The sequence below is a fragment of the Sceloporus occidentalis genome, unplaced genomic scaffold (assembly GCF_023333645.1).
Source record: "Sceloporus occidentalis isolate IW3139 unplaced genomic scaffold, rSceOcc1.0.p SCAF_15, whole genome shotgun sequence".
NCBI classification, from domain to species: Eukaryota; Metazoa; Chordata; class Lepidosauria; order Squamata; family Phrynosomatidae; genus Sceloporus; species Sceloporus occidentalis.
In genome coordinates, this window is record NW_028316995.1 from 3,385,740 (window position 1) to 3,457,828 (window position 72,089).

The 72,089-nt window shown below is 38.7% G+C and overlaps 1 protein-coding gene across 1 annotated transcript; it reads left to right on the plus strand.

Annotated features, from left to right (window-relative positions):
• Positions 1-20,256: 20,256 nt before the first annotated feature.
• LOC149303151 (protein polyglycylase TTLL10-like) lies at positions 20,257-21,855 on the plus strand. The gene has a single exon (XM_089481353.1). The coding sequence runs from the start codon at positions 20,257-20,259 to the stop codon at positions 21,853-21,855; it is 1,599 nt and encodes a 532-aa protein (XP_089337479.1).
• Positions 21,856-72,089: the final 50,234 nt, after the last annotated feature.

The window sequence follows — 72,089 nt, forward strand, 5'->3', positions numbered from 1 at the left end:
ATCTTAACACAGGATAAGGGTCACTAATCATTTTACGAGTCAATCATCAATTCATTCGTTACTGGTCACGTCTCGGCCAGCTTGCTGTCTCTGGTGATTCTGGTATCGTGGATCCCTCACCTATTACACAGAACATTCATGTACTTGACATTGCTAATAACGCTTGTCTGCAACTTCACTTAAATCTCCTAACAACATGTCAGTATTTATGTTTCTAACACCTTCCCCTCTATTGTGTATCGCAAAGGTGTGTCTTGGCACCTGCCTCTCTCTTATTTATGTGCTCTCCTTAGGTGACATTATTATATATTTTGGCTTGAATTGCAATTACACATTTCATAATATTATATTTATATTCAATGTCAAATTAGGGCAGTCTGAATCCTGGGTGGTCTTTTGTCCAAAATGAAATGGCTCATGTTTCCCCTAAAAGTTCTTCCTTTCTAATGATATAATGTTGCAGCTGTTTTACCAAATATAGAGTTTGAGTATCAAAAGTAGATTGTTCTTCACAATGTTCTTTACCATCCAATGTATTAATATTATACCTTTAATGCCGTTTCTAGATGCGCTTTTGGAAAATTGTGAGCAGTAGAACACTGTCATACACCCAACCTAACAAACACTCTTGAAAAAAAGAGATATATTAAGGGAAGAAGGAGAGACAGGTGCTTTTGAGTCCCAAAAAGCAAATGTCAGTGCTGGAAGAAGACTGCACAAAAGTTTTAGGCAGATATAAAAAATGTTGGTAAATAGGAATGTTTTTTAAAAAAAAAATACGTTAATAGTTTCTTTTTTATAATTTAACAAAATGCCTGTGGCATATTTGGCAGTTAATTCACTTAAGGATTGGAAAGCAGTACTAGAATGAGTGTTTGCAGGCAACAGTGAAGCATGGTGGAGGTTCGTTGCAAGCTTGGGGCTGCAATTAATGGTCACCTCAATGCTGAGGAGTAAATACAGATATTTATCCATCAGGAGGGCATCTGATTGGCCCCAAATTTACTCTGCAGCATGACAACGACCCCAAGCATACAGTCAAAGTCATTAAGAACTATCCTTTGTGTAAAGAAGAACAAGAGCCCTGGTAATGTTGATTTCAACATCACCAAGTCGGACTTCGATTACACGAAGAGAGAAGCAACTGAGGCGCCTAAATCCACAGAATAACTGTAGTTAGTTATTCAACTACCTGCTGAGTTCCTTAAACTGTGTATTTCTTGCCCACCTGCGAACATTTATTTTATTTTTGGTTTGCCTGGGTTTACCAACGGCCCATCTTACAACCATGCAGAGGATTTTTTTTTGGAGAACCATAGGGCTGGAATAACTCACATTAATGTACAGCTTGAAAATAGCAGAAAGGTTTATCCACCTTTGTGTTTGCTTAATTTAGTATAGGATAAAAATACTTGAATTAAGTGAATTTATAAACTAATAGAACGAGTCAGAAAGTGTAGTACTGCTTCCCACGTTGCACAGTTCATACCAATGGCACCTTCTTGCACATTTAGAATATTGCATTTACACATATAACTCGCTGGAATTATCCTTGCCACATCTGTAGATTTGCATTTTAAGTGTATTATTGTAGAATAATAATTTTCCTTACAGTAGCCATATACCATAGCGTGTTTAATCACTTGCCAATTAGAGTGCTGTTAATTATTGAGTGATGACAGAACTGCTGCTAGCCTTCTACATCTTCAGGCTTAATTATGTGGAAATGCAATATTGCATCACCCACCGTTACACGTGCAGCATAATTTACTTTAACAACTAATAAAGGACATCCGTTCACATTGCTGCTTTCCCATTCTGACTACATACGCACTAGGAAAGCCATGTTTGGCACATAGAATTGGAATTCCTTTATAATTTAGCCATTTCTGTAGTTGGTGCTAATACTTCAAAGTCCATCAAACCTCACACTTTACTTGGTCTTTGGTCTTCTGTTATGCTCAGGATAACCGCATCCGCATCCAATGCAATCTGACATTAATTCCCTGCATTTACCAGATCTGCTGGAAGAATGTTCCAATTATCCAATATGTTACTCATTAGTTTGAAAATAAATAGATTGCTGCGCATTCTGTATTAGATAATAATAATAATAATGTTATTATAGTATAAAATCAGACTACGTATGTTACCCATCCCGAGTCTCCTAACAATCTATAAACCACAATGCCCTCAATGAGCCTCCTATGGTTCCATTAGCATCAGAGCAGTAGAATGTATAGGGGTACTTTCATTTTTCTCTGCAGCTTCATGAGTTTATGAGTAAATATGTAATACCGTATTGGCTCGAATATAGGCCGCACTTTTCCCCCCCACTTTAAGTCCTTAAAGTGGGGGTGCGGCCTATATTCGGGGTCTAGCGCCCAGGGCCGGACTGGGACTGAAAAGCAGCCCTGGAAAAATTTGGAGACCAGCCCCATAAAGTTTATGTCACGGTCAAGCTCTTATACCCACACGCACCCCTTATACATACCCGCGTCACACTATGTGCAATTCTTTTTATCTCATTATTTGTATTAAAATGCCAGAAAGCAAAAGTGTTAAAACACCCTAATAAATTAAATACATTACACATAATAGGATCAAAACATTTGCTACTGCGAACATTGTTAGATGAAAGAGTTCCATTTTATTTAGTGGAACAAAACACTGATCACATTATTCTTCACGATATTCTGGTAAGAAACTTTTATTTCTTTATTAATTCATATAGACAATTTTTTTCCATATTTAATAAAAGCTATGATTGAGACATATTTGGTTTTTATTTCCTTTCATTTGACAACCTACCCCCGAGTTATGCACCTCTGCCCCCAGGCTTGCCACTCTGCCCCCCTGATATGCCTTCTAACCCCCTATATGCCACTCTGCCTCCAGAAATGCCTTATACCCCCTATATGCCACTCTGTCCCATGATATGCCTTCTAACCCCCTATATGCCACTCTGCCATATAGGGGGTTAAAAGGCATATCATGGGGCACTCTGCCTCCAGAAAAGCCTTATGCCCCACTATATGCCACTCTGCCTCCCTGATATGCTTTATACCCTCTCTTTATACCCTCACTCTGCATCCAGAAATGCCTTATACCCCTATATGCCACTCTGTCCCATGATATGCCTTCTAACCCCCTATATGCCACTCTGCCATATAGGGGGTTAAAAGGCATATCATGGGACAGAGTGGCATATAGGGGGGTATAAGGCATTTCTGGAGGCAGAGTGGCATAAAGGGGGTTAAAAGGCATATCATGGGGCACTCTGCCTACAGAAAAGCCTTATGCCCCCTATATGCCACTCTGCCTCCCCAATATGCTTTATACCCTCCTATATGCCCCTCTGCCCCATGACATCCCTTTTAACTCCCTTTATGCCACTCTGCCTCCAGATATGCCGTTGACCCCCTATATGTCACTCTGCATCCAAAAATGCCTTATACCCCTATATGCCACTCTGGCATATAGGGGGTTAAAAGGCATATCATGGGACAGAGTGGCATATAGGGGGGTATAAGGCATTTCTGGAGGCAGAGTGGCATATAGGGGGACACACTTACATACACACACATGCCGATTTTTTTTGTTTTTAACAAATACAAAAAACATTATACAGTACAAAAAATACATTATTTTACTCACCTTCTACTTCTCTTGACTTCCTGGTAGCTGCACACTGTTCTCCTCTACGCTGACAGGAAGTCACTGACCTGACATCCGGTGCTGCAGCGGTCTGAGTGCGAGGGGGCGGAGCTTCCACCTCACGCTGCTCCCATCACTATGCAGCCATCAGACTGCTGGGAATGTAATCTAAACGGCCGGTGCGTGCTGATGCCGCCGGCCGGAGCTACTTTAACACTTTTTTTTTATTTATATGGTAAGCTGGATCGGCTTGCCATATAAAGTAAAAAAAAAGTATTAAAGCAGAGCCGGCCGGCGGCATCAGCACGCACCGGCCGTTCAGATTACATTCCCAGCAATCTGATGGCCGCATAGTGATGGGAGCAGCGTGAGGGGTGAAAGGTCAGTGCGAGGGGGCGGAGCTTTCACCCCTCACACTGCTCCCATCAATAGACGGCCATCGCACACGGCTGCTGGGTGCTGATGCCGGCCGGCCGCATCAGCACCCAGCGGCCGCTTTGATTATATTTCGGGAAGCCTGGGGAGCAATTGCCCCCCTGCCCAGCCCGCCCCTGGCACCGAGGGAGGCGTTCATTGCCATTTGCAGCCGCTCAGCGGCTGTCTTCATGGTAAGTCTGCCGGCCGCCCAGCCCACGGACCTTCCGGCCCACCGGGAAATTTCCCGGTATCCCGGTGGGCCAGTCCGGCCCTGCTAGCGCCCGACGCCCGGGACATACAGTGCAGCGGGGTTAGGATACAGATCCTCCGCAGCGGTGCAGGGGACCTGCATCCTACTCTCCGATACGCTCAGACAGCCTCCCCTGCCAGCACTTCCCACGGGGGGGTGCCGGCACGGGAGATTGTCTAAGCGCATCGTGCGGACGGCCACCGGCAGCGGAGGTTGTTTACCCGCATCGCCGCAGCCGGTGACCGTCCGCACGATGCGTTTTACCTCTGCCCCCAAGACTTACCAGGGCAGACTCCCGGGTGTCTTGCGGGGCCGGCGGGGGACATCTACGCAATACGCGTATACAACTTCCGGTGCCGGCATATCCGCTGAGTGCCGGCACCGGAAGTTGTATACGCGTATTGCGTAGATGTCCCCCGCCGGCCACGCAAGACACCGGGGAGTCTGCTCTGGTAAGTCGGGGGGGGGGGCAGAGTGACAGCACATCTCGGGGGGGGGGACAGTGGCAGCATATCTCGGGGGGGGGGAGGACAGTGGCAGCATATCTCGGGGGGAGAGGACAGTGGCAGCATATCTCGGGGGGGAGGACAGTGGCAGCATATCTCGGGGGAGAGGACAGGGACAGTGGCAGCATATCTCGGGGGGGAGGACAGTGGCAGCATATCTCGGGGGGGGAGGACAGTGGCAGCATATCTCGGGGGAGAGGACAGTGGCAGCATATCTCGGGGGGGAGGACAGTGGCAGCATATCTCGGGGGGCGAGGACAGTGGCAGCATATCTCGGGGGGAGGACAGTGGCAGCATATCTCGGGGGGGAGAGTGGCAGCATATCTCAGGGGGGACAGAGTGGCAGCATGTTTTTTTGGTGCTTTCTTTAAAAAAGCACCAAACTTTTAGGGTGCGGCCTATATACGGGTGCGGCCTATATCCGAGCCAATATGGTATTTAGCCTGGAGGGGAAAATGTACTTACCGCTAGGATAAGCAGCAGCCCACCTCCCACTTTTGGCTGCTTGACGCGCATGTGCACAGGGGGTCTTGTATATGTACTACATGGTCAGGATCTCTTATATTGAGGCAGTAACTCTGATCCTTACTGACTGCCATATGTGGTTTCAAAACAAGCTTCTCATTGGTTGAATCTGTCACATTATTTATTATACATTATTACATTACTGGGGCACAACATCCCTAACAACTTAAATGGAGTTGGTGTCATAGTTTGTAAGTAGGGAACCATGTAATGTGTGCCAACTATAAGTACTATAGGTACCATACGCAAAGCCACATCTTGCCGACATTATATGCCTCGTGAATGGAGCATTGGATGCCATTTGCGGCATCCGTATTTACGCGACAGAGCGAAAAAAAGGAGAAAGAAAGGATGACAGATAGATAGATAATTTTTTTTTAGCTGTTGACGCGTAATGTTTAAGACTAATCAACCACTTATATATGAATTATGCTAAATATTAAGATGAAAATGCTAAATTACAGATATATAAATTGCTAGCTATGTAACCATATAATGTAGTGGATTTTGTATGCAGTGGGAGTATTGATAGATATATTCCATAAAGTACGTGCTCTAGAGAGATCTGGCATATAAAACCACAGGAAAAAAGGGCCTCTGCTTTTTCTTTTTTTTTCCTGAAATATCAGGTTTCATATAAAACTCATCAACTGAGCCGAGTATTAGCCTTGATCAATGGCAGGAAACCAAAGGATCAAATGCTAATAAATCAGAAACACATTTGTCCACTTGTGCAGAGATATATCCCTAAAAAAAAAAAAGAAAAAATAGGGCAAATTACTTCACATGTTTTAGATGTAGCAGAATTAAGAGACAAAAAGTATATGTCAAACCTTCCAACAGCCTGGCAAAAGTAGACCATGACTGATTTGTTTTAAGGTGTGTTGTATACATGGCAGTAATAAGAAAGAGTGAAAATATTTTTTCTCCGTTGATATATTCCTTTTGCAGATGCAGTGAGTTATTCGCTAAGCTGTACGATTCAGATGAGTCGCGGAGACGCTTATTTAGCCATGTTAATCCATTGAACGCGATCCCTCATAGCCGTCAACGGTCCTGTATTTTCTGTGAAAGTCCAGACAACAAGACTCAGGTCCTCGCTTCTCTGTCTTGTTTAAGGGGGCTGTTTGCAATTTAGCATTCAGAAAACGTGAAAGAGATGAGATATACCGCGGTCAGAGCCAAGCATGATACCACCCGTGCTCAGCTGTAACGGCATGATAAACAAGAAAGTTTGTGGCTATGAGTTAGGTGATAAATTATGGAATGGGAAGAGCCAAGTTGCCTCTGCAAAATAAGTAAACTCTTCCAAGTCAGTGACTTTACTAAAAAATATTAAAGGCAAACCTGGCAAGTTTATCCTTCAAAGGGGCTCAGCTGTTCCGGCATAATGCAGGGTTCATTCAGTGAGGCTTTGAAGAATCTTTACTGACTTAACAATGCATAGTACTGGACCAACCAAGCTCTTTATGAAGGAAAGACTCAATGGGATTGCCCCTTTGTAATGCATAGCACTAATAGTGCAAACTCCCACTTTAGTGAATAAACCCCTGACTGCAGTATGGGACAGTTTTGGGGGGGGGGAGTGGGGGATCAAGGGCTTCTGTTGCACCACAAGTCATATGAACTATGACTCTGAAAAACAAATTCCTACTTCAAATTCCAACTCCTAAAGCTGATGGCAACTGATGTAGTCCGTTGCATAGAAAAGATGTCGAAAACCCGATTTTAAAGAACAGAAATCATTTATTGCATCATAGACAACAAAAGAGCATGTACTTAGCCTTGGGTTACTTCAACAACAACGTGGGGTAAGCATCAGATCGACAGTACACTACCCAACAGCTGGACATGATGACGTAGTCCCACGTTCCAGTAGAGCGTTGAGTTAACAACTGTGCAGCAAGTCTTTTTATCACTCAGGGCCTGCACATCCTCGCCTGGATGGACAGTGGTCTAAGTGGTCCGGCAAGCACTGTGCGCAGACACATGGCAAATACTATACCCGTCACGCTCTGCCATATGCCCAGAAACCAGTAAAGTAAGGAGAAAGTTAAGAAAGAACCGCTGCGTGAGCACTAAGGAGCCCTAGAAAAACAACTCCCATCGCACTCTGCCACCAGTCATACAGAGAGTGCGGGCTCTATCTAAAATTTAAAAAGTCACTGCTTCTGTAGAAATAGCCCTTTAAATTAAGTTAGGAAACCCTGTTAGGCCAACGGAGCATAATTTCCTCTCCTTCCTATTTTCTCATTCCACAATCTTTCCCGTAATTAGGACCAGTAAGGGATCATCTTCAATGGATTAACCTTAGCTAAATCGGTCACATTCAACATATGCCCTTTTGAGAGCCCGGACTGCTGTATGTTGTACACCCACCTTGTAACTCTACACGCATAATTCATTTCAGATGAAGAGCAAACAGGATAAATAGAGCTCTCCAATTAATAAACACAGACAATATAAAACATTTAGGTTAAATTGTAGTTTTTTTAATTGTTTTATGCATGTTTTAAACTCCATGACAAATGAGAATAATGTTATGAATTTTCTTATATATAGACAAATACAACTTAAGAGAAATAGTAATCTTTTATCTTGTACACATGGGTTTTTCAAATGCCCAATACAGAAAATATTTTTTTCATACAGTTGTTTTTTTGCTTTTTTTTTCTGTAAACGAATTTAGCATTTCAAAAAATAAAGGAGAACTTCTAGCATTTTTAATAACTAGTATCAGGTTTAAAATAAATTTTCAAAAACATTTTCTTTTAAAACACATCTGTATGTGTTCTAGCTCTAGTACAATTTACTAAACAGACTCCCTATCATAATACCTGTGATAAGCAATAGACTAAAGAAAGGCTATGGAGGAATGGACTTCATTAGCGTTGCCATAAAGAATCTCGGTGTGGTGTCTTAGCAGGGCAAGTCACTCAAAATATCACATGACCAACAACAATGGCGGCCTCCAGGTGTTTATTAGAACAAAATGAGATAAAACCAGATTTTTGTCAATGCTGACCTATATTACTATATAAAGCAGTGGACTTTCCCCTAAAACCTAAAATATTTGGAAATATCTCCTTCTCAGGTATATAGGCTGCTTCATATTCTAGTATTCTAATTAGATGGGAAGAGATATGTTTACTTCCTTGTGTAACCTCATGCATTCAAACTATTTTTGCCTGTTCTAGGAAAATATACAAAATAAACACTGTTTTTAGACAGTTTTAGACCCGGTGAGTACAGCTCAGTATAGCTGCATGGCAAGAGTGACCATTCTGCGGCTTTTCTTGGCCAACTCTCCTCACCATTGAGTGTACGTTCTGTAGAGAGTTTTTATTGGAGGAAATCTTGCACTTTCAGGTAGTTTGCTTAATGAAATGTATTAATCTCAACAACTGTCTCCTTATTTTATTGTATGCTGGTTTGTGTAATGGATTACTCCTCTGTTCTTTTTAAACTGGAATGGTGAATCAAATTTACTGCTTATCAGTAGTGACGGCTGATGCTATTTTCAGTACCAGATCAAGTAATTAATACACATCCAATACATACTGCCAATACTATAAAACTCTGATACAAATCTTTCTGAATTATTCATTGTATGGCCCCAATGTAAGGGGTCCTGGCCGATCCAAACGTACTGTAGCTTTATTGCTCATCTTGGCGCCACTTAACCCCTTAAGGACAATGGGCGGTCCCTAAACCCATTGAAAACAATGCATTTTGAGCCCGTACATGTACAGGCTTTGTCATTAAGGGGCTAAAACACAACAATATGACATTTCTGTATCACACATTCAAAAATAAAAATAAATATCAAACCAAAAAGTTCCAAAAGTATTCTTCATTATGGCACAACAAAATACAAATATTACACGATAAAAAGACTAGTATGTATTTATTTAGGCTTATGAATATTAGTAATCTCAAAATCCCATTTGTGTAATAAAACAGTTTTAAAACGCTCTAACCTACAGAAATTGTACAGAAAAAGATGTTTTAGAATAACGTCAGTTAAAATACTGACCAGGAAACAGTTAGTGATGGGTTTACTTACTATTTATCTCAACATTAGACCGCATTTTGTAAAATAATTTTGCCGTTTTTCTCAGAGCACTTAAGTGTACAAAATTAATTCCACAGACGGTTTTCTAAAACGGAAATGAACAGCTGTTAGCTGAAAAATATGGAGCTTTCAGAATTCGGCAGTGTTTTCTGCTGCATTGAAAGGTGTTAGCAACAGTTATAGCTATAAAGAGCTGTTAATGCTACAGTTATATGGGGTGGTTTACCAAAGAACTCACATATCAGCAATAAAAAATTGCTAAGCCACGTGAAGAAGTGTAATAAAATGACTATGTCCCAGTTGATGCTTGTAGGCATATCAAACATAAATCACAGCTCTCTGATTGTGGTCTCAATAAACTGTTAAGTGCAGTTACATTAGGGATTTTATACATTTTTTTGATTGTAAAATTGAAAACAAAAATCTTAACCCGAGGGTGCCAGGCATCAGAATACGGGCAAAACTAAAATAATCATATATCACAAGATATATATAAATAATATTTTATTATATAGCCACAATTTATGGAGTGCATAACAATACCAATATAATGAACAAATATGTTTAAGTAAATATATTATTACATATAAATCTGATTATTGCAGGTTTTTGTCCATTCATTATTTGATATGTATTGGCATTTAAAATATTCCCCCCCCACACTGAATCTTTATTATAACAGCATTATGAAATTTGCTGGTGCTTTATAAATGAAATGTAAATTGTGAAGGGACAGTAGTCAAAATTGATGTGGGATTTGTCTTAAATCTCTGCTCTTATCTCCTCTTCTTTTTATCTTACTAAAGTTAACTATGTGAAGCAAATACATTTCTTTGGGTTTATCCCGTTGCTTTACCAACTCAAGCAGTTAAGATATCTTAATAAGAAGTCTCTGGAGTGACAATGACCTCCATGATTGTGTTATCCCTGTCAAATCCATTATACAAACCATGGCATTCATAACCGCACAGACTACAGCACATAATTATTATTCTACAGTAGCAGCTGTCGGGAAAGTTTGTTGTAGATACAGCATCACTAGGAAACATTTCCATGTAGGTCTTGTTTTCCATTTGTGTAGGATGCAAACCAACAGGGCAATTTAATGGAATGTCTATAAAATGTGAAAAACCCCAATCTTATATTCAATAGGTTAGATACAATGGCATCAGCATTACTGATTTGATTGATCTCATTTTCAACTTGAAAATCCAAAATACATTATACCAAATATATAACTTACTAATATTTGCCATAGAAATATATTATATATATATATTCTTTTTATATATATATATATATATATATATATATATATATATATATATATATATATATATATATATATAGAATAAAGACATTAAATACAGAATACAAAATCAAGAGAGGAGAAAACCCAGAAAAAGAATGGACGCATACTCGTGAGTAATATTGTTTTTCAGATTCCGAAAGCAGGAAAATATTCGTGCCACGTACATGTATGTATGCAAAAAAGAAAGATTTTTTTGTTACTCTGTCAGATATCCCATCTGTCTTTAGTTATTGCATTCCTGGTGCTGTTCAATCCATGGCATCTGAGCCGCAAAGCATCTAAAGTTATTGATCTAAATAGCTACAACAGGAGGGATTACTAGGTAATGTTCATGTTCCAGGTATAATGATGAATTCATGTTCCAGGTACAATTACATGCATTTTTTATCTATTAACATTAGCGTATATTCAATTACTTGACAATGAAAACCAGTAACATTCAGAATATGGTGTTTTAAGGTTGGTACAATGCATAAACTTTATTCTTTAATATATTTTTGTTAGTTGGTTTGCTTGTCAAGGAAATATTACTGAACTCCTGTAAAATCCCCAAATATTTTTCTTTGAATAGATGAAAATTAAAGTCAAATGTGCAATACATATATTTCAATGTTAACTTACTTTGATCATAAATATATCAAATATACTTAGCTATATAGACACTTATTTTTTTATTTAGATATTTTCCAGCATAACTTTTCAGGTAAAATAAAAAAAAGTGTTTTTTTATTCTGCCAAAAAGCATCAAATGTTTTCTTTTATTCAAGACTGAAAAAAGTTGATAAACGGATTTAACAGAAAAGCATTTACTGAATAAGCACACTTTAGGATAAATTATAAATCCTATGATTATGGTGTTAAAGGTCACACATAATTAAAGTATTGTGCTTATGAATGTTTTTCCATTTTAAACATTACAATATCATTCTATAGTTCTTAATCCTCTAGACCAGGGGTGGGCAATTAATTTTCCCATGGGGCCACATGAGAAATTGGAATGGTTTTAGAGGGCCAGACCTCTACAAACTACAAACTCCGAAGCCTTGTCCATTTTGTTAACTTATGTGCTGTTTAATAAAGTTATTCAAGCCTACGTCATTGGTAGAGGTGCTTGAATAAGTAAGGCCTGAATAACTATTAGCACAGCACAGAAGTGAACAAAATGAACAAGGCTTCGGAGTGCATACCGTATTTTTCGCTCTATAAGACGCACCTGCTGATAAGACGCACCTAGATTTTAGAGGAGAAAAAAAAGGAAAAAATATTTTGAGCTAAAAAATGGGCTAAAATATTTATTACAATAACTGAATAAGCTATGAACACAGTAAGACACACGCAGTAAGACACACACAGACACAGTAAGACACACACAGACACAGTGAGACACACACAGACACAGTGAGACACACACAGACACAGTAAGACACACACAGACACAGTAAGACACACACAGACACAGTGAGACACACACAGACACAGTGAGACACACACAGACACAGTAAGATACACACAGACACAGTGAGACACACACAGACACAGTAAGACACACACAGACACAGTAAGACACACACAGACACAGTGAGACACACACAGACACAGTAAGACACACACAGACACAATGAGACACACACAGACACAGTAAGACACACACAGACACAGTGAGACACACACAGACACAGTAAGATACACACACACACAGTAAGACACACACACACAGTAAGACCTCCCTCCCTAACCCCCCTTCTCAGTATCTCCCCTCTAACTCCCTAACCCCCCCTTCTCAGGATCTCCCCCCCCGCCCCGGTCACTTACCTTAAACTCCTGTGTTGGAAGCGTGAGGCGTTTGTCTCGGGTGCCGGCGCTTCACTGCTGATCGCCGGCGTCTGACGTCATATGCCGGCGCCCAGCGTAAAGCGCCGGCACCCGAGACAAACGCTTCCAACACAGGAGTTTAAGGTAAGTGACCGGGGCGGGGGGGGACACCGGACTCATTGGTGAGTCACCAGGACACTCTTTGCGGGCCGGTCCGAGCTATTCAACGGGCCGGATGTGGCCCGCGGGCCGTGCTTTGCCCAGGTCTGCTCTAGACAGTAAAGTTGTGAGCCGAGTGCTCTTTACCAAATGTATTGGTTCATCTTTGTCTGTCAATTATTCTTTTTAATGTACTATAAGGAGCGCCGCGTAAACTGACGGCACCATGTAACTAAAAGACAATAATAAAATAATAGTAGTTTATTTATATGGTCAAATATGATTTATGATTAGGGAGATGAAATGCCAATCCATCGTTATTATGATTTCATTATCATGATTCCCTTTATTAGAAACCCCAGGCAATATTTACAACTTGAAGGAATATAAAAAACAAAAGTACAATTGTGTTTGTGTAGATATTATATATAAAATACAGTAAAAATATATTTATATATATATATATATATAATTTTACTGTATTGTTTTATATATAATATCCACACAATTGTACATATGTTTTTTATATACCTTCAAGATAGATAGATATCTACATATATGAGAACACACTCCACATACTTTGTGCGTAATATCTTATAAAATTTAGAAACATTAAATAATATATTGTAGAAATGAACAGATTGTGTTAGAAGGTAGGTGGGATTTGTATTTGCTCGGCATAAAGTATGCATTTTACTTGCACAGTAAATGAATAAATTAGTTTCCATTAAAGAAACTGTTTTTTTTTTAATCATGTTTATATGGACATAACAGAAACCAACAATATTTCTGGATCAAAGGTAACTAGAAGAAGAGACAGTAGGTTGTCACACAACAATTCTGGCCCTCTTCCAAAGCTAGGGTATGAAATGCAGTAATGAGATAGATGCAGTTAAAGAGATCAGGAGTACTTGATAAATCAGAAGTGGGATTTTAGAGTTTGAAGGTTAGGGCTGATTGTCAGAGAGTGGCGCACAGCATTCTGTAAAAAGCCTCAGAGAAAACCTTTATGGTGAAGGTAGAAGGAGGGAGTCAGAATGTCAGTGATAGATAGGTACAGGTCATTACCAGAACACAGAGACCTGTTTAAGGATTTTCAGACACATGAAGCTCTAGAGTGATGTCTAATGAATCGCAGAACCTGTGTGATGGTTTTGAGCCATCAGTCTTTCCGAAACGCAACTCTACAAAACATCTAAAACCAGAACTTGTCAACCTGTTTTTGATGTTTTTTTGAGTTGCGTTTCAGACAGACTGATGGCTTGAAACCATCACACAATGGCTTTCCAGAACCTTCTTTTCTTTATTTTAAATATTTTAATGTTGATGCTTCTTTTAAGTAGCCCATTGGGTCACGAGGCTAAATTGTTCATATGAAATACTACGCTATACCAGTGCTGTGTTGAGGTTCTGTGTTTTAGTTTAGATTACCACTGTTTCAGGATTTGGGGACTTTCCTCACGAGGAGGTTTCTATATACTTTTATGGACATTATTTGTCGACTGGATTATTATTTGTTCTTGTATCTCTATTGTAATTTTTTGTTTATGTTTTGATATTCCCGTCACTGAGAAATATATCTGTCTAATCGAGTTGCGCTAGGTTTTCTTTATTTTCATGTTTATTGATGTATAATGAAGATTATTCTGGCAGAAACATTAATTATGAATCTGACTTGAAGCTTTGGTAACATTCTATGGTTCGAAAGCATTTCACAAGTGTCTTGGCATGAAGAAAGCTGCTAACCTCTCATCTTAACATGATGAATAAACAGGAGCACACTCAGATTGTTAACCTTATAACCGAACATATTATTTCAATTATCATACATAGAATGAAAATCTGGCACCGCAGCTGTCTGGTTGCTGTTCATACAAGTGTGTAAGATTAGAAATACAAAATCTATTGTCCACCGGCCATATTTTGTAATATTGTTTATTTGTAATGGATGTTGGCAAGAATCATTCTGTCCGATCGCTCTTAAAAGATCAATCATTTTATACTTATTTTGTCTTAATCTATCCTGTGAATAGAATTTTTCCAATAGTATATCTGGTGAGTGCTAGATCCATAATAAATTCATAGACAGGCAACATAGACTCTGATCTGCACTAAATTTCCTGGCAGGTAGATTAAAACCCCTAAATAGCCTAACTAAAGAGGGACTCCCACTAAAAAGTTGTATCACTAATATCAGATAAAAATATATTTCCAACAGTTCTAGTTTTCGGGCAACTGAACATGCTGGGCTTTATTAGCATTGCCATAAGGAATTAGATCAGTGTGGTGTTTGGGCAGAAAAGATATTCAAAATATTACATATTTGATAACAACTAGTAGTTAATTCATTCCTGCAAAGAGCAACTCAAACCATGGAATTACTGGAAGGTCATATCTTCTGCTTCCTTCATACTAGATCCCCAAGGCCACATACCCCTTTCCAGAAAGGCAAAGAAGAGAAGATGATAGTGGAGAGAACAAGCATCATGCTCCCAACAAGTATTCAATTGAATTGCAATCCTCCCATATACTGCAATGGAGAATAAAGATTTAAAGTTCTCTGTTTTTTTCCATTGCAGTCTATAGGAGGGTTATTATTCAACTAATTGTGTTAGATTAAACTTGACATTGAAGCCATTCCATTGTGTGATTTAAAAAATAAAGTGTCTAAAAATATGGCCAAAAGCATTAATACATTGCGTTCAATACATTCTCTCAAATCTGGATAAAATGAGCAAATATGCATTCAAAGTCTGCAGTTGTTTTCTAAAACAATTTCTTATTAAAGCAAACTTTTTTTATAGGTTTCTTAATTATTTTGTTTCTAAAATGTTGCTTTTCATTCTTGTCTCGGATAAAGTTCAATAAACAAGACCTCTTCGTGTCTGTTGTCATATAATAGGCAGCTGCATTAAAATATATTATTGAAACAGAACCTAAGCTTTTTGCAAAACAATATGCTCTTTCACTCTTATTTCTGAAAGGCATAAAATATGTACAATGAAATCCGACACAAGAGTAAGTGACATTTCCACTGTGGCTTTTCTCTTCCATGGTTTATTCTATACTTTCAGGCTGTTTTTGCAGTTTATGGGCTCCTCTTTTTCTCATGTGTTGGGACTCGCTAAGTATTCTAATATATTTAAACACATGTTAAGGAGGACCTCTTGGGGAAATTAACAAATCTTTCTTTCCATCTATATTCATTAACCTGGCATATTGACATTTTTGTCTGAACGAAATACTGCTAGAGGCAAGTGAAATTTAGCATTTAACAAAACAAAAAGTTTTATGTTCTAATACCATGGAATACTCACATACTGCACAGTATATACACACCACAGAATATTCATGCACTGCATAGTATGTAATAAGCCATGGAATAATTAGATATTGCATGTGCAAACCAAATAATATACAAGTGTAAGAATTAATCGGTGTAACTTTAACCATCGAATGCCAATCAAGCCCTACTTATATACGTACATACACTCACCCTTGCACATACATATGTTTTGTGTGTTGTTACAATCCCTGTTAAGTATTGGACTTGTATTTTCATTGCAAATTGATTTAACATACCCTTGGACAAGAGATCACTTGCTGAGCTATATCTATAGCTACTCATATCGGCTATAGAGCTGTGACGGTACTGTATGTTACATATTCCAGAATAGCAAGGACATTATAATGTCTTGTATAGCTTTGCCACCTTTATGCCTTCCAGCTTAGCGACTGCATATGTTTTTTCATTAAAAAAATGTATATAGACCTGTCATTTACATGGATATGTATGGATGTATGACTGGGGTGTGGTTTTACTGGGGATAGCGAAACATTGGCTTGGAAGAGAGAATGAGGAGGATTGAAAGGAAAAAGAAAAAAGAGAGAGGGCAGACAGAGTAAGGGAGGAGAGAGGAGAAAGAGGAGTGAAAATTAAAGAGAGAGAATGCAAAATATGGCAGATATGGCAAAAGAGAAAAAAAGTATAAGGAGAACTTACATGAGATAGAAAGGAGAGTGCTAAGAGAAGGGATGGATCGAGGGGAAAGCAGAGCACTTCTTCTGAGTGTGAGTGCAAGCATGCACAGAACATCAACTCTCTCCCCAACCCATGCTGAATGTTGTACATCCACCAACTCCACCTGTCCTTGGTTTGTGACATTACACTTCCAGTAAATACATACTTTGTTTAAAATGAATTACACCAATTAATGAAAGAAAAGACACAACAAGTTAGAAACACTTATGATGCATGTCAGACGCAAATGTTTGATCCTATTCTAAATTAAAATAACTTTTAAAGATCCCTAAAAAAACCTTCTACCTTCTGAAACTGTTACAGCCTCTCTATCAAGATAAGTTATCCTCCATGTAGACATAAGTCGCCTCAGCCTATACTCTTATAAGAAACTATTAGGAATACCTTTATATACCGATGAAGGATTTATACCCAAGCAGAGATAAATTATTGACAACCTATATTATAATTTAAAGGAAGACGTCCCAAGGAACCATCCCCCATGTCCTTTCTTTTGCATTTTTGGATTATTATACTCCTTGAACTTCACAAAGCTTTAAAAATCAAAACATAATGGAACAAAAATAAATCTATAAGTATTTTCTGTTCACCTAAATCAGACACATCGGCTCTAGGGCACAGAAAATCCCTATGAGCGGAAAGAGATCTGACACTAGCCCGTAAATTCAGGATCAAATGCCCAACATTTAATCACTCAAAAAATGGAGGAGTACTACAAAAAAAAAATTAAAGAAGATGTACAAACAAATGTGGCCCAGATATGAGCCGAGGTACAACACATGTCAGATATACTTACCAAACACAAAATCTCGATCTTAAACGTCTAAGATGACAATAAAATTCTTCATGCAATAAACCTGGCTCTGGAGAAAAGAGTCAAAAACTTAGAGCTCAAGAATACAGACCAGGAAGATCGAGCTCGCAGGAAGAGCATCAGATTGAGAGGAATACCTGAGCTAATGAAAAATGAGAACTAATGAAAATATCTGAAAGAACTTACATTAATGTATATCTCAGAACCAGGCTCTCATTTGAACGCTTTCACAAACTACAGAAACCATTAACAATCAATTCAATTTACCCATCAGATGTAATAGTAAGATTCACTAGCTACTACATCAAAGATACATTTATGCAGGGGATAAAGAGTAATCTTCCGAAAAGAGACCCTTACAAGGAAATTCAAGTTATTTTGACCTAACCCTTATACTGAGGAGTAACAACATAAGGGCTGTAAGGAGTAAGGGTTCGTCAGGGACCGGAGAATGTCTCTCGCTCTCCACCATCCCTGCTGTTTTCAAACTGATTAGACAATTTGGTATAATTTCTAATTATAAAATTAAGTAAAACACAAGTTCTAACTATTCATCTCACACAAATTGAGTTGAATAAGCTTGGGTCCCTGTATAAATAAAATTGGAATGAGGGTACGATCGATTATCTAGGAATAAAAATTACAAAAGAAATAACCTTATTTACATCATGTAATTACAGAAATTTACTTTCAAGTATAAAGACACAACTAAATAAATGGAGAAACTTTCAGATATCTTGGCTAGACTGTTTAAATGTCATCAACAGATATCCAACGAATACAAAAAAACAAGAATAGAACAAAAAATATTGATCCAAAAAGGGGGGAATATCCTACCCCGATATGAGGCAGCAACGTTCACACCCTCTAGCCTGGGACGAACAAACTAATAATCTCCCATCATGGCTGTAGATTGAGCAGGCACAGACCAGAGGATGTGATCCTTATACTCTGTTTTGGGTCAACCTAAGATCAATTAAAACTTTAACTAAATAAAATCCTATGATTTTTAATACTCTCATTACCTTAAATACATTAAAACAAAAATGTAACATCAGGTATTCATTTATACCTTCCTCCCCAATTGATGCTGTGCAGTATGCTATCAGAGGCATCGATATATGTAGATGGCAGAAATGTGGGATAGGATGTTTTGAGGACATCTCAGAACATAACAAACTCATGACTTTCCAGCAACTCAGAGATCAATTTTCCCTCGCAACTACTGAGATCTTTTAAGAGTAAAAAACTATACTGACACAGTGAAAATCGAGACAAATTGTGATGTAAAATATTAGCTACATACACATAAAAAGAAAAAAAAACTAATTCAAGGTCAGTTAAACTTTTACAAACACTTACTAAAGATGAGAAGGATATCCCATTGTTAAAATGGGAACAAGATCTAACTATAGACTATACTATTGATGATTAGCACCGAGCCTCCCTTTTAACAAAACTACATGTACACTCCATAAACCTATTAGAACTATACTATAAGATTACGTTTCGTTGGTCTCTGGTTCCAAGCATGCTTAATAAGATGAATTCCTCAAACCCAGATTTATGTTGGCGATACTCAAATGCATGTTTGGTGGGAGTGCTCGGCTCTGACTATGCTGAAGAGCAAAGTTCAGCAACTGTTAGAATCCCTTTTTCAGTATCAGCTCTACCTTCTGCCAGAGGGGAGATGAGACAAAAAAAAGAGAGGCATGAGAAGAAGGGAGAGAAATTAATTAATAAAAAAAGATGGAGAGGAGGACGGAAAAGGAGGAGACAGGGAGAGTAGCAAACTTAGATACATTTCTCAATCAGAATTTGACTATACTGGGTTTAAGACACAAAACTCCCTGCTGAAGCCCCCGAGAGTCCCCCTTATGAAATGTAAGATTAATGAATGGACACAGTATGAATTTTGAAGCCGTAAAATTGTGACATATATTTTGGATGTCAATTTGATATGTCCAAAATTAAAAAAAATGAAACAGAAATATAAGCATCCCCTCATGTATTCACATGTTTACACGTCTTATTCTTCTTAATGGGAAAGTCTAATGGAACAAAAAACAATGCTGTAAAGGGTAAAAGTTACAGCTTCCTTTATCTGGGAGTAAATTATAACCGGGCAAGCCAGGGGTGTCTTTAATGCCAGTTATTTGCCTCTAAACTTCAGTGAGGGATATTACGCCTTTTTAACCAAATACACTATATATATATATATATATATATATATATATATATATATATATATATATATATATATATAGTGTATTAGTTTTAATAATGTGATGCCATAACATTTGTATAGGTGACAGATACTATATTCTCTTCTCCTCTAGACTGTTCCCTCTATTTTATTTTACAGACTGACAAAAATGAGAAGAGACATAAGCAATTTTTTTATTGAATTATATGAGCATATTTAATATCATTCCATTGACCATACTGATAGCATAAGCTCATGGTCAGTGTCTACAGGTTTCATCCCTTAGCCTCAATCATGTCACAATCACATGATATCATAACGACTGAGTGCAGCATATGACCTGACAATCATATGATGCCATAATCAGCAGGGACATAAACGTATGGTTTCCCAAGAAGGTCAGTAAGGCAAAGACAGAGCTGGGATCAGTTCAAATCTTTTCTCTTGCAATAACTCGAGATATCTCGTTCAACAAACGAAAATGAGTCGCAAAGGGAGGGATCTCATCTCCCTTGATGCGCCTGATATATCATCGAAGTATCTGGGAGACCCTAAGGTACCAGGATCCTTCTTTTATGTCAGAGGCGGGAATGGTGAAAAGCTGGTTAGCTTGTACTGCATGAAAAGAGGATGGAGACGTATTCAGAACAGCAGCAGAACGGACTATGAATTGAAATGGTGTTCCGTCAAGCAACCTGCAAACTATGACGCCTTTCGGGAAGGGAAGCAATTGCTTTACCAAATCCCGAATAACAGAATATTCACCACCAAAATTGGTCTCTTAAACTGCTTAAGAGACTATGAAAAATATGAGAGCATAACAGGCAAACTGTGGAATTCAAGGGTTCTGAAAATGGCAGATTTTTTTCCAGAGACATACCGCCTGGACGTACCATCAGAGAGAGAACAATATTTTGCCACTTATAATGCATCTGAAACATGGATTTGCAAGCCCACAGGTCTGAATCAGGGAATTGGAATTTTCCTGCTTCAGAATCCACGGCAAGCGATTGACCTGCGATGCAAGTATGAACCCCCACATGATGCTGACAGGATTTCAAAGGGCATCTCAGACCAGGCCAGGATTGTTCAAAGATATATACCCAATCCCTTACTTTTGGGTGGACGTAAATTTGATGTGAGGGCATATATGATCATTGCCTCTACCGTACCCTATATTGTCTTCTTTCACCATGGTTACATACGCCTCACATGTAACAAATATGACTCCAAATCCACTGACCTCATTGGCCATCTTACTAACCAGTACATGCAGAAGAAGCATCCACGTTATGAGGAGCTTAAGGAAGAAACAATCTGGTCTATGGAGAGATTCAACAGCTATGTCAACGAAGTGTTTGCTTCTGATAAAGGTCTACCTAAAGACTGGGTACTTGACGTATTCACAAAAAAGATGCAGGTGATAATGACACATTGTTTCAAAACATTCAAATCGAAGCTTGCCTGCCGTCGGGGATACTTTGACCTCATTGGCTGCGACTTCTTGATTGATGAAAACTTTCAGGTGTGGCTGCTGGAAATGAATTGCAACCCATCCTTGGACACCAGCTCTGAGGTTCAGAAGGAGGTTATACCAGAGGTTGTGAAAGACACACTGGACTTGACAATTGAAATCTTTAAAAAATCAAAGGGTGAACCTATTCTTCCTTTAAAAACTCAGACCTCATGCGTACTTCTATACAATGGTGTCTGGAATGAGGAATTGGTGAAATTCAATTGGCCAAGAAATTCCAGGTCAATCACAGTTCAGAAAGAACCTGTGAAGAATGTGGTGAAGCTCCCCCCAATTGGTCGAGCTTCCAGGAGCAAATGTGTCAGCAACAGAGCAATCCCAGGTACCTCCAAGACAACAAGACCAACAGCAGCAATGATCCCAGTACACACCAAGAAGAGTAAATGTGTCAAACTGCCACCTATAGCAAAACAAGCACCTAGGAGTAAGACCTTAGCTGTTCTGCCAGGTATAGGACAAGTGAGGAACACATCTAGTCAGACTGCCCCTCCAGAAAACCCCCAGGCCTCTAGATGTAAACTACCAAAGATCTCTAAGAAGAGCTGAAAGTCAACTTAATCCAATCTGACTTGAAATTATCTCAGAAATATGTTCCAACTGAAAGACCAAAAACTTCAAGGGACTAGCTCTTCTGTTAATAGAAACACCTGAATAAAAAAAATCTCTTTTGGTAGTCAAAAAACACTTATGATCTCTGTGTGAACTTATCCACATTTTATCGTATACGTATTTTATCAACTTGTGTAATGGTCAGTGATTTACAAAAAAACAATGTCATCTGGTTGCCATATATACACACAGAAACATAGAAAGTATTCGTTCCTTTCCTTAGTACCTGGCCTTATCCTATATCTAGCTTAGCCTTATGCCTATAAGGGTCGCTCATACAGACTGCTAAACTCCTGGTGCCGTAATTGTCCAGCAGATCCCACTGGTCTCCCTGTTCTAGCATTTATTAACTGATAGAACAGGGAGACCAGCGGGATCTGCCGGGTAAGTTGCAGCATTGGGATTTTAAAAGTCTGTACAGCGACTCTGTTGGTCGCTCGTACAGACTTTTAGGCTCCTGGTGCTGTAACTTACCCGGCACATCCCACTGGTCTCCCTGTTCTATCAGTTAAATGTCCGTATGGGCGAGACCAGTGGGATGTGCTGGGTAAGTTGCAGCATTGGGGTTTTAAAACCCCAATGCTGCAACTTACCCTGCAGATGCCACTGGAAATCCATAGGTTCGCTGTCAGGGGTTAACTTACAAAGACCGTGCGAGTGAGCCTATTGGTCACCTGCAGGGTCTTCCTCTGGCATCAACCAATTGGTTGATGCCAGAGGAGGTCCCTGTAGGCGACCAATAGGCTCATTCGCACTGCCCTGTAACCCGTGACGGCGAACCTGCGGATTTCCACTTCCGGGAACTGCCGCGATGCCGCGAAGACAAGGTAAGTTAGAAAGGGGGGGGGAGAATGGTAGACGAAGACGAAGACAATCACGAAGATCTTCGTGGTATGTGTCTTCGTCTTCACCTACGTTTTACCGCCGCCATCTTCTCTTCGGCGTGTCTTCGGAACGAACACGAAAACGCACTCTTCGTGTTCGTTTTCATGTTCGCCCGAAGACGAATGCACAAGTCTACTTTTCGGTAAATTAATATTTCCTTATGTTTCCTTTAACCCCTTCGAGACAAAGGCTGATTTTACTTTTTGTACCCTTTGTGACAATGGCCTTTTTAAAATTTCTGCGCTGCTTGTGTTTAGCTGTAATTTTCTTCTTTCCCGTTTACTGAACCCACACACATTAGATATTGTTTTTTTCAGGACAAGAAGGGCTTTCTTTAGATGACATTGTTTTGATTGTATCATATTATTTACTATTAAAAAAATTATAAAATATGGTGAAAAATTTAGAAAAAAATGACTGTTTCTAACTTTTAGTTGAAAAATCTTTTACTCATCTATAAAAGGTAATGAAAAAACCTGCTAAATAGATTCTACTATTTGTCCTGAGTTTAGAAATACCCAATGTTTTTATGTTTTTTTGCTTTTTTCTACCCATTATGGGGCAATAAGTACAGGTAGCGTTTTGCTATTTCAAAGCCATTTTTTCCAAATCTGGTAATTCTTCCCCCCATGTGCCATTTCGGGTATCTTTGAACCCGGCCAATGCAATTTACCCCATCAAGTCATATATTTTTGAAAACTAGACAGCCCAGGGTATTCCAAATGCTAGTATTTTAACTCTTTCCATGCACCATATCTACCACCAGTCTTTGTCAAACTTTATGGTAGTCATTTTTTTGCATTTGTTTTGTCATACACATTTTACTTCAGGTATGAATTCAAATGTTCTAGTTTATGTCACTATCACAAAACACCCCAATATGTGTTCAGCAACATCTCCTGAGCGCAGCGATACCCCACATGAATGATTTTGCCTGGCTGTTTTGGGGCAAAAGGGCCACATTTGGGGCATGCGCTTTTTTCAATGTTGAACTTTGGCATTTGGGATCCACTGCCATGCCCTATTTGGTACATCTTTGAGCCGGGCCATTTCAGTGTGCCCAACAAAACCATAGATTTTTCAAAACTAGACACCACAGGGTATTTTAAATGCTGGTATTTTAACTCTTTGCATGCACATATTTTACCACCAGCATTTTTTCAAAGTTTGCAGTAATATTTTTGTGTGTGTATTTTTCCCACACACACCTACTTTATGTATGAATTTACAGCTCCTGGTATATGCCGCTGTCACACGACACCCCATAATGTGTTCAGCAACATCTCCTGAGTGCAGTGATACCCCACATGCATGGGTGTGTCATTTTTTGGGGGAACTAAAAGGCCACATTTGGTACGTGTGCATTTTTCTAATTGGAAATTAGATGTGTGGCCATCCTTCCCCCCGTGTTAATTGGGACGTTGTTGAACCTGGCCCATTCAATTTACCCCATCAAATCATACATTTTTTAAAAGTAGACACCCCACGGGCATTTAATATGCCAGTATTTTAACTCTTTCCATGCGAGAATTGTTTTAAGCTAATATGCTAATTTTAGGACTTGCTCACAAAAATATATTTTTTATATATATATATATTTTTTTTTTATTATTTTTTTTAAAAAAAAATTTAACATTTTTTTTCAACTTGGAGGTTCCCCTGATAGTGACATCAGTGGGAAATGATTTTTACATTTTACTGTTTTTTTACTATTTTTTTCTAATTATTATTAATTTTATTTTATTTTTTAATTTATTTTTACTAATCACACTGTGATTAGAAAGCTGGGCTCCATTGACTTGCATGGTGAATGCAGTACCTGTATTCAACCTGCAAGTGGAGCCAAAGTTCTCTAGATGGTCTGGACTATCTAGCGAACTTTTAAAATTTGTGGTTCCTGTTACAGGACGGCGGCCATCTTCCTTGATGGCGAAGATTGCTGGCAGCTGCGGCTGTGACCGCTCTCCGGAGCGGTCACAGCCCATCAAAAGGTTAGTGTTTGGTGTCGCTGGATGCCTCCTGATCGAGGCATTCCAGCGACACCATTTAAGTTTAGGAGGCGATCGTCGATCGCCTCCTAAACGCTTTTAAAACGGGCGTCCGCCGCCATACAAAGTATGGCGGATGTTGACGCCCCGTGGAGGGGCCAGAGATGGCCCCTTCGTGCCGATCGCGGCGTTGCTGAATGCCTCGAGGTCGAGGCATTCAGCAACGCTTTTTGGGTGCAGAAAGCGATAGTAGATCGCTTTCTGCACCCGTTTAAAGACGTGCCGGTCCTGGCACGTCAATTGTCGTAAAGCACATGCTTTTCCGTGCCGTGCCAGGACCGGCAATTGTCATTAAGGGGTTAAACCTCTGCCCCTCTAGCTTAAGACGATGTCCTCTTGTTGTGGTAGTATTTCTCCTTTTAAATAAACTCTCTTCCTTTATCTTGTTGATTCCCTTTAAGTATTTAAATGTTTCTATCGTATCCCCCCTGTCACGTCTTTCTTCCAGGCTATATAAGTTAAGATCCTTTAACCTTTCCTAGTAAGTTTTATCCTGTAATCCATAAACCATTTTAGTAGCCCTTTTCTGAACTTTCTCCAACATATCTGTATCCTCCTGGAGATACGGTCTCCAGTACTGTACACAATACTCCAAGTGAGGTCTTACCAGTGATTGTAGCTTGCAGAAACTTGCAGAAACCATGTTTCTGGTGTGGAACCGATTATGTGCGGGTATTCTAGAGAACATGGGAAATAGAAATATGATGTGCAGAGGTACGGCAGCTTAAACCTATTGGGTGACAAACTCCTTGGTGTGCAACTTTCATTGCACAGTTTATGCTTCGCAAGCCCAGGGCAATGACCCCCTCAAAATATTAATATACCACTGCAGTGGTATTCACTAAACTTGCTGGTGAGTTGTACATTTCAATGTAACATTCTTGGGTTATGAAGGGACAAACCCAGTGAGCTTCTCCAGGGTATTGCCTACTTTTTATGTAAGCAGTGGCATCGCTACAGGGGGTCAAGGGGGGGGCAATTGCCCCCCCTAGGTTAATCCTTGCCCCCCTATTGCCCCCCTGCCGAATTTGGAATAAAGTCGCAATGCGACTTTAAATCCCGTCTTTTTTTTATTATTATTATTATTTTTTAATGCGGAGGAGAGAGAGGGTGTGGCCCGCGTAAGATCGGCAGCCAGGGCAACCGATCTTACGCGGACCGCACCTCGAGCCCTGCTACTTACCTGTGGGAGGGTCTTCTGTACTGCATAGAGGAAGTGACATCACATGACTCTGCTCCAGTCCTGCTTCCTCTGTGCAGTACCAGAGAACGCAGAGGGAGGCTGCGGCCTCTGCTGAAGTCTGTGAGCGGCATCGAGGAGCTGCAGTGCAGGTAAGGGGGTGGGGAGGGTGTTTGAATGAGTATGCATGATTGAGGGAATTAATCTGTGAATGAATGAGTATATGAATGAATGAGTGTGTGTGATAGCATGGATGTGTAAATGCTGGTACCTAGGCATGATGGGACTTTGATTGCTGTTAGCAATCACACTCCTATCATGCCAAGTCAGCCAGTACATGCTGAAACCTAGCAAGCTGCCCCCCTTGTGTATTGATGCTGCCAGCAGTATGGGGTCTACACATCACTTACAGCCACCCTGTACCAGCATGTACTGGCTGACCTGGCATGATAGGAGTGTGATTGCTAACAGCAATCACAGCAAGCAGTCCCATCATGCCTAGGTACCAGCATTTACTGGTTGCCTGGGTATGATAGGAGTGTGATTGCTGTGTGGGCTGTGTGGGCAGTGTGGACACCAGGGCTGGCTTTGGGGTGTGCAACCTGTGATCTATGCCTGTAATTTAGGGGGTTTTAAATATACCTTTTAATGACGTGTTTTTATGTGAATTGATCTATACCTGGTTTTTGCGTTATTCTGTAGATCCATATCTATATATTTCCATACATATTTTATGTATACCTGCAAATACAGTGTTTGTATGTCTTATTCAGTTGATTAATACCTGCAATGCTGTTTCCATGTATTTATTTGATCTATACCTGCAATGCTACGTTTCATATACTATTGTATACCTGCAAATACAGGATTTGTATGTCTGATTCTGTTTATTTGATATATACCTTCACTGCTGAGATCACAAGTGAATTTCAGTTGATCTATACATGCAAAGCTTGGTTTGTGTGTTAATGTGTTGATCTATACCTGCTATCGGCAACTGGGGCTAATATTAATATATATGGGCAGCAGGGGCATCAATACACAAGGCGCAAAAACACTAAGGGGGGTATAAAAAGGACACTGCAGTGTGAAAAATCCATCCTGATGTAGACGTCTGTGACGTAGATTGTGTCCTGCTGTTTGTGTGTTTTTGGTTATCAGTGTAGAAGAGCCTGTCCTCGGGTTTGTGTGTATAGTTGTTGGTGTGGCAGAGCCTGTCCTGGTGTGTGTGTTCAGTTGTCAGTGTGGCAGAGCCTGTCCTAGGGTGTGTGTTTGGGTGTCAGTGTGTCAGAGCCTGTCCTGGTGTGTGTGTGTGTGTTTGGATGTGGGTGTAGCAGAGCCTGTCCTGATGTGTGTGGGTGTCCTGATGTGTGTGGGTGTCCTGGTGTGTGTGTGTGTTTAGTTGTTGGTGTGGCAGAGCCTGTCCTGGTGTGTGTGTCTGGGTGTCGGTGTGACAGAGCCTGTGTTGGTGTGTGTGTTTGGTCATCTGTTTCCTGGCACTTAACTTACAGTAGGAATTATTTAATTTATATTTATCCAGAGATAAAATGCACTCCTGAAGTTGTAGTGACTTCAGGGGACAAAACATTCAAGGCCCTGAAATCATTTAGTGGAAAAGTTATTTATTGTGTTATAATATTTATTTCAAGGATTAGTTGCACTCAATTGTGGCTTCAGGCTTCCCATGTTGAATGATCAAGTATTATTTTAGCCCAATAACAAAGTATAATTCCATAGCACATTATTTTTGGAAATTATTAATGCCCCCCCAGTTTGACTGTGGTATCTTGTGTGCCCCCCCTATATATTGTTTCTAGATGCGCCACTGTATGTAAGGATATGTAAAGATAAAAAAAACCTGGAAAATAAAGTTTAGCAGTTTAATAAAATAAAAATCTTTGTAAGGACAGTCCAATAGGTTCCATACAATATAGGTTCTGTGCAGTCTATGTATGCAATTATAAACGCAACTTGATCTTAAATCATTACTCTTTTTGTATGAATGGAACATATACAAAAATAAAAATATGCCACCGATCCATTCTGTTAAACATCAGAATACTTTAAACTCTCAGTTCTATATAAAAACATTCCACAGCACAAAAACCTTTTTTTCAAATGCAAAACAATATATCATATTTAGCGTGCCCTTTTTCTTTTCTTTCTTATTTACCCATATTTATTCTTATCATTCGTCGGAGGGTTCTGATAAATGCAAAAGTTTCATGTAACAAATCTCAGTGGACATAATGCTTTTATTTACTCCGCTATAGTTACATTGACATTCCTCTAGGACTGGAAGATATTTACAAAGCAGATAAGAAAGCAAGGAAAAGTGTATTTCCCAAAGGTATATTAGCTTAAAGTAACACGTGGGCTCAAATAAACCCTTTATTGTTCTGGAGACCTACTGGAGTTTTTAAACCATGCATGGCAAATATTCATTTGGATGAGGACATCAATGTTCACGAAGGTGCTGTTACAAACATTTATGACATTATCCAGTATGTTAAGCGAATAAATCTTAGCAAATCAGTCATTTTATTAATTTTTTCAACAATTATTTAAAAATCATACAGAAACTTTAAAGGATCCTTTTTCAGTCACTATGGAAACAACCCAAACCAGTGACTACTGCTTTTGCATCATATCACAAAGAAGCATTCTCTAGCCGAGCTAGATTGGAATTAAAGGCGCTGTTTAGCAGTTGTGTCACATGACAAACATTGCCTTTAAAAATTAATATCAATTAAATAACATTTATTGCTGGGAAAGGTTTAAGCATTGCTCAGTTCTATGTATGGTGTTTCTAATGTTGTATATAGGTAAAAAAAAAAGTTTAATTTAATAATTTAATAAACCAACAAATACAGAGACGTGATACGGGCTTGACAATTTATTTTTGACAAGTGAAATATATATAGCAAGTGAGTGCATGGTAAAAAATGAATAGTGAACATTGCACGGAAAAGATAAAGGTGGTCTTCCTGCCCTACCGTCTCTCCCTGTAAAGCAACAGGTTTATAGGTGGGTTTGGACTGAGCCGGGCTGAGGCCTGGATCATCTCGCCCCCGTTTCCACGCTTCCGCTGTCTTCTAATCCTATGTACAGATATGCAAAGTAAATTGGCACAGGGGCTACAGCCCCATAGGTTGACCTGCCAGAGCCGTAGGTTGAGGTCAGCAGTCATGTCCTCTTCCGGTCAGTCCCCGGGGGGGGGGTTAAAAAAACGTCATATATATCATGGCCCCACTTATAGAGGGGGAATGAAAATCTTACAACATTAAATAGAAGTCTATAAGGGAATTGCCTAATAGATAACATTTATAAAATAAAAAAAACATATCCTTGATTTATGGGAGATATAATCAGTTCTTATTGTGTGAAACTACACACTCCCGGAGGGCCGGCCGGCGGAGGCGGTCTCACAGCCGCTTTGAACTTCGTTGCCGGGCAGCCGATTTGAACTTCGTTGCCGGGCAGCCGATTTGAACTTCGTTGCCGGGCAGCCGATTTGAAGATGTAACGTTCAAGGGGGCGGGGCTGAAAGAAGAGTTCCTCGTGACAAGGAGTGGACGTTCGCGTCGGAGGAGAGCAGGAAAAACTAAAAAAACAAAAGTGGCAAAAAAAAGCCCTAAAATCACGATAGTAGAGTTATCAATAGCTCTTAATAGGTCACAATGTCACATAATAAGTCTCGCTTAAGCTCTGCCCATTAGCCATGTCTCTAACCACATGAAGTTACACAATAAAGCTGGAAGGCATGCCAATGTGTTTGCAAATATATTGTTCAAATCATGTCCTGGAGTCATACGGTTTACTGCTGTCTCTTTAGTCTAGTCAGGTAATTTCATATACAGCATTGAGTAGGAGACATATATTTATAGTGGACACTTTCTTATCCTCTCGAAATAATTCATAGGATTAATATGGTCAAGAGTTACTTCTTACCTTTAATTGTATTTGTTTTTCACAAAGCGGTGCTCCAGCAGCTGTTGGACTATAGTTCCCATGAATGGGCAGCCATATTTTGGGTCTATGTGCTTATAATGTCGGCGGCTATTTACTAACAGTATGAGTTGTCGGTATTTCTGTGAACTTCCCAGGGCCAGTTGCCCAGATCTCTCCTGTTTATAATGGTAGGTTGGAGGGGAGATGGAATTAAATGTACACAGGTTTTTACCCCCCAAATTGAAAGAGGCAGGAGTGGGGAGAGCCAAAGACCGCTCTTTCAGCCCAGAAATAAAAAGTAGCCCTGGAGGCTAAGGAATCTGCCTTGATTCACGGATCCTCCAGGGAAAACCCTAGAGATTTCCGAGGAGAACAACGCACTTGTACGTAGAAATGACAAATGGTACATTTAGAAATATTTTCAGAAATGTGTTGGTCTAGTGGTGAAAAAAATGTATAGCGTCTACTTTTTCGGTTTATTACTTGTTATTACACTCAATGAGAAATACCACATTTTAAAAATGTAAATACATATACGTATACGATTACAAGGGCACTCTGAACCTTATAATAAAAATGAATATGATAAAGTGCTTTATATACTGCCTGTCACAATCATTTTTATTTCCAGCGCAGCATTATTTGGCCTTCACTTTGAAAAGTAGCACATCATTAATTTCATCCTGGCTGCCACTTGCATTGAGAGTTCTTTTCAGGAAGAAACAGATTTTTGTTACCAAGATCCTCACTCTCGCTGTTCCAGCATTGAATATCGGAGCTCGTTACAGACTCACTGCGCGTTTAATCAACCATTTGTAATCTTAGAGTACAGAAATTGGAGAATGTCATGTGAAAGGCACAGATGTTCCCAAGCTCAACCCTCCAGTGGTCCTACTGCAGGAAAAGTTTAGAATTCAGACAACTGCAAAAGGGATTTGTAATACTTGTGATATGTTGCGCAATGGAAAAGCCCATCTATGTTTAAATTGAGTGTTACCTAATTCAAGATAATGGCTAAAACACAGTAATGTTTAATTTACCGTTCAGGAAAGTATTATAAACAGAGCAGCTGGCTCCGTGCTCTTCCACAGTTGAGTTTTTTGTGGGGTTTGTGATTTTTTTTTTCTTTCTACAAAATAAATCCAAATATGTATTACATTTTTTTTCTAAGAGTGAAGATTTATTTAAAAATAAATTTAACTAAGAGGGGGGAAAAAAAGAGACAGATTTCAAAGCTGAATCAATGCCAGCTACTCGAACACTGTAGCAGCCAGGGTCTCTGGAGACAGCTGCAACGTTTCATGGTGTAAAGTCAGCAAATTTCCACAAGTCTTTCTGCCAGAGACCACAAGATGGTTTCAAACAACGGCTCACTTCATGAAATTTCAGCTTTTTTTTTTTTTTTTTTTTTTTTTTCCCTCCCCTTTGTAGAAGAGTGTCCCTGCTCTGCTGAGTGGGCAGCGTGCATTAGGTTAGTAGATTAATGAAAATGTTTCACTGGCTCAAGAATTTTTTTATTTTTTTTTTTGATTGCCTTAGTGCAAAATTGCTTGCAGATTGAAAAACAGCATGTTCCATTTCAAACTCATTCACTTGCCATACATTAGCAGTTGTCAATGTAGCCATTAAGCACAGTCAGTGGAGAAATTTAATTACAAAACCATTTATTTTATTGAAAGAAAAATAAACCGAGACTACCTCCAATGCATTAGGTTGGTTTAGCGCATGTTCTGCTGATAACACCCAGGAGTAGAGAGGCTGCTGTATGTATAATGCCGTTTTCATGGGTGGTATGGAGAGACACTCAGCATTAAAAACAGCTGCCTGGAGGTCATTCTTTATTTAAGTGAAATTATGAATTAAAGGACAACTGGTTTAACAAGAAGACATTTTTTTATATATATATATATGAGGTTACTCAGCTGTGGATTTTCAATTTTTATGTAGTAGGATTTTAAACCTTAGATTTTTGGGAAGCGAGCCTACTTTTTCACATAAACTGGGCATTTTTTTTACTGTCCTTTTTATTTAACTAATGGTAAAAGAATGTAAGGTCTGCCGTATAAAAGCAAATAAGGGAAATGTGCTAAACACATTAAAACATCAAAAAGCTGCATTTTATTTGAGCAGCAGTATACGACACCTTGTATTGTCTCTCGGTGTTGGCAAAGGTTTAGAGTACGGATCTGAGGCTAAATGATAAATTTGGGTCAGGAAGCATTCTGATGTCATGGCACATATTACTTCTGTCTTCATAATAAGATGCCAATAACAGTTCTGTTTTACTGCTCCGCTTTGAAAACCAGTTATAACTTTTAGTGGTTTGGAATGAGTTGACAATTCTACTTTTAGTCTTTAGTCTTCTAGGATCCTTTTTCCAAACAAAATCAACTTTGCAAAACCTTTATGCACAAAAAATACCGCGCTGGTAATATGTAAAATATTTTCCTAAATACCCATTACTTTTACATATTGACATGTAGGTATTAAAAGCGAAATATTGTATTACTAGACTTGTATTACATTCGTGGCTTAATTTACTATTACAGCAGCCCGAGGCATATAAATGAGGTACGTTCCAAAGGAATTTTACACCTGCATTCATGATAATATCTTCACACAGGAAAGTCCTATATGGGGCTTTCCACTAACTGCTGAAAATAACCCATGGTGGTAATTTAAAACTCGACTCCAATAATGCACTGAACTCCAGTCCAAACTCCTAAACTTCGTTAAAAATGTCAGCAATTGGACTTTTTTTATCTTAAACTGATCCTGATGTTGCAAACGTGCACAAATGTAACCCTAATTTCCCAGATTAAGCTATTGTGGTACAGGTAGGTTGTACCCTCAAAAAAGTTTTTCGGTGGATATCGACAAAACCTATGCCTATACCAAAAAAATGAATTTTATTAAAAAAAATGATAGATTTAGGTTTCCACATAGTGTATTTCCCAGATTATGTAACAAGGTGTTTTCTTACACCATCCAGAACAATATGGTAAATTCAGTAATTATTAAATATACAGTATGTTCCAGATCAATGAACATTATGTTCTCAGTATCATTTTTGTGTGTTATATGTGGTTATAAAGGTTTTGGAAATAGAATAGAATCAAACCTGTGAATCTGATGAAGATTGAGATGTGCGGTTAATCCCAAACACATATGCAGTAGAAGGTATTAGTTTATGGGTCAGAGACTTCATAGGGAAATCCCATAGAATTTTTTTTTATATCATTAATCATAAAATCCAGTGCTTTGTGATGTAGACTAACAAGGACAAAAACCCATTTGTGTTCAATTAAACGTATTATATTTGCAGACCTGGAGGCTGCCGTTATCAATATAATAGATCGGACCAAACAAAAATCGATCCACTAAAAACTTTTTTAATCAACTAGGGACTAATTATTTTAAAAGAATCAGAACATCAACAATATGACTTTAGATTGACAGGAGACCCAAGAAGTTTTATCTGATAACAAACTTTATATCTCTATATAAGTATATGTAACTAGTTGTCTATGTGCACAGGGTTATTTCGCTGGCTGGGATGTACAGTGCTGTTCCTAATCCACAATTTGTACAGATGACATTTCTAGCGGAATGTAGACCCTGTGACTCTTTTGAACTCCTCTTTCAACCCAACATAATTCTAAGAGATTCATTTCCCAGTCATATGTAACCATAAAGATATATTAACATCAATAACGGCTTTGCTATCTCTCAGGTTAATCATGATATTTACATTAATGTAAAATTATACAATAACATTTAATAAATTGTAGCTTTTAATAGAAACAAACTGAAATGGGATAAATGATCACTTCCAGACTTTTCGGTCAATAAACAGGGTTGGATAATGTATTAAAAACACACAGACTCATTAGAAGATGTTAATTCAGTATCTGTAGTCACTTCTGATTTACTCCCTTATGATTAATAACAGTCATTAGACCTAATAGCTCAAAATATCATCAACTATCACTTCCAAGAGAAGGTGTCATTTCATCACAGGGAGTACGCGCTACCTTTTCAATCTAATGAGCTTGAAGCAGCCAATCAGTGGCAGGAAAGAACTCCCAGTGAATTAAATTGGAGCACTGGGAGTCTGAACAGGCTTCCACCGATGGCATTCTCCAAGCCAGCATTTAGCCGAACCCACCTTCTGCACCGCATTTAGCTGGGGGGGGAAAGCAAATGCATATGGGGGGGGGTTCTGCAGAATCAGTACACAGTAATGTAGGTGGGCATTGACAAAAACCTGTTTTTTTCTCAATTTCCTTCAATAAACTTGCTTTATCTGCAGACCCGGAAGCTGGAATTATTGCTAGTAGGGTAGCTTTCCCTGCACTAACAACATATTCAAACTCTTTATGACAATGCTAAGGAAGTCCATTCCTCCACAGACTTTCAATAGTCAGACTGTCCGGCTGAATACATATACACGGCTAATATGTCAAAAATTTTGACACTCACCTTTGGTGAAAATAAGTCCCTTGGTGTTTGTAGATATCATTGAAAGATACTCCATATTGAATGACGTTCCTTTGACCAGTAAGTTTATCAGTAACAGCATCATTATTGTAACTTTATTCCTCCAATTCCAGCATAAAGTATTATTCCTTAGTACATAAATGTAGGAAATTGTATTTTAGAAGCTTTATTCTAATAACTGTCCCTCTTATATGTTTTAATCCTTCACCAAACTTTACGATTCTTCACTGAATGTCATTAAGAGATGTACATACCAAAACCCAGGGTTCTACCCCCAAAATATATAACTTGATTATGCGTAATTTTGTTAAGATAAGTAAGACGATATGTTCTGGTGTGCTTCCAGTTGTGATAGAGTAATTCCAAGTGGATGAACGCTGACATGTTTAACCAGCACAGGGAATCATAACCATGAATCTGAAATAAAGTTAGAAAGTATTCACGCCTGCTTTCACCTCAAGATACTATGATGTTCAGTTGTATCCAATTATTTTATATTTTTCAGTTGTGAATACATTGCTCACTCTCTAAGGAGATTTTTGAGGCATAACATCACTTTTCCAAACAAACATGAATTTCCGGGAAAAACTGGTAAAAACATTTTTGGAGACTAGGGGAATATTGTTTTGCAGTCCTTAGGTTCCACCTAATCTGCGGAATGTAACACTTTTGTAAAACTCAGAAATAATTATTTGATCATGCGAACCTTTGTCTCCTTGATAATTTGTTGCCGCGAACACTTGATTGTTGCTGCAAAAACCCAAAGAGATTCTTAAACATCTCTGTGTTCTTTTTAAGTAGTTAATGCTTTGAAGGAAATATTAAAATAACATATCTGTAAAGGTTTATTTACTAAACATTCAGTACCATTAATGTATAACAGGAACAGCGCCTCAAGACCATAAAATGTAAAATAAAATTATAAATATAAATTATAATTATATATTTAATTATAAATAAAATAAAAAAATAAATAACATTTTCCCTTAAATCATCATAGCAGTTTTAAAGACATTATATGATTTATGTTTAAACACAACACATGAATTCATACAAAACTTATATTGCTCATAGACTTGCTTCTATACATAATTTCTGGGTTGACTTGGAGTCTCCAGGTGAAGCGCTGATTCTCTGAGACTCTGGGTCAGTATCTATAATCTCTGAGCAGAGGAGCAGAGTTTGGTCATGCCCTCTCCTTCCTTAGATTCAACCAACTTCCCATCCTTTAATTTCTACTCCCAAACCACTAAAATATTCCCGGGGCTATCCCCCCCCCCTGAACAAAGCCCTATATCTGTCAAAGGGGGGGGTTCCAGAAGCCAACCCTGGGAAGTTCCATGGTATGCCTATGTAGAATGTTAAATAATTAGTTTTCCTTTTTTAAAATAACCATAATTGATAGAAGTATAAACACTTCCATTTTACTGAACATGCATTATGTGAAGATGACTACAAAAGTAATGAGGGGGGTAAATGTGTCTCTGCATGTATTGTGCCTGTTGTAGCATTGTTGATGTACTATGTTCTTTTTTGCAGGTGGGTCTGGGAATCTGTTCTCCATGTTCTCCATGTGCCATTACAATTGAACAGACATTCTGTTCGCTGCCAAAATATAATGAAATCCAGGCATGTGGGTAACAAGTCATTTCTCCAGTGGCAGCCCAAGGTACAAATTTGTATATAGAATGACAGGTTCTTCATCTAACATGTTAAGAGTCAACGCCGGTGAAGCAGGAAATTCTAGAGGATGTATGACAAAGATGAATAGAACGACAAAGCTCTGCATTCCCTACGTCTGTATTAGACATTCAACAATTAAATAAAGGCACGCAAGTCGCCCACTGTCAAAGTTAATAAAACTACAACATAGCAGAATAAGTGTAGTGTGTATGTTTAAAGCGTGTGTTACAGTTAAACATACACACTAGTGAATTCTTCAATGAGAGTTGAACCAAATCTTGAAAACTTGGACAGACGGATGCCTATATGCATACCTTCATATATAAGTTACACATGTTGTTACAGTTTCATGTGATTGTAAAGAAGACCAGGCAATATTTATCAACGCACAAAATGAGAAGCGCAAATCCTACATTTATGTGTTTTCTTGTTACGTTGATTTAAAATTTAGATAATTAGTGTCATGCGTATACCTGGGAACTTCCCAGGAACAGCTACCTGGAGCTCTCGCTGTACTGGTGGAGTGGCCTTGTGAAGGTGAGAGGCGAGCTGTAAACATCCTCTAGCTGGTGGTGATTCAGAGAGAAGTAGGAGAAGAGTGAGTGGGGAGTGGATCTGGTCAAACACCACTCCTGGAGGAAGAATAAACTGATCTAGAGATTCATGGAAAGAGGTCTTCAAATGGAGACTCCGGGTCAAACCTGGAAAGTTTTCATGCTTGGTCACAAGTACAAGTAGTCTGACATTATTTTTTAAACACTGGAACCCAAAATCTTGAGGTGGTGAGGCTGTTGTCACTTATGATGCAACCACTAGACATCATGTTTTTCAGAACAAAGGGCTCATCCACAAAAATAATATTAATATTACACAGGCTAGTGGATACTCCAAAAGAAGGAAATGCTCTTCTTTAAAAGTAATGTTTCTAGTGGACAAGGCAGCTTTTCTAATGATCCCCTGGTGCTAGAATAGCTGTGGTCTAGACAATGTTAAGGTCTAATGTTTTCACATTTATGTACTGTCTAGTAGAGCCCTAGTAGAGATTTAATCCCGCTCCCGCTGATTTTGTGTCCAATCCCACCCGCTCCCGCAATGTGGGTGTTCCGCTCCCGCAACATGTGTGCCCAATCCCGCCCGCTCCCGCCACATTTGTGGCCAATCTCGCCCACCTCCTTACCTGAACTGCTGATTTCTCGCCGAGTCCCGCAAGGCTGCCATCGAGTTGCTCCCTCACAGCGTCTCTTCTCTTGCTCTATGCAGGGACAAGGCGGAGTCACGGGAAGTGAGGTCACATCACGTGACCCCGCTTTGTTCCTGGTCGGAGCAAGAGAAGAGTCACTGTAAGGGAGCATTACGAAGGCAGCCTTGCGGGACTGCGCGGGATTACCGGGACCCGCAGGTACAGTGCCTGACCGCCCGCAACACCAGCAAGACCGCCCGCGGGACCCACCTCCCAATGCAGTCCTCTACTGTCTAGCACAAAGAGAAGTAACATGAGTAGTAAACATACATATTTGTTTAGAATACGGTTTCCTTCTTTTTTTGATAGCTACAGATAAAGTATGTGGTTCTATCTCCATTTAAAAATAGAAAAGTTATACCAGAACATTTGTGAGCTTTCAAAATGGGCTTATATAATCATTTTATAAGGACATTTTTCTAAATAAAATTCTGATCAATGTAATTTATGTTCTGTTGGTTATAGGAAATCAGTAAAATTAGTTAAAGGATTAGTAAAAAATATATTTTAATTTGTAAACAATTTTAAAACATGTAAGGCAAACAATAATAATAATCCGCAGTCTGTCACTATAAATAACGTTCACCTGATCTTCTGCAGAAATAACAAAATACTACAAGCACTTCTAAAACTGTCTAAAATGTCAAAACCAATAACTTGAAAGGTTTTCTCGTGGAATGAATGTAAAATGTCATAAAGACATAAAGCTGGACTACAGGTTTCATAAAACAAAAAAATAAACTAAGTTTTAAATGAACTTGTTTTAGTTAATCACTATGGACAGATGCTTAAAAATAATATGGGGTGGGTCAAGTGCATGGCTAAATTATATGTCTTTTTCTGATAAAACTGATTAGTGATGTTGAAAAGATAAGTTTGTTGAAAGAATTTATTTCGGGTTCACATCGAGAGTTACCTATTAATCCGTTAAATGTAGAGGTTTGCATAAAGGATTCACATGGGCTCTTTGAAGAATGTTGACAGTCCCTCTATTACCAATGTTTTCTTTTTTTATGACACCTTTCCCTTTAATTCCCCATCTTTCAATAATATTACCCTCCGAGTCAGCTTGACATGACAGTAATTTGAAGGAATGTTTCATTCGACATCAGCCTCAAGCATTTTTTGCCTACTTAATGTGATTTTAGTTCTGGACTTGTCTGAAGTTTGTTCTGCTCACCTCCTCTTTGCATGGCACTTATGAAAAGGAGAGACGTGTTACTTTATGAAAACACGGGTAGCTTCTGTCAGCGGCGTTCTTCTTTCTTACTGCTTGGGTTTTCATAACTAAGAAAGTTATGCAAAAGCTAAATCAGGCATATATTGGGCTAGATTCAATGCTGGAGATAAGTCTATTCCAAGTATTGCAAGAGAAAAAATAGATAAAACACTGGTCCAGATTCAGTAACTGAGATAAAATGTATCCCCGTTTTTAGCTCATTTCTTTCAGTTGCATTATATGGGAAGTTTGCTGTTAAAATACTTGTATTAGGTTTGTCTCTGGCATTTAATCACTGGCACTGAATGTCCCTCTCTAATTATCGTAGCCAGAAGATGACTAAGCGGCCCTGGCTAACATCCACCAAATGACGTATGTCTGGCCACACGTTACCTTTCTGTGGTCTCTTCTAATGCTGATGAACACATAAAGATGTATCTCCTATTCTTATTTTCCATTTCAGTTTGGATCTCCTATAGACAAGAAGATCTCAACTATTTGGGGCTACTGAGGGTCCATGTCCCCTGTGGATGACAGTAATAATGTATTGGGTTTTTCACATATTGCAAAATGTAACACGTTACCAGGCAACTTTAGGAAGTAAAAATGAATAAGCCCCAGGGATAATATTTTTATAGTTTTAGAGTTATAGACATTTTTGTATAGATACAATGATATATCTTTATGAGAAATGGTCTTAGCTCTACAATCCCCAAAAGGGGATTTTGAGTAACAAAGCCATTTTTGCACGGAACCAACAAGATGTTCTGTTCTAATTTTTGCTATTTTACTGAATGTTGGATGTGAATCCTGTGTTGTGTTATTAATATTAAGCACAGTTACCAGAGCTCTAACATGTGTTATTACAGTTGACCTCTAAAGAGAGGCACTGTAGTTTGTGCAACAAGATATTCCCAATCCCACTCAAATCACTAATTGATCCTTATAATACCTGCTGAGCTGTAACCACAGCAATAATTGGTGTAATTAAATGAGTTGAAGTCATTGTTTCTAGAATTGTAACCTGGATTTTACATGAACCGACTTTCAATATCTAATAGCAGTCTCATTTTTTAATCAGACAGATCTCAGTGAGTGGCAGAGGGCACTCAATACCAAATGTACCTAGAAACAAGGCACTCATATGGAAGCACAGTCACAATTACATGCTATTTTAAAATTATTAATGCATAACAAATAGTAAGAATCTGGATAGGTTTCCAATAGGTTAAGATGAAGAAGGATGAACGATAGGGCAGTTCTTGCAGCAATGTAGAGGAGAGCCAGTATGGACTGACTATAGAAAAGGTAGAGACATGGATCATGGGGGACTCCCGGACCACGGGGGTGCGATCTGAGAGAATAATGAATTTCCCGTGCCAGATCACTCCTTCTTGCAGCAAATGTTCAAAAGGGTTAGCCGTTTACAAGTTAAAGTGCATTTATCCTCAACTCTGGTGCTCAAGTGCCATAAAACGATTGCCATTGTGGATATCCCAGTTTAAGCACAATCAGCTAAATTAAAATTGATTATATTGCTTGGATTCAGTCAACCCCTTGAGGCCTGGAGACGAGTGCCATCGTTATAGAGAAACCACAACTGACTTTCAAACTACTATTTTAATTGAGAAATAGACCACTGGGCATTCTATATGTGTACCTTAAGTGCCAATGGTGCCACTGATGGGTTATGTTCCTCTCAACAACTTGTTGGCATTTGTAAATCCAGCATTATATCCTTTCTTCACAGACCTGGATTGAAATTACGGCATACAGCATTCCCCATTTCTGGAGCAATACCTGTATTCGATTAAATCTGAAAGATTTGTGAGCTAGCCATAAGCCCCAAAAACTGGTAGAATGTGGCATACAATTTCAAGTTTTTTTGCAGCATAACCACAGAAAATCTGGAAAAACCAAATGTAAGGGTTTTTTGTTGGTTTTCTTCTGATGCTATGAAAGTGGCTTTAAATGTGTTTTGAATAAAACTTAATATAGTGTATTTTGGCTGTAATGAGACAATTAATCAAATAATATTACACACTTGACAACATTATATTGGTTTGTTTTACAATGCGGTGCCTCTTGTAGTCACTAAGTAAGGGGTAATTTGCGCTGCCAGAAGTAAGTAGAGTGCCAGGATTAGCTGAGAAATAGCACTAAGAGCATTGCGGTTACAGAGCTGGAGAACACAGTCAGCACCGATTTAGGGATTCTCAGGCATTCTGCATTTAGGCATTAACCGTAAGATTTCTACTGTACAGCAAAAATAAATAAACCACTGGGGATAATATATATATATATATATATATATAATTTGTACACAAAAGCAAATAGATATGTATGAAAGGCGGTATGCCTTTTGCAGGACTTTATTCAGAAGGAGGTAGATAACTGGAACAGTCTTCCAGCAGAAATGGTAGAAGCATATGGCTCCTGAATCTAAGGCAAGCCCAAGGTCTAATTAAGGGCTGAATGGTCCTTATCTGCGGTTGAATTCTATATTTCTGTGTTAAAATACACACAAAAAAGAAAAGTACTCATTGAAAGAAGGATCGGTGTTTGCAGGACAAAAACATGAAATGTTATTGGTATAGCGTGACATGAATTAAAAATAGTAAATAGTAAAGGACAAACAGCGAGCACTTTACACTGTTCCACATGGAATCTGTTGATTTATTACCATGGCTCTGAAAAATTAGATGTATAATTTAATCTTTATTGGGTACAGAATGAAAAATAGAAATACATTTTCTGAAACCTACAGATTTCAGTAACACTATTAAAATGTCATGGAAATGATAACTCTCTGAACCAGCAATTGACATACATTTCACATTATGTCAGTATTGCAGCTTAGGCTTTAATTTGCTTAAAAAAGATATTTTATTTAAAAAAACCTTGTATTTTAATAATCCATTTTGAGTTTTTCTACCATCAGTTTATGTTAAGATAACAACAGGCACTTTTATGTATTTTAATAATTATTGGTAAAATAAGTTTTTCTGTTGTGGAAAGTAGATCTTTAGCATATTTCACAAATTATTCGCTGTCATATAAAGGCTATTTCCAGAGTTTAAAAAATACTTTTATTCGAATGAATTGCTACTCCTATAGAGATTTAGAGATCCAGCTTATTGGCTACAGGCTAATTTACAGTGGCTATGGGTCCGAAATATTAGTTAGAAAAAGTTTATTCCATTTAAAGAATAATTTACATTATATCTATCACATGAATGTGTTGATTAAGCACCCAAAATACAAACCTCAATGTGCTGGAAATAGAAAGGTTTAGAGAATGGCTATTAAATCAATAAAAGGAATAGAAAATTTCAGCTATGAAGAAGGGCTGTCCAAATTGGGATAGTTTTGCCAGGATAAAAGATGTCTTCATGGGAATATGATTAACATTTACACGCATGCTCAAGGTCAATCTCTTTATAAATCGTACCTTCCAGCCACTATTTGGGAAGCGATTGGTTAAAATAAAGAGATTGTGGAAAAGGGTAAATTGTTCAGGCTTTTGTCCTTTTTTTTTTCATCTTTGCTATGTACTGTGTGTGCAGTGAACCAGAAGTTTTTGATTAAAATCCAAAACTTATTGGGGACATTAAGCTCAGCACCAGATCGGGTCAAATTTCTGAAAAGAATCTGGACCTCTGATTCAGATTACATCTCAGCTCATAAAGTTTCAAGGAAAGAGACAAAGAGGTAAGTGTGAATAGTAACATAGAAACACTTACACACATGCAGTACCATTTATTTTAGACCTGTTATATTTTTGATAAAGGCGAGGTCCAGGGATTTTGCCTGCTGCAATAATTGTGTTCATTGCCCATCATAGCAGATATTCTCTTAAATGTTTTCTTTGTGAAGCGTCCCTTGTCCTGACTGTGGGCATGTGGTACTAAGTGAAGTCACAGGTTGACTTTTTTCCACACCAGAACTTCATTTCAATCTCAGTTATCAGAAAAAATAATACTATTTTATGACAGGTAAATCCTTTAGATCTCCTTTTAGATCTAAGGAGCCTTGTGATATACAATTGAAAAGTAGTTTTGCAGTCACTTAAGCACTTACTATTTTTCATTAGAACTATGATTCCACCTTAACTAATAATCAAGTTATTTAAGTAAAACAAATCTTATTTATTGTAAAAAATTGTAGAAAATTTCTATAAAGATTCAGCAGCAACAGGCAGGTGCCTTGGGAATGGAGCATTTAGAAGATCACCCACTGCGCATCACAGAAGCCCAAGGTTTCATGAATTTTTATGATAAAGCTAAGATTATCACTGCTTACAGATCCAAGGGAGAACTAACGCATGAAAACCACAAACCGCTATTTTTAAGATTAAACCTTGCAAGCCACATCCAGGACAATTAAGCTTTCACCTATGTGTAAAATGTTGCATAATATGGGAATACCCAAACCTACAGTTGTGTGAAAAAAATAAAGTACACCCTCTTTGAATTCTATGTATTTACATATCAGGACATAATAACAATTATATGTTCCTTAGCAGGTCTAAAAATTAGGTAAATACAAACTCAGATAAACAACAACACATGACATATTACACTGTGTCATGATTTATTCAACAAAAATAAAGCCAAAATGGACAAGCCGCCCTTACTGCTTCCATAGGAACTAAGATGCAAAGTGGCTGACAGGTGCTGCTAATCAAATGCCCTTGATTAAATAATCAACAGCAAGTGTGACCACCTCTATAAAAGCCGAAGTTTTAGCAGTTTGCTGGTCTGGAGTATTCAGGTGTGTGTTAACACAACGCCAAGGAGGAAAGACATCAGCAGTGATCTTAGAGAAGCAATTGTTGCTGCCCATCAATCTGGGAAGGGTTACAAGGCCTTTTCCAAACAATCCCAGGAGTGGACATCCCAGCAATTTAACCCCAAGGTCAGACCCTGAAATGTTCAGAGAAACTGCAAAAACCCAAGAGTTACATCTCAGACTCTACAAGCCTCAGCGTGTTAAAGTTCATGACAGCACAATTAAAAAAAAGACTGAACAAGTATGGTTCGTTTGGAAGGATTGCCAGGAGAAAGACTCTCTCTAAAAAAAGAACATGGCTGCATGGCTTAGACCAAAGTGGAGATTGTTTGGGCATAATACACAGTTCCAGGTTTGGCCACCAAGGCTTATTTTTCAGCGACAGGACCTGGAAGGAATTTAGTTTAGTCATATTCCCATCAAGGTGTTTATTTTCTTGTGACTGTATTTCTGTGACAACGTGACTTTCGCTGATGTATGCAGACTTGTATAGCCTCCAAATCAAAAAAACACAAAACATTAAAAAAGAATATAGAAATAAATATATATTACTGTTTATGTCTATATATAGGCTTGGCCACCTTTATATACTAACCAGTAACATACAGAATGGACAAGTATTTAGATTTGGCAGCTGAAAGAAACCGAAGAAGTAATGTGCACATTATCTGTGCTAAGATCACGGTTAATTGTATGCTCTTAATCCGCAGCTGTAAACCCTGGCCTGAGGAAATTAAAATTCTTTACTGTGTCATAGCCTGTGGACAGCAAGTCAATTTCCTGGTAAAACCCAGCTCATATTCATTTTGCAATGAGGAGTTAGTTTAGTAATACTGAAACAATATATCCCAGTTTTATATTTATTAGTAAAGGTTACTGCAATGGAATCTGACCCCGTTCTCTGTAACATTTGTAGATAGCACTGGAAATAAATTATTCTTGACATGGTAGAATAAAAAAAAGAGCAGGACTGATTTCTTTTTTTTATCTATCTAAAATTCACAATAAAGTTATTTTTATGGAAGGTGATGTGCAATACCAGAGCCTTGGGCATATGGAGATGACAGACTTTGAACAAGCCAGTTGACCCTATAACCCAACTACAAAGCCAAAGTTGTCCTCCAGTAGTATGATGTATCACTTATAGAGAACCTGTATGCACCCTCTGGCATAGTCTTTTCCAGGAGGTCCATGAGCTTGAGGTCAACATTACATTAAAGAATTATGCTACCTTAAGGCTTTACCTATGTTTGACAATATTTACACCCAAATCTCTCACTAGAGTAATAGTTCATGGCCTTTTAAATGTTTATACCTTCATTGCATATTGTAATGACCAGACAGCTATTCTTTGAGATCATATTAATATGACTGAACACTAATTAATACAAGGAGCATAGGTGATCAGTATCTCCGGGAGAAAATGGTTGACAGCAAAGGTCACAAGGTGATTTCCCTTAATGTCTATCCTTTAGAAGATGAGAATGGATGGTTTGCACCACAGAGTAAGTAGACTTTGTCCACTTTTTGTCAATATTTGACTTAAATGATTTCAAAACCTCAAATACAAATACTGTATCTGCAATATGAAAACAATTGTGCATAGTCTGATTTGGTTGAGTTGATGAGGAAGCCCTAATCTGTTTAAAGCCACAGGACTTTTTGTTTATATCCCCAACTGCCTCTAGATTTTTTCTCTTGTGCCGAACATGCTTTTCCCCTATTCCTTCCTTTTTTACTTTTTTTTTTTAGAAAGCTCCTTTTCATAATGATTTCTCTTCTGCCATCTTCACTCATTCTAAGGATTTTTGTATTCCACGCCATACCAGAAATTCCTTTTACCCGGTATTACCCTCAGACATATTACCTGATACATTTTCCCGACTTTGTGAACAGAGCAAGAGTCTGGCCCTCTGCTGGACACAATACAGCAATCGACCTTCATGAACCCTAAAAACACCAGTGACAGAGTATGATGTCATAACCTGTTAATGAATCCAGAGGCTCAGCACTCAAATAATAAGGGGAGTTTATTTCACGCAGGCAACGTTTCGACACGTTGTCCAAAGATTGCCTGCGTGAAATAAACTCACCTTATTATTTGAGTGCTGCGCCTCTGCTTCTTTATTTTGGATTTATTGAAGGACTTGGTGGTACCCTGGCTCGTGCACCATCTCACTACTGAGTGCTGCATTCCAACCTTTTTTTTTTCCTGTGTATAACCTGTTAATGGTCTCAGAAATTCTAAAAAATATTCCATAACCACAACAGCACATGAATCACCTCTGTGCTTAAACAACATAATATTTACAAATGTTTATTTTTCTAACAGGCTGCTCAATTATTATCGTTGTAATTGGTACAATAACCAGAGAAATAATAGGAGAAACACTAGCACAAGAGGTATGTTGCCTCTCTACGACAGAGGACTGCTTAAAACAGAGACAGGAAGACATGTTAAGGGATAGAGAGGCACATTGTATTCCATACATTGTGTTTTCCCCCAAAACAACTTCACAAAGCAGAGAACAAAAAGGCCAAAATTGCAACTTTAGGAACTACAATATCAGATCTGTTTTGTCCTTGTCCGCAGGAATGCTTTAAACTCCTGAAAAAGAATTGGGTGTAAAAATAATGTTAGGTTCATGCAGAGGCTACCTTAGAGTTTGTATTATTCATATTCTAGGACAAAGATATAAGAACTATACAAACTCTTTCCAGGATTCAAGATCAGTTGCCTTAAGGCCAGGTTCTTCTAGACCGTTGTAGCAGTTTTTTTTCTTTTCTTGGCCTGACTATTGTCAGAGCAGAAGAAGAATGGCTTAGAGGTTAAATGCACAGAGTACATTGTGACTTTTTACACATTTCCACAGATGTGTACTCGGGCAAAGGATATGCATTTTCCAACCAAGAAATGTAACTATTATTTCTCTTCAAAAGATCGAGGTTGAGTTCAACAAGCAAAATGGAATCCGTTCACAGCACAAGTTATCAAAATCATATACCTGACATCAAGTCATATTTCATAAATGCATAGCTTTAAAACCGTGCTGAATGTCAAAAGGTTTGCAATTCCCACATTGCGTTGTGATATTTATGCCAAAGTTGCCAAGAAAGAACGTGTCTTAAACTTTTCTGACCTTATTGTGTCAAAAACATCTCTTGAGCACCCCATAGTATGCTTTTCAGTTCTACTTAATGTTAATGGGTTAGATTTAAGAAAGTCTCCTTAAGGAAACCTTGACTTTTCTACTGTAGCAATATCACCTAACGCACATCTGGAGTTATATATCATTGTCACAAATGCGTAAAACCATTGTTATATTCTTTTATTGGTAGTAGCCAGAAGAAATTAATCCTCTGAGAGCCAGATGGTTAGACAAACCAATACTCTGACCCCCAGTCCCATAAGGAGGTTTAAAAATATGGTATGTTTTTTTAAAAATGTATAAAATGCACACATTTCTTATTATCAGCACTGATATTTATTTTCATGAGTTTAAGTCAAGACAGAGGGTTCTACAAAAAGTATTACCATGCAAGATCTGTCTGAAATGTAATATCTTATTGTTACATACTTAATTGGATATGACATACGAAAAGAAACCTAGACACATTTAACCATAAAATAACTATTTTAATACAATGAATATATCACTGAATAAATGATGAATTATTAATTTTGTCATTCAGTTCAGTTTTAGGCATTTCAGGGAACAAAAGTTATATAACAGGTTTCTACAATTCGTTGTTTCTTTTTTTTAATTGTTATGAAACTTGCACATTAAAGGATATATATATATATATATACAAATACTATATTTTTTACTTAGAAATATACACATTACACATATATTATACACAGGAATATTAAATGGATGCAAATTAAACTCGAGCTCAGATACCATCCAAGTTTGGAGATAACTTTTTATCTTTTGCTCCAGACTATATTCAAAATTCTCAGATTATTCTTTTTTAATATTTTTATCAGTGGTGACTGCAAATATCACTACCCTTTCATATTTGCTCCCAACAAGATATTTCTGCATGTCAACCACATCACTTTGGGGTGTTTTATTTCTTGCTTGTGGCTAATAATTTCTTTCTCCTTCCTTTCTGTCCTTCTTTAGAATTTGCCAGGACAAATCAGTTATCATGATACCTACTGAAATGATTTGTGCTAAAAACGTTTTCTTCGCTACCCTTAAATTATGGATCCAAGTGGATTTATGTATAAATTATATATACATTTAATACATTGCTGCAGAATTTATTGTAATGCTGAAGGAGATTTACCAAGATAGTTTGGACAATGCTATGCTTTTTGAGAATAGTTTGGGGAAGACCCTTTTCTATTCCAGCATGACTGTGCCCCAGCGCATAAATCCAAGTCCATAAAGACATGGTGGGATGAGTTTGGTGTGGCAGAACTTGACCGGCTGCACAGAGCCCTGAACTTAACTCCATCGAACACCTTTGAGATGAACTGGAATGGAGATTGTGAGCCAGACCTTCTCGCCCAACATCAGTGCTGGACCTCACAAATGCTCTACTGGAGGAATGGGCAAAACTTCCACAGAAATACTCCAAAATCTTGTCGGAAGCCTTCCCAGAAGATTGGAAGCTGCAAAAGGGGACCAACTACATATTAATCTCTATGTATTTAGAATGTGATGTCATCAAAGTGCCTGTTGGTGTAGTAGTCAGGTGTCCCAATACTTTTGTCCATATCGTGTGTGCGTGTATATAATATATCTATATATCTATCTATATATATATATATATATATATATACTGTATATATATATATCAGCATTTGTTATGTACATGAGTGGTGCTTAGAGATCTGTCTTATTAAAACTAATATTTTACTTTTTGGAATTGCACTTCCTTAGAAGAACAGACGTCTACAGTAGTGATTGTTAAATACCTCAGTATTGTTCCTATTAGTAAGACCACTCACACTGTTTACATATGGATTTCAGATCAAAATTAATGAAGTGTTTATGTGACATAAATGTAGGAGGGATTTCAAATCTAATCATCATCAATCTGGCTTCAGCCAAAATAAATTCTATGAAAAGAAAAACAAACTATTGTGCAGACAAAGTGGACCTTTGGGGGCTCATGCAATAATCATTGTTATTTCTTGCTCTTAGTTATTTTTTGCTACATAGTGACTATTCATTTCTGTGACATATAAAATAATGTTTATCTGCAGCTGCAGTTTTGTTGAATCAGGAAAGAATGTGGAAAGTCTTATTTTGTCTGATGGTTTCTCGCGTCAAAGTTATTGATTGGCTCTTAATAAAAAAAATAATAATCAATTAACATACATAATATGGTTTAAAAAAAAGAGAAACGATAAATGCCTTATTGCATCGATGCAGGTAAAAGCCCTTATAAGCTCATGCTAATGTCATCTCTGAATCAATAACGTTTAAGTTACTTTAATCGTATACTACAATTAAAAAACAAAAGTTCATTCTTAAAAGCATCAGTACTTGCATAGATATACCATACTCATAAGTCGTATATTGCAGTGCTTTAAAGCCCTAAATGTTGAAAATATCCTTCTTTTGTTTAAAATGGAATGGTGGTACCTCTAATCTTAATTGACCTTGTTATTTGCTTTGTTCATGCATGTCTCATAAATTTGGTCTGCCTACATATATGGTTATATTGGCAATGTCCACCATTTCAATCATTTATGCCATTTTTCATAATAGGGGGGCTTCTCTGCTTTTTCATTAATGGGCCCTAGGAGGGATATATATTATTGAATAATCTCTACAACATGATTTGCAATTAATTAAATGTTACTCAGATTGTAAAGGTAAGTATCCACATCTCAGATTTCTGTTTTTTTTGTATGTATTTACAGGCCAAGAGCTACATTAGCAGCCAAATAGGTCATTTTTTCAGATTTACATTACCTTAACCACTTTAGTAAGTTTTATGTGTACTTCTCAATCTGTCTGCCAAAAGACCGGGATTCCTTATTCTTTTATTCAGAAACAACTTTATAATGAGGCGGAAACAGGGCGTCTTCAATGGGTCAGGAAATATATCCTGTAAAGATACCATCAAAGTAACATCAGACTCGATTAAACTTTTGGTCCTGCCTTTCCTTTACATTCAGTCATTTTGGGGAGAAATCATAAGTTACATTTTTCAAGTTATCTTATCCAGCATTACAATTACACCAGCTATGGAAATTGAATCGCAACCAGAATACTCTATGCTGAACTAGTCTACATAGTGTTAGAAGTAGCACGGAAGACAATTTTACGTCAATAAACCTACATGTCAAACTATTTTTTGTGTTTAGAATGGCCTGGTTGGAGTTTTTTATTTTTTTAGACTGTCAAATGTTTTTTTAAGCAACCACTTATTAAACGTCACTCTCAAAGATATACAACAAAAACTTCTCCAACACACTGCGTGGTATTGTAATAAGGTTTTTACTGGTAGGACACCATTATACACAATTAAACTGCTACCGGAAAATTGAGGGCTTCCTCCTTTTATCTTTCTTTTCTTTTTCCCTACTTCTCGAAAAGAAGTCTCCTACGGGAGACGTTTGTTAATGTTTTTGTTTGAATTTTTGTTTTCTACAATACTAACAATGTTGCTGCAAGTATGTATCGATATTGTATTATTGTCTGACTATTGAAGCCGTTAAAAAGCTGGATTGCTACAGGTCTAATATTCTAATATTAAATGCTCAGGACTAAAACATTTTTGTCCCTTTTATTGAACACAAAAAAGCTTCAGATACCAGATATTTGTTTGTTCTCTTCCCTGCACAATTGGTGTTGGGATTGGCAACTTTGATTGCAAGCTGATCTTTCAACAATGGTTTTCACAGTTCTTGAAGGAAACATATAGTGGAGCTGAAGAGGGTTCAAAGATGGGCAACCAGAGTAATAAGGGGAATGGGAGGACTACAGTACCCAGAAAGATTATCAGAATTAGGGTTATTTAGTTTAGAAAAAAGACCGCTTAGGGGGGACTTAATAACTATGAATAAATATATAAGAGGGCAATACAGAGATCACTCCCAGGACCTATTTATACCCAGGACTGTATCTATAACAAGGGGACTGGGGGAAAGAAGGTTTCTACACCAGCACAGACGGGGGTTCTTTACAGTAAAAGCGGTGAGATTATGGAACTCTCTGCCAGAGGAAGTGGTGATGGTAAACTCAATAAAAGAGTTCAAAAGGAGCCTGGACGTGCTTCTTGAAAGCAATAATATTACAAATTATGGATATTAGATTAATAGGGACAGAACGTTGATCCAGGGATTTATTCTGATTGCCATATTTGGAGTCGGGAAGGAATTTTCCCCCTGATATGGGGCAATTGGCATCTGCTTCATAAGGGTTTTTTGCCTTCCTCTGGATCAACACAGTAGGGACACAATATGTATATAGGTTGAACTTGATGGACTTTGGTCTTTTTTCAACCTTATGAACTATGTTACCAGTGGCGGAACTACCGGGGTCGCAGGGGTCGCGACTGCGACCGGGCCCCGGCGGCAGGGGGGCCCGAGCCAAGGGGCCGCCCGAAATCTTTTTTACTTTTTTTTTTTTTAAATAAGGCAGGGGCGTCCAACATGCGGCCCGCGGGCCAAATGTGGCCCGCGAGACCTCGAGGTGCGGCCCGCGTAAGATCGGCAGCCAGGGCAACCGATCTTACACGAGCCGCACCTCAAGCCCTGCTACTTACTTGAGGGAGGGTCTTCTGGACAGCACAGAGGAAGCGGAGTTCACGTGACATCCTACTTCCTCTGTGCTTTAGCAGAGAAGGCAGAGGGAGGCCGCGCCCCCTGCTGAAGTCTGTGAGCGGCATCGAGGAGCTGCAGTGCAGGTAAGGGGGTAGGGAGGGTGTTTGAATGAGTGTGTGTGATTGAGGGAATGAATCTGTGAATTAATGATTATATGAATAAATGAGTGTGTGTGTGATAGCATGGATGTGTAAGTGCTGGAACCTAGGCATGATGGGACTGTGATTGCTGTTAGCAATCACACTCCTATCATGCCAAGTCAGCCAGTACATGCTGAAACCTGGCCAGCTGCCCCCCTTGTGTAGTGATGCTGCCAGCAGTATGGGGTCTGCACTTACAGCCACCCTGTACCAGCATGTACTGGCTGACTTGGCATGATAGGAGTGTGATTGCTAACAGCAATCACAGTCCCATAATGCCTAGGTTCCAGCATTTACTGGATGGATGTGTAAGTGCTGGAACCTAGGCATGATGGGACTGTGATTGCTGTTAGCAATCACACTCCTATCATGCCAAGTCAGCCAGTACATGCTGAAACCTGGCTAGCTGCCCCCCTTGTGTATTGATGCTGCCAGCAGTATGGGGTCTGCACATCACTTACAGCCACCCTGTACCAGCGTGTATTGACTGACTTGGCATGATAGGAGTGTGATTGCTAACAGCAATCACAGTCCCATCATGCCTAGGTTCCAGCATTTACTGGATGGATGTGTAAGTGCTGGAACCTAGGCATGATGGGACTGTGACTACTGTTAGCAATCACACTCCTATCATGCCAAGTCAGCCAGTACATGCTGAAACCTAGCTAGCTGCCCCCCTTGTGTAGTGATGCTGCCAGCAGTATGGGGTCTGCACATCACTTACAGCCACCCTGTACCAGCATGTACTGGCTGACTTGGCATGATAGGAGTGTGATTGCTAACAGCAATCACAGCGAGCACAGTCCCATCATGCCTAGGTACCAGCATTTACTGGTTGCCTGGGTATGATAGGAGTGTGAGTGCTGTTAGCAATCACACTCCTATCATGCCAAGTCATATTGCTAATTTTGTCCAATTGTGTGTTACCTACTTTTATTAAACATGTGAGTTTTTATTATTATTTTTAAAGGTGGGGGTCATTTTCGGTTTTGGCTAAGTGAACCCTGAATGTTTTGGTCCAGAATTTTCATTTTAGTTCATCCCTAGAATAAATCTAGGGAATCCTGAATTTGTAGTCGCAAAACTTTCAAGGCCCAGAAATCAGTGAGAGGAAGAGTAAAGGTTTTGTGTCATTTTACTTTATTTTAATCTGCATATTTTATTAAAGGCCATATTTTTTGTCACAGTGAAAAATGAGTGCGACCCGCGCACGTATACAATTCTGATTAAGTGGCCCACTGCAGAAAAAACTTGGACACCCCTGGATTATGCCCTTTGTACATGCGCCCCTTTTTCTTTGATTTTTTTACAGATATGATTCAATATGTAAATTGAATTTGTTGAATTAGTTGAAAAAAAATTGTTGGGTAAAAATCATGGTTTTTTTGGGGGGGTGAGGGGGTGGGGGGGCCCTTAACAGATTCTCGCACCCGGGCCCTGAGGCGTCTAGTTACGCCCCTGTATGTTACTATGTTACATTGTGAGCAATTTTGGTACAGAAAGACTTGTTGCTCATCATAAGCTCCTTGGCATTGTGCACCAGAAACTTTCCCAATCCAGCGGGCAGCATGTGTTTGGTTTTTTTGTTGCTGCCATAACCAATGTTTGGCATCATGACCTGTTCCTTGAATCTCCTGCGGGCTTTGTTGTCAATACTTGTGGGCTTACACCAGTTGCGCTTATTCTTGACACACCGATCTGATGGTGATGGATGGACTTCTTTGTCTGGCTATTTAAGATTTTAGCTTTTATAAGCGGTCTTATGGCAGCCATGACACCAGTTTTAGGCGTCAGCCTTCTTCGTCGACTCTCATGGTAAATGGTCAGGGTTTTTCACGGACACAGCTAGCTACTTCATATTCTACTCTGCTTTAATTATATCCTAGCGTCCCAGCCATTGCTTTTTTTTGCTGGTATATCACAACGGAAACCCCTGATTTAATATAGGTGTCAAAATTCATAATGTATTTTCACTTCCTGACATTAATGGTTTTCATCAGGATGAAAACCATTGGGATCAATACAAGATCTTGCACTTCAAGATACTTCCATATTGTCTGGGGGCTGTAGTCCTCTCACCAGCAGGGTACAACCTCCTGCGCAGCCCATGTGACATGAAGGGAAACGAAAGGAAGGGTAGTAGAGAAGTGGAGAAGCGCAGGCAACTACAAGCCAAGTAAGTCTACTACAGGATGGGGACCCAGGGCCCTCCTACCATTCTGGGGCCATGGGGCAACTACTCCTTGTGCTCCTTGGTTAATCTGACCCTAATTATGCATACAACAGAAAGATAGTTAAACAGAGCTGCGTATTTTACTTAGGATGTCTGAAATCAGATATTTGCCTTAATATATTTATTGTGTTGAGTGGCAGACAGTAATCTATTATCCTATATTTATTTTTCTACTGTCAAGTAAGACATTTCATCAAGCAATTGACTTAAAAACTGTACAAACAAGTATTACATTTTCTTCACAGTTTTGCCAAGGATTTCTGAAACAACTGGTAATTTTACCACTTTATTTTCCAAACTCCTTAATGCTATATGTACATTAAAGGACTCACTTCACGCACACAATCATACAAAAGCTAGATAAAGCTAATAAATAGCATAGAACAGCCTTGGAGTTTGATTTTGTGATTACCCACAGTTTAGAATAAATTTTTGCTGAAGCAAAAATTAAAAAAACATGCTCTGCACAATTGAAAAGTTGAATCTTATTGCCTGGTGATTGATAGACAGTAATACAGAGATGAGTAAATGAATTTTGGAGTCTGTTTCTACCTTTTAGTTATAAGCTGTAAACCGAACTGGCTCTCCCAACTTATCCATTGATCAATTCTTGCATTTTGAGTGAATAGATTTACCTGCTTCTTAATTCTCATAACTGGCGCGTTCAGTGGTTTATGAGACCCAGGTCCATTCATGTTACACAGATGAGTTGTGATATCACAGCACGAACGAGCCATGTTAGTTGGGCATATTATACAGGGTCGGTGCTACCTATTGGCAAGATAGGCACTGGCATAAAGCGCAGATCCCCATGTCCTAGGCACCTTCATTCTAGGGCCATGTAGTGTCCTGGAACGAGTCTCACAACCTTTTCTGCTGGCATGTCTCCTTACCTGCAGCAGCTTTGCTTCTTCTCTTGCCTCTTCCTCTTCTATTTTCTTTTTTTTGCTCTCATCTACTTCCTGGTATCAGTTCAGTTGACCAGACCTTCTGGAGGTCCTTTGTACAATCCGAGGTGCACCTGTCCACATGATGCATGGAGGCTCTGCTCTTATACGGAAGTGCATCGGAAGGCCTGGTCAGCAGAGCTGATATTGGGGAGAACCAGAAGAAGAAAGAAGACAGAAGAAGAACAGGCCAGAGAAGAAGCAGAGCTGCGAAAATGAGACAGCAAGACGGGTGAATAAGGTGAGTAAATTAGATATTATGACACCACAACAGGATCTTTCTACACTATCAGGTAAGTCCGCCCATATAAAGTATACATTTTTAGACTAGAATTGTGGGTAGACAGTGCCCACTCGAAAAAGCACACAAATATTATGAATTCAATCTCCAAAAAACCCCAGACATGTGCTCCCCAATGTAATTATAACAAATGTAAGAATCACTAAGAAACAGAGTGCATATGTCTTCCAGCTGTCCCAATGCTTCTTCCATTAAACATATGGATTTCCATCCAGGATTTGGCTTTATTTAACCAAGCCAAATTCTGTGGAAATGTGAGTACTTTATATGGAATGTAAATTTGTTCTTTTTCTATCATTTAAATATCATACTTAATTTCTGTTTATCTTTTTTGTAGTATCAGCCTTTAATTGATGGGAATTCTGTTTCAATATGAGAGTAATTTCAATTAACAATAAATATTCACTTTAACATAAATGTTGTGTATTTAAAGATACAATTAGAATCATTAGGTGTCTGTTTGAAATTACATTTATCTTGGCAGAATTATCAATGTTTTACAAATTTCTCAGTTTAAACATTTTACTAACAATAGCTTTTGATAAATTAATCAAGTGTTATTGTATGAAGAATATATCTTTCTACACGCTCACCAAAACTCCATACACTTTATATAAATATCATATTACTGAAATAATAATAAGATTTGTTCAGCCTGAAACACTCAGTTCTTACACTAATGCTTTTTTATATTTATCTATTTTATTATAGCTAGGAATGTGCCTTTCAGTAAAGAATTTATTGCATTTTAGTATTATCTTATTCTCTCTTTCCAATATATATTTTTTTCTGTAATAAACCAAATCATGTGGTCCAAGCTAGTCACTCATAAATTTTTGGCGATAGGTACATATAATGGCAAGGTGACTGAGGTCACATGGAACCATCATGTGACTTATAATAATTGGAATGCAGCACTAACTAAGCTGATTTAAAGAAATTCAAAGATTTGGATAAATCAGTAGAATAACCCCTAAACAATAAGAACCATTCGGTCTGTCTAAGCCTGCCCATTTTTCCTGACTTATAGACATAACCTTAATCAGTCCTCATCTTTGATTCAGGATAGCCATACGCCTAGCCCATGCATGTTTAACCCCTTAAGGACAATGGGCGGTACCTAAACCCATTGTCATTAAGGGGTTAAATTCCCTTATTGCATTCATAGTATGCCTTTAAACAATAAGTAAGTTAACAAAGGGGGGGTTCTACCATAGAAGCAGATTAAGCAGAAGACTCCTCCTAAGTTTAAATCAATATTATATCTTTTTTTTTCATAAGTAAACTTGTGATCATAAGTATTATGCTTCTTTGTTTATGTGTATCGTTATTAATTAAAAAATAATAATTCACTTAGGGTCCCTAAAAATGTATCTCCACCCCAGTAAAAGAATACCCCTATTCCTTCACAAAAACGGCAGCTTTCACTACAAAATGAAGACGTCATAGAAATAAGAGGTGTAAGAGGTACATGGACAGTACCACCAAATAAGCTTACAAGAGACTCTTTCTTCCCGCAGAACTAATCCACCAGTCCATCTAGTATCAGAGATTCGGGGCCGCACATTCCACGTCCGCCTTTGACTTCCGGGTTACTGTATATACTCCACTAATTATCCGGCCTGCCTTTGGGCTCCAATGGTATGTTATGTATGACCACATACAACCATATGAAGAGAAAGAGGAACACTCCAGAATATCTAACTTTACCATTCTATATCTTGGAAAATTTGAGCAAATAAAGCATGGTGCATGTATGGACGCTATGTGGTTAAGTATTTGCCATTTCTGGCTAGTCATAGCCTTTATCAGTCTTGGCAACCGTGATCATAATTCTATGTGTTTCACTGTTTTCTTCTACGATCGTGACCATTCCTTAATTTTAAGGACTACATTGATTTTTTTTTCTGGAATTTTTACACTCTGTGGTGAGGGGTAGGAGCTTTGTTTTCTAAAAAGAGTCAATCATCGCGATGTGTTTATATTAGAGATAATTCAGTTAATAGATAAGTTATAGAAGTTGATCGATATTAATATATGTATTGAGGAAAATAATTCAGACATTGAAACCTTTTTCACATGGAAAAAAAGCTGTGATTATGATGGTTTTGTTGGAATGAAGAACATGGTGACATCATGTTATGAGATTATTTTTTCACTGTCTATCACATCCTTTAAAAAATGTATTTCACTTTGCAGTGTTTCTCTCACCGGCCCTCCAGGCATTCAATGTCACATTAGTTAGTTAGGAAAAGGATCTAACGTAACTATGAGATATTCATCTATTTTTTAAATCTTTACAACGGAGAGTTCAAAATGCAGACATTTTATAATTCATCAATGTTGTAGCATCATCATCTGTTACTGTCATTGTATCCATCATGGTTTTCTTAATAAAATCCAGACGAAGTGAGTTACTTTTTTAACGCAACATCTCAAAAGAACTTTAACTCACTCAACTCGTCCATACATTTCCAGGACAGATAAAACAGAATTTGCTTGGAATTTACTAATGAGCTTCTTCTGCCTGCGAACATTTTAGGATCTGTAACTTCAAGGGACATCATTTGATGGGAATGCTTTATTGCCCCCGATTGGCTTCTTGAAGCTTTGACTCTTTTTACTTATTCAAAGGTATTGGCCACTCTAGCGCTGCATTTCGCTTTTTCAGTTAAGGAGGCTAATTGGCCCCAATCGTTTATGAAGGTTTCTAAGGCACTATCACTATTATGTGTACACAGGTCCAACCACTACCATAGATGAATTATGCTTTGTCCATACATTTGTATACAGGCCAGGACTGGCAATCTGGCAGACGAGGCAAATGCCCTGTGGGCCTCTAGCCAACAGCAGCAACCGCTGGATATGCACGTCCGCAAGAATTAAAACCCAACAGGCTCATTTAAGCTATGGAAGACTGTGTCAAGCTGTACCTGGTGCTGCGTGGAGGAGGAACACTGAGCTAGCGTGATATCACTGTGCTCAGCAGTAAGGATGGCAGCCATGGAGGTAAATCCAATGGGGCAGCTAGGGAACAGTTAGGTGCCCTCACTGTGAGATCCTGTCATCCAGTCTGCATGAGGCCTGATGGTAAAAAGACCTCTGGGATGGAGTGGGCAGGAATGATAGCTCAGGAAAAAGTACATACATATCTATATATTTCCCAGTACAAGGTGAGGCACCGTACCCAAGCATCCATATGTACTTGGAATTTGTAATTAAAGGGGTAACCATGTCAAACCTAAAGACCCCAACTTGTTCACCACCAACTTCTACAGAGGTTATTGAGGGGAGGGTGAAAGCAGCTGGCGGAAAATCCCATGAGACTGACATGTCAGAGAAGTTATGTTTGAATGGGCTGTGGCTAAATGTTATTATTTGTAGAAATGCGGGTACTATTCACGTTTTGCACCCCGAGTCCAGTTGTTGGGGTTGTATAAGTAGTATATGGCTACTTATAAATGTATAAGTGAAACTAGAAAAAGCTAGAAAATACAAATTTAGCACAAAAAAACATTGTAAAGAAATTATGCAAGAAATAAATACTTTGATCACCTTTGCTATGCTTTTAACAGAACGTATCTGCCTCGAACATTACCTTGTGTCTGCTATGCACATGGCATTTGATGTGTTAGGGCATGAATTCTGGCACTGCAGCTTTGCTGAACTTTTTTTGACACCCGTGTTGGCACGTAAACGTAATTCGGTGCTCTGAACACTATCATTCTGGGGCGTGGAATATACTTTTCATCAAGTCTGGAAGGAACCACTTAAGCAAATGCATGTAAAAACAGGTGAGCCAGATCAGCAGTTTATAACATGTGGTTTCCTTAAAAAGAACGAATCTGGTGCTGCATATCATAATAGTCCCAAAGTTACCGCTACATTTTGCAACACTTGCCGCATGCTGCTTTTTTTAAAATACTATACATGCTATATAATATAACATTCATATTGCATTACAGTGTCTCCAATCAAAGTATGATAGCTGTAGCCTAAGAGGGTATACATATTATATCACAGACAACCGAGACACGTTAAACATCATTGGAACCATAAGTCAATGACAGAATAAGAATAAACAGCCTAGGGGTGGTCAGCTCTTAGGTGCGCTACTTTCTTAATGGACCAGATAGTTATCCTTCTGGGTAAAATACTCTTTCCAGCGCTACACATCTTTCAGAGGCAAAATGCCAAGACATGACGCCATATCCTGATGCTCCAAACAGAGAATGTGGGGTGAGAGTTTCTGCTACAGGTAGGCCCAGAGGGAGGCAGAAGGAGTTTCCTTGGGTAAGGTCTAGTGTAGCAAGCGCCATGACTACACCACTGTGAAGAACCTATATGCTATGTTACATAGATGCTTTAATATAATTTGGCCTCAAGCCTTTACTACAGAATTGTGTGTGGTCCTTCTGACTGAAATGCGAAAAAATCTGCCTTGGTTTCTATTTAACAGGGGAAGATGAAGATCAGGTGGGGCCCCCGTGTCAACACTGGTGCAAGCCCCTTTCAAAATAATTTTATACAAATGTATGAGCACAGTGAACTGTCTATAAACTGGCTCCCATACATGTGGATACAAGCAATGTGCAATGTCTTTTCATTGCAAGGGTCCCCACTCCTCCTCCGCACGTCGGCTGGCATTCGTCACCTCCGTGTGTTGAGCATCCATCAGGTAGCCCCCATGCAGGATTCCTCAACAGTTGGTGGGGGTCCTCTGTTCAGGGGCTGCCTCCTCCTTGTGTGACGGCAGGTATGAACGCACACGCAAAACAATTCTTCCTTAAAGGTGCTGCTATCCAATTAACAAGCATGCACCATTAATTATATAAATGCCCTTGGTCTCCCCAACCGGCTTTCTTGTGTTATGGAGGCTGTGCCGGCTAAGCATGCATTAAAGGGTAAGGCACGTCATGCATTCAGGAGGGTGAATGCCGAGGGGGCAGCTGTTCCTAACTCTCATCCCTATGGTTTCAGGTACAGCTTACCACCCTCTGCCCTGTGCCTCAGAAATGCCCCTGCTGCAGGAGAGGAACCCAGTGCATCTAGTGGGCCCTCACCTGCTTTACTGTACAAGCAGGTACATAAATGACACAGAAGCAGGCAAGCAGTAAATAGGTGGCCCTTGCCACTGGAGCCGTGGGGAAAATGCCCCTATTGCCTCATTGTAAATCCGTTTCTACTAAATAGTAATCTGATTCTTAAACGACAATAAATAACTGGAAATGACACTGAAGTGTGAAACTCCCACTATGGTCATTAGATTAGGAATGCTGGAAAAATCCTTTCCTCAAGAGTAATCCATGACAATGGCTACTTGATCCCTAACATTCATAAATCCAACTGATATTTATTATTACTGCAATGCAATGTATAAAATAAAGCATTGTGTATGTGATACTAATATGATGAAGCACATCTTGTAATACAAGCATTTTCCAATCATCCCGTTACTATTTTCTTGTATGAGAAACACCAGTAACATATGAGTTACTAACGCAGAGAACGCAGAAAATATATGTAGAAAATCGCAATTATTTATACATTTTACATCCTTGTACTTGATTACGTACAGCTGAGCCAGGCCAATTCTCATACTTTCACAAATTGCACAGTGTTTAACTCGAATTCCATTTGTTAATTTTGTAAACAGTGCCGTTTCCATTTCAGTGTGACGTGATACTGACAATGTGGCTCTAATCCTGTCAAGAAGGAAGGATTGGGTTTCAGGCAGCTTCAGGACACTTCTCAAATCTATCATTACCTCAAGGGTTTTGGTGAAAAGCCATTGTCAAAAGGAAATATTGTGAAACGTCGGCCCTTGGGCAAATTAGCTGTCTGATCATTTATGTCGTTAATAACAATAACATACAGATGTATTGGGGTGAAGATTTTTTTTTTCCTGTTCCTGAATTAGGTCATCTAAAATGATTTCTTCTCTAGATCATTCCTCCCTACATTAAAAAAAAATCTATAAACGCAAGACTATTTTTTCTTTTCTGTGCACAGGAACCTATGTGAAACTTTTCTTTTCTGATAGATAGATAGATAGATAGATATGATACAGATTGTCGGTATAAATTCCATGACTGGCTCCTTTGAGTTCTCAATGCATGCAGTCGGCTTGGGTTAATAATATGGCCTGAGTACAGGATGCGCCCCCTCCTTATTTTATTAGATATTTGAGTATTTCTATGTGATATAGTCCATAGGGTTGTTAAACCTTTTTCCTTCGTTGACCGCAGTTCCATTGAGACAGATTCGGACAACTCTATGTTTACTTCTGAGATCAGTCTTTATGAGGACACCTCCTTGGGAAATCATCATCGTGTCCTCAGCCGTGTGCGCGCATGTACAGATACCTACCGCTGCTTTTCTCAGACAGAGACAGGAACAGTGAAGAAAATTTTGCTTAAGGCTGTTCCTTTAAACATTATGGGTAATAATTAAAAAAAAGCGAAATATTGAAATAAAATCCCACTTTCAGCTTTTTACGTGTCAAAGGAAAGGTTCTGTAAGAAAGCATTTTGCACCGGGGCTGACCTGGAATTGCTTTGATAAATCACCCTCGAAAAATGTTTGCATTACTGTCAGAAGTGTATTATAGACTACGGCGTACTCAATAAAATGTACCACCAGCCTGTGACTAATCCTAAAGAATGCGCTCTACTGTTGTCTCAAACAGCTATTAAAGTTATTTACTAAATCAGATTAGTGCTGATGATACATTGATTTGAAAGGATGGTTATGGGCACTTTTACAAAGAGTGTCTTTGACAAGTAAATGATGTCACATTAATTTGACCTTTGACACTTTTAGTTCTTGATATAACCCAGGATATAAAAACTGCAATGGCCCATTACTACTACATTTTATCGCTTTTATTATATCACATTTTTATATGTTAGAGGACAAGTGTGTGTTATTATTAGCTAGCATAATGTAAAAAAATAGCAATTGAAAGAAAAAAAGAGAGACATGCCGACCGTTATACTAATTATGTCTAGAACACGCATGAATTTACTCGCATTTATTATTTTTAATGATTCCTCATGTCATCACCCTCCCCCAAATAGTCTTCAGCGATACTATCGTTTCCATCGCACACATCCCACCTCATCCTTTATCCCTCCAGTCACATCATTATGTTTTGCAATCTCCACTTACCTCATTCTGTTTTCCATTTCCCATGGGATTATGGTTCCATTTGCCATGAAACTAACCTTACAGCTTCCCCAGAATCCTTAATGTTTCATTGAGCTGACAAGGCTCCAAGACTTCTTATGTCATTCCGTGTCCTCTTCGTCCAGTAGAGGAGGAATGTGAAATAACAGCTTCCCTCCACTTCACTTTTTCAAAATACATCCTCTTTAAATCGTATTTTGTGTGAGCTTCCGCGGGTTGCAGTTCAGCAATAGACAACCACTGCTCTGAGCACAAACTGATCGTTTTGCAGAACACCCATTTCCATATAGTTATAGCAATACCATATAGTTATATAGTTTATATAGTAAATTATATTTTGGGTGCCTCAGTTTTTTTCCAATTGCATTGTGTGACGAGTGCCTTAGTGAATAATACTGTGCCAATACACTCTTTATTGCACTTTAATCAAAAGTAGAATAATTTTTTAGATACTGTTGATCAATTTAAACAATAAGTATAACCCCCACCAGTTTCTATCAATCAATCAGTCACTTTTACCTAATATGTGTTTTTATGTTCATCTTTCAGTACAATGTCCATCTATAGCAGAATTCCTGACACAAGTGTGTGATCAGTTGAAGTTATTGGTACAAAAACTGTTCCACAAACAATGCTACTTGTGTCTCCCAGAATTTCTTTGATATATTTAAGTTGTAGAGCAATTCAATCATTTAGTATGTGAATCCGAATAAAATGTCACTCAATTTGACATTTTTTTGGTAGCATGAGAGATTTATGTGAGCCCATTCATGACATATTTCAGCAGAAGTAAAAATTACAAGCTTGTGTATTTCATTATTTTTAGCCAAAGCAACTATAATAATAATAATAATATCTAAATTACACCTAGAGCATATGGCGAATACATTAAGTGGCATCACATACTCGCCTAAATTACTAAATGGTTCAAAAATAATCAAGAAACCCCTAGAACTGAAATAATGCCTCTAAGAGGGTTTTTTGGGGGGAAATATTGAGAAATGGGTAGTTGTTGTAGAGTTGATTGTTCAGAAGAAACAAGATTTACGGACATACCTATGGAATCTCAACTGGGTAATGTCCAAATCCAGCAATAATGGTTCATTGAATCTTGGTTTAAGAACTTCCAGCTTGAAATGTTAAGGATGAGGACACCATTTGTGCCATGAACCTGAAATGAGTTTTATAAATGTCCACAAATTGCCCTTAGAAGCCACCAAATACTCTGAAGGACTCATGGTTAATCGGACAATGCAATAATTATTATTCTGAACAGGGAGCACACCAGTTTCATTTATCTGAACTAACTGGGTACAAGCACATTTTCAAGTATTATTTTTAGGAATCACAGGAAAATGACAATTAATCTAGCAGCAATTGTCATTAAGATCCTTATCAGCTTGATGCTCCTCTCTGTTGCGGAGGTACTACAAGAGCCCAGAATAATCAGACGGCTCTGTGGAGAAAGAGAAGTGGAGAAACACTTCTTCCTCCATGGATGTGTCTGCGTTTTTCTGGCCTCTTGGTGAACTTCCGCAACAGAGCGGAGCCTCCTCGTACATTTCTTTTTAAATAAAAATCACCATCATACATTATAAAAAATGCAATTATTTTTGCCAGGAGGTACCTAACTATAAAAAGATTATTTCCTCTCTAAAAACAATGTAACATGTTTGGAGGCGCTGAATAATTTTTTGTGCTTTTAAGGTATGTGTCAAGGAGGGCATTGGAGTATACAGGGTTAAAAAATTAACTCAGATAGCTTACGAAGAAGCAGAGCACACGGCACTGTGAACTACATCAAGTGTTCGCTGGACAATCCCGACTTAAAGTGACGTAAGTGTTTGAGCCATTGAAGGGCAGTAAGAACAATCAGGTGAGGTTCTTGCCAAGTTGTCGCTATAAAAGTTTTGGAAGTAAATGAAATGCAGTAATATCATTTCAAGATTCCACATAAAAAAGGAGGTAGAAGTAGGCAGTGGAAAAGGATTAGATAACATCACCTTTGGACTAACGTTCGGCATATCGTCATGCCAAGGACATTTCTCTAGGAGTAAGTCAGGCTTCATGCAGAAAAGCCAAGCTAAACTCATTCAGTGGTAAAGTATGTTTTTTTATATATATATATATATATATAATGAATGTCTGTGGGCAATTAACATTGAAAAACTATGTATGTTTTCAAATAATTACAAATACTTTCTCTTAAATGGGGTGTTTCACCAACTCTACTCAGTATATCATTAGAGAAATCATTCTTGTTACTGATCTGTGTCCAAACACTGAATTTTTCTCAAATAATTTCCGATTTTACACCATCTATATATGCAAAAGGAATGCTTAATTTAAGCTTCTGGCCACACAATACAACGAGAGGGCAGTTTCACCTTAAAAGAGGTACATTGGCTGTCCATAAGACTTCGCTAATAAAGTGAGATTAAACTTGACATATTTAAAAAAAGAAACAAATGTGGGTTGTTTGCCCTTTCATAAAACATCTTAACTCACCCACAACTCACTTGAGGCATATTCACTAAATGGTGAGTTGTCGGAGATTTGTGTTGAACTGAAAAATTTCAACCAACGGCATTTCCTATTAACTAGTAATAGAAATCTAGCTTTCCTTACAGAGACTGGCTAGCAGGGGCAGTCTGACATATGACATGGGGCAGTTGTGAGTATGGAAGTATGTATGTACACGTGTAAAAGTGAAAAGCAGATTGCATTGGAGGTTGAGACAGAGAAGTGGGGCAGAAGAGGGGCCACATGGCTGTCCTCCCCCCACACCCCTTGGCCATCCCTCGCCTACTTTCTGGTGTTCAGCCTTTTAGAATATTTAGTGAAGTCAATACAATGAGATGTTTAAATTCAACTAAGCTGAACTACAATTAACATGTTGTGAGTAGCCTACTTCCAATACCGCTCTGCTTCATATATTTCTCATTGATCATGCTCACATGTACTAATAGGTAAAAGGTGCAGTCAGACACAGCTAGTACGTGCACAGTGTCTTTAACGTTGCTATTCTGAGCCATTGACATATGGAAACCTTCAAATTCTAAAAATCTGAGAGAGCAAAGCCTGTCTTAATGAAGAATGTGGATGTAATCTGCAAATAAAACAAACCAACTCATGTCTTGCGTAGCATCAGGTATCATCCATCATAGATGCACATAATAAAAACACATCCATGTCTCCTACGTAATGAAAGCACTTTGAGCACATTTAAAGTGCCGGCATTAGTGTTTTCTTACACAGACTGAAATAATTTTTGGAAGAATATTTGCTTTAACCTATAAAGCATGATAAATTAAGAGAACATCACGTGGCAGAATGATTAGAAACTCATTTCCATTTTTTAATTAGGCAAGATCTTTAGGTATAGTTACTTATTGACTTAGTAACTATCTACAAATTTAAGTGACTTTGCACAAAACATCACCTCAAATCAATTTTCTTTAGTTTGTGACATTCAGACATATAAAAAGCATTGCAGTTTCTGCAGACTGAAACAAACTATTGAAAACATTTTTCCCAGGGATCTATCTTAAAGTTAGATGTACTACTGATGATGTCAAAATGACATTAAACATTTAAATATTTTTATTCATATTTCACCTTTTTAAGCATTTGTATTAGTTTTTATTATTAGTTGTATACTTTGTGTTATTTTTCAAACTTTGTCTTTTCCTCTTTTCACTCTGATATTCCAGCACTGCTTTCTTGATCACTGTATGTAAGATCAGAAGTAAAGGGGTCACCAATGACCTCAGCAGTGTCTCTACTACACTGCAGAAAGAGAATGCCTAAACTTTATGTTTCTATGTTTAATTCAGGCATTCAAACATTGTCAGCGAGGTAACACTTGTATAGACCACTGTTATGCTGGCTCTGTCAGCTCGGAGCTAGCAAATCAACATATATATTTGAGGGAGATGTACCAGTTTAAACAACATAATGCAGTGGCAAGATGTCATCTATCACATACAAAACAATATAAAGTAACAAAGATACATTTATACTACTACTTAATTTAGACGACGTCCTTTTATTCTGGTTAGAGCTCCCTCCTTACATTGTTCACTACATCCCCGTCTATCTCCATTTGATGCTTGTAATAGAGTCTAAGCTTGCAAGGGCAAGTCCCTTTTTTGTCATTCTTCACCTATATGTCTTAATGTACTCATATTCATGTGATTGTTAATTGTAAAATTTTACTAGTAATGTTGTAATGCTTAATAAGGATCAGATACTAATAATGTTTATCCAGTAAAACATGTACCATTTTGGGAACCCTTCTGTGGTCTCTTGCCAATCTTCTGTAGATGGGGATTCTAGTGCTGCACAAAGTACTAAGTGACATGACTACCTCCCTCTTTCTTCTTCTAATGCTTCTACTTATTCCATCTAACATCCCACTTCCCTGTCCCTCTGATTTGTTAAAAAGGAAAATGCCATTGATAATTAGTTTTTTCATAGTGGTATAAGCACTGAAGCCACACTTCAATGGAGCACTGAAATAAAGGTCTGTAGGAACAGCCATCGCGCTCCCACCACAGCACTTCAGAAAGTTAAGAGATAGGGAGAAATGTGAGAAATAAAGATATATGGGGAAAGCTAATGAGGAGATGAGAGAAAGGGAAGAGATAGAATGAAGAAGGGAGCTAATGAGAAATGAGAGAGCTAATGATTAAGGAGAGAGATAGGGATAGTGGGGAGCGATACTGAGAAAGAGGAGAGAGATGGAGACAAAGGAGGGAGATAAAGAGAAAGAACAGAGATAAAAAGGAAGAGAGATAGAGAAAGAAGAGATTTAAAGAGAAAAGAGAGAGAGATGAGATAGAGAAAGGAGAAGGGGAGATAATGAGGAGGAGAGATAATGGGAAGAGCGATATAATGAGAAACTGGAGACATAGGAAGAGATAAAGTAAAATAAGAGGTTAGATAAAGTGAAATAAGAGGAGAGATGAGATAAAGAAAAAGAGAAGAGATAATGACAAAGGGGAGAGGTAGGGAGAAAGGGGAGAGGTAGGGAGAAAAAAGACTCCAGGGAGGGCAGGGATCGTGCCTGTGCGAGAGCCAGACTGAGAGGTGCCCTGACTGAGAGCAGACAACTGTGGGTGCAATTTGGGTGCTGTGTCTGTGTGTGTAAATCTAGGGGCTGGGGCAGGTCTTGTGGGTGTAATATGGGTGGTAGGGCAAATCCTATGCATGCAATCTGGGTGCTGGGACAAGTCCTTATGTGTGCAATCTGGGTACTGGGGCAAGTCCTCTGGGTGCAATCTAGGTGCTAGGGCAATTCATCTACTTTCCTCAAAATAACCTCTGTAAAAATATAGTGGGGGGGGGCACAATTTTCTTTTCTTGTCTTGGGCGCAAAAAGAGCTAGCTACGGCTCTGCACGTTAGGACCCAAAGGTGAAATAATCCTTCCTGAGGAGCCAGCCGAGGCAAACGTTGGGCTCGAGCCTGTGCTGTTCACCCAGCATAGGCTTGTCTGCAATCTCCCATTTTAGGATTTAGATGTATTTAAAAGGAATTTACATTGGAATGTTTTTAGTCTGAAAGATGCAGAATACTACATTAAAAAGAGTCTGACTGAATACACTTACCCCTTGTAATGTATGTAACAGGGTATTTTTTATTCAAATTTAAAAGAAAAACAGAAATGCAACTCTGGGAACATCATTACTAGTTTTCCTGGTAATCTGAATTATTTCTACAAAAAACACTATTACAGCAGTACAAAAAACATGGAAAAATAACTAGTAATTTTTCAAACATTATTAAAGCTAGTTGACAGGTAAAATTATATTTTTTTTCTGAACAAAGGAAGACATTTCAATCTGTCATGTTGGCATATATTTTATGGAAAAAGTACCTGCCAGCTATTAATGTTCCTATGAACACCTCAATGAACACGTGATTGGGATACCACAAAGCACTAAACTTACCATCAGCATCCATTCCATCATATAGAAACAGTTGCTACCACAAAGTTCATTTAGAGGATGATTTCACAAACTTGGAACAGTTCAGCTACATGAAAGATGCATAATACAGGAGGCATTTAATCCACTTGGCAGCTTTGGGGGACAGCATTTCCAACGAATACAAATCAGTCCCCACCATCCCAGAATATTCTGGCAAATTCATTTTTAAAAATAAGGTGAAAAATTTTGTTATGGGTCAACAGTTTTTCAAATGCTCACAGACTAAAATCTGAAATATTACAAGTACTTTTATTAGGCCAAATTCCTCAGAGAAAAGTAGGGAGATTAAAAAAAAAAAAGTAGAAACAAATACAAAAAGTCTATTAAACATTATGACTACCGGCCAGTTAAGTGAATAACACTGATAATCTTGTTATCATGGCACCTGCCAGTGGGTGGGATATGTTAGGCAGCAAGTGAACATTTCGTCATCAAAGTTGATGAGTTAGAATCAGGAAAAAATGGGCCATTTGACAAATGCATTTTGATAAGGGCCAAATTGTGATGGCTAGACAACTGGTCAGAGCATCTCCAAACTGGAGCTCTTGTGGGGTGTTTCTGGTCTGCAGTGGTCAGCGCCTACCAAAAGTGGTCCAAGGAAGGAAAAGCGGTGACCCCGCGACAGAGTCATGGGCGTCCAAGACTTATTGATGCATGTGGGGGATGAAGGCTGGCCTGTGTGGTCAAATCCAACAGATGAGCTACTGTAGCTCAAATTGCTGGAAAAAAATCGACATGATATTCCCTGATGGCATTGGCCTCTTTCAGCAGGATAATACACCCTGCTACAAAGTAAAAATGGTTCAGGAATGGTTTGAGGAACACAATAATGAGTTCAAGGTATTGACTTGGCCTCCAAATTCCCCGTATTTCAATCCAATCGAGCATCTGTGGGATATGCTGGCCAAACAAGTCCGATCTATGGAGGCCGCACCTGGAATTTACTGGACTTAAAGGATCTGCTGCTAAAATCTTGGTGCCGGTACCACAGTAAACCTTGTTATGGTGGCAAAAGGGGACCTACACAGTATTAGGCAGGTGGTCATAATGTTATGGCTGATCAGTGCATGTGTATATATATTTCCATAGATTTTACATATATATGCAACATATCATTAGAAATTGTGTTGGCTTTAGTTGCTGAACTCCTTACTTTTAATGTAATTTCATTACTCATACAGACATACAAAAGATATTGCCATATATCTAGCCATAATACCGTATTTGCTCGATTATAAGACGACCCTGATTATAAGACGACCCCCCAAAATCTGAATATTAACTTAGGAAAAAAAGAAAAAGCCTGAATATAAGACGACCCTAAAGGAAAAAAGTTTTACCAGTAAATGTTAATTCATGTAAACTATTTTTTTTAATAAAAGCTATGATTGAGAAAAATATTTTTTTTGTTTTTATTTCTTGTATTTTCCAACCTGTCCCCCAGTTATGCACATCTGCCCCCAGGCTTGCCACTCCAATATGGCACTGTGGCCCATGATATGCCTTTTAACCCTCTATATGCCACTGTGCCCCATGGTATGCCTTTTGACCCCCTATGTGCCACTCTGCCTCCAGAAATGCCTTATACCCCTATATGCCACTCTGCCTCCAGAAATGCCTTATACCCCTATATCCCATTCTGGCATTTAGGGGGTTAAAATGCATATTATGGGGCAGAGTGGCATATAGGGAGGTATAAGGCATTTCAGGAGGCAGAGTGGCATTAAGGGAGTTAAAAGGCATTGTATAGAGCACTCTGCCTCCAGAAATGCCTTATACCCCTATATGCCACTCTGGCATTTAGGGGGTTAAAATGCATATTATGGGGCAGAGTGGCATATAGGTGTATAAGGCATTTCAGGAGGCAGAGTGCTCTATTAAATGCCCCCTTAACGCCACTCCAGAAATGCCCTATGCCCCCATTTAACACACACACACACACACACACACCCTATACCCCCATTTAACTAACACACACACACACACACACTCTCCCCTCCCCTCCCCTCTCAGCCCTCTCTTACCGGTGCTTCCAGCCGGGGCAGCGGGTTGACGTCGCCTTCTGCTGCAGCCGGAAGGAGGTGGAGTTGGCAGCGGGGGTTTGTCTGCGTCCGTCGCGTATACTTTCCCCGGCTGTCAGAGATCAGAGTTCCCCGCACCGGTGCGGGGAACTCTGATCTCTGACAGTCGGGGAAGGTTTGCGCGACGGACGCAGACAACCCCCGCTGCTAGCCACACCTCCTTCCGGCTGCAGCGGACGTTGTCTACGCGGATCGCGTAGACGTCAACCCGCTGCCCCGGCAATACAGCAGGAAGCACCGGTAAGTGTGTGTATGATGGGGGGGGGGTGAGACAGGAGGATCCAGGTCCCCTGCAGCGGTGCGGGGGATCTGGATCTTAGTCTCCTAATCAGACTCTATTTGAGGTCTGATTAGAAGACGACCCCGATTAGAAGACGAGGGGTATTTTTCAGAGCATTTGCTCTGAAAAAAACCTCGTCTTATAATCGAGCAAATACGGTAGTTAATGACTGTAAAGTTGGCTTATGGAACTTGTGAAGCTTATGGACTGTGTAAAAATTTGAAACACTTGTAGGTAGCTGGCACATGAGTCAGCCTAAGCCATTATCCTGAGTTACTGAGCTGATTTTTCCGTTACACAATATGCAGTATAATCTGTCTACTATTTTTGAAGTGTTCCTATAAGAGTTTTCAAGATCCTTTATACGAATGAATGGTCATTTCAGTTTGGTAGTCAAGGACATTCCAGTGACCCAGTGCTCCCTCTCCAACATTCACCCTTTTGAATTTTGCCATTTTGCAGGAAGAAGTAGAAGAAGAAAACTCATATATATCATGAAATCCATGTAAAACATAATGGAGTCAGATTCAGCTTTAGAATCTTCCCAATCGACCTGAGACCCTGATACCTGGATAAAAATTATGGATACATAGCTGGAGAGTTTTGAGATGTTTGACTTATACTTAAAGAGAGGTCTTTCACATTGTTGTATAACATGCCTGATGAAGGGACCTAAGAGGTCTTGAAAGCTTGCAATCTATATTTACTCAGTTAGCCAATAAAGGTATCATTCAAACTCCACTTGTCGGACATTTCGGTCAATAAATCCTACTGACGCACAGTAGTCCAAATCATTGTTAATAAGGAAAATCGCCCCAGCCTCACACACCTGATTTTCTTTAAAGATGGTTACCGGAAAGGATTTGTTGTAAGGTTCACAATTATGAAGCATCTTAAAAAGATTTAATATCCTGGTTGTTTTTTTGAAGAATGAGTCATAACACTAAGTGTGTTTAATTGCGAAACAATGAAATATTAATGTTACATGGTAATCTATCTTTTATACATCAAATGGGCATGATTTACTCAACTGGCAGTTTGCAGAACATCTGAACCTTTTATTCTCCTCAATATTTTTCTTAATGTGTATTATCCCCAGAAAACTTATCTTGCAACAAGGGCTGAGCTGGCACTGCATAAGGCAGCCTTAAGGTAAGAAGATGTTAAAAGCAGACCCAACACAGTCCTTAAAGTGCCGGGACAACGTCTGGTTGTATATCTTAGAAACATGCTCTTATTTCACTTTTTACCCAACTACTGTATGATTAAAGTGCTGCCTCGTCACCCCCAGTCTGGCCCTGCACACTGTAGCATATAAGGTACCAGGGCCACTTTTCTTCCCCAGTCTGGCTTTGGTTGTAGACCTCTTTCTGTGTGTTTTAAGTTAATCAAAATGGCAGAACGTGACCGTTCATGGGTTAATAACTATTTGTAGATCATTTAACTGAGACTCCTATGCCATGGCATCTTCTCCTTGTCACATTTGCATGTGGTTTCACTAAAAATACACTCACCGTGATAAACCCCAACAGATGGTATGTCACTCATACTAACTCATATTAACACGAGATAATGTTACTTACTTTCTAACACTGTCTGTGGATAAATCTTAGATGTTGACCCTACAAATGATGACAGCGATAATTAATCCATACAAATTATCATTATCAGACACATTATGATGAGGGAAATATACGACTACATGCTTTCCATTCCTGCG

Coding starts and splice junctions, on each gene's coding strand:
- LOC149303151 (XM_089481353.1), top strand. CDS start 20,257: ATGAGTCGCAAAGGGAGGGATCTCATCTCCCTTGATGCGCCTGATATA.